Raw genomic sequence first — 72,089 nt, 5'->3', positions numbered from 1 at the left:
ACAATTCTGTTTCTGATGGTCTAGGCAGGACCTAGAAATAGTCACAGCAACATGTCTGAACTTGATTGCTTCCACTCAGTCCCCTTAACCACATACACGGGTCTCTGAGGCTCCCCTGGTGTATCACACCATCTTGTTGCCAGCCCAACAGGATTGGTGATTCACATGTCTCTACTGGTGTCCTGCAGTGTCCCTGCAACTTTGTGCAAATGTAATGAGAGAGATGCCAATTAAAAAAGCTCAAGAGTCCTGCAGTGTGGCAGGCTGATTCAAATTAGATACCTGTATGAAGTGATTAAAAATAGGTTTTTTTAAACCTGAAGATAACAGGAGGACAGTATGTTTGATTTACATCAGCAGGGGCCAACAAAAAGCATAGAAAGACCTCACAAAGCTCTTTATTCCTGCAGATTTACTGGTGATGATGCTGAGGACAGGAAAGGGGAAATACATTGCACTTCTGGTGCCTTTCAATATGCAGAGAATCTCAATTGTTCTCCCATCTCAGCAGTCACTACTTACTGCCAGACCTCCAGAAAAGTAATACTTTCCTTTAATAGAGCAACTTTGGTGCATCGTACCATATTTCAGGTGCACATAATCATAAGCAAATCAAATCTCACTACTTCCTTTGGCAACAAAACTACTGTCATTCTCATTTTACAGATAGAGAAAAAAAAATAAAAGGAAAAAGTTAATCACCCTGTTGGAGAACAGAAAGTGAGACTGGGATGTTAGCTTTTCCTGATCAGAAGTTCAGGTTACTCTCTATGGATGAGTCTCTCAGACACCCCAGCTGATTGGCACAACTGGGATGCACTTACTGAACCAGAACTGGTTTTTCTACTCTTTTCTATTTTTTTGGGTTTTTTTGGTTTTTTTTTAATCTCAGAATGTCTTGAATAATAAACCAGATGAAAAGCTGTCATGTCTCCAACAGTTTAAACAGGTTTGTGTAAATCTGTGTGCGAGTAGTGTGTACCAAGTACCCACTTTCCTGTGTGATGACACTACCTGTACTTCAGTGGAGGAACGCTTTGCACAATGACTGCTCCCCCGGTCCACCTTGCATTAAGGCTGCAAAATGGTGTTTCTGTGGCATAATCCTCAATCCTCCCATGTCATAAGTTTCTCTAGTACTGTGTTGGGTAAACACTACTGCTGCATCAGTAAATTGTTAGAGAGAGATCTCACAACATAACAAAATTTGTCCCAGCAAGGCCAATCCCTCGCTTTTATACTCATCAACAGTGGTGTATATTAATCACCACTTACAGGGACTGAGACTCCTGATCAACTCCACAAGACAGTATCATAACCAACATATAACTTTCTAATTCAAAAACCAAAACCGTACAAAAATCCCTCAGACATACATGCACATGAACTTGGCATGTCCATGTGTTATTGCCTTTCTGTCCTGGATGTGTAGATTGTGTTGCAATTATTTAACCACTAACAAGGTGCAGTTAGGTGTAGCCTTGGCTGTACATATATGTTCATGTTCTCCACTTACAGGGGTGCTGGGATACTACCTTTATTTGCCTGGGCAGGCCATTAGTGACCAATTTAGCTGTTGAGCTAAGGTGCTAGGCCCTCATGCAAGCTGTGGAGTTAGAATGAAGACAGATCTTGTTACAAAGCCCACTGTATTGTATGGTGCACCCTCTATTATATAACTATACAGTTCCCAAAGGTAACCTCTGATTCCATCATAGAGACATGTTGCAATTCAGCCAACACTTAAGGATTAGAAATTTGATGAATTACTTATGAAAATCCACACTGAATCCATCCCAAACTGAACAACAAATAGTAAAAAGTAGGTTTATCACATGAAAGGAGCTTTGGTAACAAACAAATCAGGAGGCACATTCATCACTCTCTTCTACTAGATAACCAGGATGACTATCAAATATTTCTATTTTTGCCAGATAAAGTTAAGGAGCATGCAGACTATTGATTGCTGTCATAATGATTTCAGACATGAAGCACAGTGAAAATTTTGTAGCTCAAAGTGGCCACCATTTCTACTTTTACCTTGTTTAAATAGTAGAATATAGTGGGAAAACAGCCAACAAAGCAACACAAACTTCTGTGACTCTAGTGATTGCCGTAGCAGTTGAGATGCACTAAGTTTATCATGAATGAAGATCTGATCTAGCTGGGGGAAAAACGTGAGACATATCACTAGCAATATTTTGGAATCTTTTATTTTACCCTCTGGGTGCAACTGAATATTTTCATAAGCCTATCAGCATGAATCCATTCTACCTGGAAAATATTTATGTCAGCATTTTCAAAGATGCTACTCATTCAAGAGGTAATTATCTCCTAGTTTAGAATATCACATCTGAGAATACTGCCCCCCAAATGAATAGCCATTTCTGGAAAAATAAAAACAAAAATGCAATTTAAGTGTATCAGATGTATAATGATGGAAATTTTTACTCTTTTATTGACTATACATGAAGTGGACAAAACCTCCTCTACAAAAAAAGAGGCAAACAGTGTTGAAACTTCAGACATCCAAAAACTCTTCACTAGGCTCTAAAAGTTATGCAGTTATCTTAAAAAGCCAGAGGAGTTTTTTAATATCTCTATTATGGTAAGAAATATTTTAAAATCTTTTTAATGCAGTTTTTAAAACTAGAAATTTCTTGATGTATTTTCTTAAAGCTAAGGATATATGACCAAAAAAAAGTCATAGTATGTACAATAATGCTGTACTATTTGAAAGAAGCAACACTATGTGCCATTATTCATCTAATACCTCACCATGACATCCCTTCAGTGGATGTAGGATTTTCCTCAAACTCAGTCCTTGTGAGAAAGTTCCTCTATGAGATTTATCTCCATGTATTCTAGGCAAGGGTAAACTAATCCATTTACCAGGCAAACTGAATTTTTAAGTTACTGAAAAAGCTGGACTTTTGCTAAAACCTCTTAGGCTTGTTTCTCACTTAGAAGAATTTCAGCCCAAAATCTCACCATATGACCTGTTTTTAGCTGGCCCAAATTCCCACACAGTCCCTGTGCTTAGTGTTTCTGGATATGTGCCCCTAAAATCCCACTGCCAGTTAACAGAAAACATAAAGCCCAGGGACTTGGGGACATTTAGGCCAAGTGGCTCTGACCTGTGACTATAAAAAAGTGCCTGATTCTCTTTAAGTGCTAACTAAATATTGTGAGACCATTCAGCAAAGCAATGGAAATGAGTGAAACATCAAGCAAAGATTTATCTTTGATAGCCTCAGAAGCCCACTCCAACAACAAGCTTAACTGCTGAGCCTTGTATCAAACACACAGGAAACACTAGTAAGGATGTAACCTTTTTACTAACAGCAGTGCCACCAACATTAGGTATAAAAGTTTCATGTTCACAAAACTTGATTATGTGTAGACCACCTCAGGATTATTTTTGTGTGTATGTGGGCAGGATTCGTCACCTTTGAAACATTTAATCAAAGATGTTTCTGAAGAATAAAGAACCAAGATGTACTAGATGTAATAAAGAAAAGAAATGCTCTGGTCTCTCTTTTTTTTTTTTTTTTTTTTTTTTTAACTTTATATAAGCTAAGTTCTATTAGAAAAACTAGACTGGGTCCAATTAGTCCTTTAGTTTTAGCCTAAAGGAGAATATTTTTTGATAAAGTGAACACAGTTTGCTCAGCTATTTTAAAGGACACTTTTAGAGGTGCATTTCTTTTCCTGAAGTATTAATTGAAGTTCATTTTGAAAGGAATAGATGAGAGAGTTTATTATTTAAAGCCAAAGAAATTAAAAGCAAAAAGTTGTAATGACTGAAAATTAAGCCTCAGGTCTTATTTTACACAAGAAAAGAGATAAGAACCTTTCTCAAACCTGTCAAAAATTGGAAGATCTAGCTAGGTTAGTGGTGGTGTAAGTCGAACAGAAATGAGCTTTGGTATCCTATAGACAAACAACTCTTTTATTTTGCCTGTGTTTGAACAAAAGGGCCTTTCACTACAGAACTAGAACATACAGAACAAGGTGACATAATATTTTCAAAATGATATAATAGAAACAAAGTGTACCAACTTCAGTGCTACTGTTCAGTCAGGTTTTGTAATGAGCCCAAGTCAGATACTATTTTATGGTCAAAGGGCTCCTTTTCTATAACTTTCTTTGCAAATATTAGCTAGAACTGTAAGATTTTGTATTGCTACCAGGATTATCTATGATTATATAATGAGAGATCCCCTTTGTAATATCTGTGCAATTAGGCATAATTAAGTTTGTCAGAGGAACGTTAATTTCCTGATTTTTGAGTAAATAAAGAATCAATGTTAACATTGCACTAATCAGTACTAACTAACATTTAATTTGTTTTGTTTCAAAGTCAGAGGTCACATTGTGAAACCATTTGATAATATGCAACAAAAAAACTCAGCAAAATAAACAGAATTTGGAATAAAGATAACTTTATATTAACTGGTACTTTGCTGTCCTACTGTTCCATTTGTTGAGTTGTCCTGAAGCCAACAAAATATTGGTAAGAATCAGGATATAAATATGATTTTAAGTAGTCTCTGTTGCAGTCTCAGAATCCATCAACATTTTTTTTTAGCACACTGTGATAACATCACAGATATTAGAACCATAAATGCCAGTATACCTTTACACTTTTTGTTTCAAAAACAATGGCACTACCACTACAGCTAAATGGAATAGCTTCAGGAGCTATTCTCACCAGCTTCAGGAAACCATTTGAGGGCCAGGCACCAAGCAAGGGAAGAAAATTTTGTCTGATAGAAATCCCACATAAATATCGAGCTATACATCACACATCCATCCAACTGAGTAAGCAAATGAGTTTCAGCCTGAAATTCCTAGGGATTCCCAGAGTAAAGCTGCAATGTACCATAAAAATTCACTGGGGATTCTCAGATATGGGATTATGGGGGCAAACTGTGAGCAAGCTGTTAATGGTTGTCTGGTGCAGCACAGTTATTCTCAGTCACGAGAGCTGGGACTGCCTGTGTAAGTGCCATGTGCAGCTCATGTAAGCATCTTTAAAACAGGTATGAGAGAAGTAGCCACAGGGTTATAATGAAGATAATTTATGGGGCATTACTCTCCCAAATTCCTGTTTCAATATAAACAGTACTCTGGTCTCCAAGTATCAAAATGTGACAGTGCTGAAGGTCTACATAACAGAATTATCTCTTCTTTTTCCTGCCTTATTTCTTGAGGAAAAAACAGCAAAGCAGTAAATAGTTTCTACATTTAAATGACTGACAATAGTCTTCAAAGTCAACACTGCTTGACACAGCCAAGAATTCTTGTATTAGGAGACTGACTGGAAACAAACAAGTGTCAGCTCACATCTAATGCAATCTTTAATTAGAACCTCACAGTCAAGCAGGCTACAAGCTTTTTACATCCTAAATTAAAGCTGTAATTTTGGAGCACAAGAAGTCAACCACCAGGGAACAAAAGCACCAGCTCCCCATACTGCTACAAGTCAACTCAGTCTGACCCCTGTTTCAAAATATGAAGATAAGTGATAAATTACATCATTTTCTGGAGCAGACAAGATATAACAATTGCTATGAATTTTTAGTGTTAGGTACTTAATGATGCTGGAAGTTCTTTGGGATAACTACAGACTACTCTGAGAAAAGTTATGTGCATGACAAACAGAGCCCAAAAAATCTGACTTACAGGTTCTATCCACATTCATGTTACAACACCATCCACACAGGTTTCAAAGCTTAAGATTAGCCATCCCTATCTACAACAAGACTTCACTTTCAGAGGAATGAGAATACTTGCTTCACAATAGCTCAAAGGTGTTCAAATCCCTGCCAGACACTAACACTTCATTCCATTCATTTTAATGGAAAATAGATGTCCAAATTCCCAAAGACAGCCCTTTCACCACTGGGCCTAAAGAAAGAGATTACTTGAAAATATCTTTTTATCACAAGAGAAGACAGGAAAAAAATTCCAATTAAAATTGGTGGAATTGATCAAAGAATGAAAGCCATCAAGGAACAAAACAGGCAAAATGGGGAATAAAATAAGGGAAAAGTGCATAAAGTTATCTCAGTCTCCTCAAGGAGTAAAAAAAAAAACCCTTCCTACTAGAGTAAAAGAAGATGTTTCCAGTTTGTTTTCGAACAGCTGAAAAGAAGTTAGGTTAAAGACTAGGAAGCAGATTGAAAACTGTGGCAGTTTGAAAAAAGGCAGACCATAAAGCTGGAAGTAAAACATTGTACCATGAATTACTCAATTGTCGCAATTAAATGGCCAGAAATTACTTAAGTGTTTTAGGAATAGCCATAACCACCCCTAACATCACAGGTTTTACTTTGAACTGAAATCCTTCTGCTCAAAAAAAAATTCCTAGGCAATACTACTTGGGCTAAAAAAGTATTTCCTAGAGCAGTCTTTAGGCTTATCATGGAAATCTGCACACGTGTGGGAAGGGTAGTGGATTGTGGCATGTAATTAAAAAAGTACATGCAAAATAACATAAAACCCCCATATTTTTTACATAAAAAAGTAAAATAGCTTGGCTAGGTTGCAGCCTTTTCCCTGTTCCTCTTAGCACCTTCATTTTCCAACTCCTCCCTGCCAACTCAGCCTTTCAGTCCTCGCTTGTCTCACATGCACTCAAGATTAGATCAAGTCCTGGGAATTTCTAAGCACAGCTCTGGGCCTAAGACAATCCCTGTGGGGACAAGGAAGGACTTGGTGGATAAAGAGCCAACCATCCCACACAGTTACCACTCCACACATTTCTCCCACTGTGGCCACACTTCAAACCCACAGAAAGCTTCTTGGAATTTCCTGCAGTACCCGATATGTCCTTCTCACTCTTAAAGCAGTATATGCACTTCCATCTTTGAGAAAACATCAATAAACAGTACAAATAGTTACTTGTCAGCCATATATTCGTTTAAACTACACCTAAGATTGCACAGAGAGGGTAATCACAGCATCATGGAATGGTTTGGGTTGGAAGGGGCCTTAAAGGTCATCCAGTTCCACCCCCCTGCCTTGGGCAGGGACATCTGTCACTAGACCAGGTTGTTCAAAACCTCACCCAACCAGGCCTTGCACACCTCTGACACATGGATGCACACTACTTTGCAGCTCTGAGAGATACTGAAAAAACAAACAAACAAAAAAAAAAACCCCAGAGGCAAAAAAAAAAAAAAGGCAATGAACCTTTGAGAGCCACTAAATATGATAAATATGAACAAAAGTAGCACAAATTGTATGGTACTGGTAAATCAGCATATTTTTCTTTTCTCTGCAACTGAAAGTGTCTGAGTTGCACTGGCTTTTAGAGGGGTGCTCCCCATGCTCGCCCATGTAAACACCAAACCAAAACTCACACAGATGTGATTGGTGAGACAGAGTCCTGACAGACAAAACTGTTTCAAAAGCAGAAATACATTTGACCAAAGATGGCCTGCTCAGTCCCTCACAACAGACCTAGGGAAGATGTTATTACATTTTGCTGTAGGGGTTGCTTATACATAGTTTGACGAAGAGTCCATGAGTCATGTTACCTATATTTACAATGTCAGATACAGAAACAATCCAGTGCTGACTATTCAGGATCTGACACTTAGAAATGTTTACATGAAAATAACAAAGAATAGGAAGAAGAGATCCTTGAAAAAAATCAGGTTCTATTTTCTATCTGCAAATGAGAAATTTAAACATTTTAAGACTCAACAGGGAAGTGGCACGAGTAAAGGAGTTCTGTCCCTCTTAAAAGACAGCAAAAAGCATAAACTCTTTCAAGTCAAGCACTTTCAGGGCTTGGTGGGAGAGATGCTGATAGTCAATGGAATAATTTTCCAAATGATGCTAAAAAGAAAGTAATAAAGTAATCAAGTTTTGAACATGAACATACAATACTTGTATTAAGTAACTTCCATTAAGTAATCTGAGTAGTCTATAACAAGTCTAACAAAAGCCAGGGCTCTCACACAGGTTTTCCATCTTAACTGTTAAATCCAGACCGCAGGCTTTTTGCTCTACTGTTAATATTAAAGATACCAATATTACAAACTGGAGCTTAATGGTTAAAACACATAAAAATATTCATTTATCTGACTTCAAGAGAAGTATGAGAAAGCAATAGGTTTATGCATGTACCAAAGTAACAGATCCTAACATAATTCCTTAACAGTGTAGGCATTGTCAAAATTGTTCAAAAAGTTAGGATGACTTCATATCCAACTCAAAAAATGCACATAATTCATTTTTGTGGACTCTTCAAGATGAAATGTTCTTTTAAGTGAAACTACTGAAGCAGGATTCTGATGAGTTTGATGATTCTGAAAGTGAGATGTTTTAATGCTGTCATTATCATTATTAAATGTAGCTGTAATGATGATTTAAATCTGTGTTCCAAGCCTCCTAGATGCTCTTAAACATTAGACACCTTTGTGTCTTGAAGACCCAGAAACAAGCTTACCAGTTGATTATGCTGTAAAGAAAAGCTCTGCTTAACAAGACAGATGCAACCTTATTTCGTCTTAATGATATTGCCTTCAGTGGAATACAAAAGGAGCACTTGATAGCAATGATTGAAACATTTATTTTAGAGACTTCTAAATTCAGCTGTCCACTACAAGAATCTCCAACAGAAAAAACAGGAGGATAATAAAAGAAAAAGTAACAGCATTAGTGCAGGTTGGCTATCTGACCATGACAAATGAACTCCTAATGACCACAAGTTTACAATGAAATGTATGTCTTTGTATGCTGCTATTAAAAAATGGAAACCACAGGCATTGGTGCAGTTACCAAAGATACCATCCAGCAATGAGAAGTGCATGCAAAAGCTGTCTTTACTATTTGGTTAGACAGAAAAAAAAAAATTTGAAACAAGAATGTTTAAAACTCTTTCTTCTGCTTCTGATATATGGCTGCTCAGTGCTGTATTTCAGCCACACTAAGTGAAAAAGGAACAGCCAAACTTTTCCAAACCTGTACCTATAGAGCCCAAAGACAAATCTGCTATCAGCAGCAGGCTGGATAACTTGAGTGAAAAAGGGTAACCTGAGAGACAAAGTGCCCCCGGTTCCCAGAGACACTCAGTGTTCCTCTCAGGAGCACGTGATTCTGTGTTTGCATCAACAAGTGTCTCGAAATTTGCACTGAGAAGAAGAAGGACTTTGATCAAAAAATAGCACACATTTTTCTCTGCAAGGAACTTTACAGAGAGGTACTAAATTTACAAAAGCAGTTGAAGGAGGTTTCAGAGGGACTTGACAGATTACAGGCTGATGACACTACCATTACAGCCTCAGTGGAAATGTGGTTTGATCTAATTAACAACAAAGAACTAGAACCACTGAAGAACAAAATTAAAAAATTATTCAAAGACTCTTGGAAGCTTTCCATTTCATAGCCACCAGGATGGATTCGAAACACAGACGGAAAGGATTAAACCCAGGATAAGACGTCAACATTGGGACAGGCATTGAACATATTCCAGGTATCTCGAACATTCTAAGATTAAAAACTGAAGATACATATTTTGCTTTCAATATGTGATTAAAAAATGGATTTGATTGAATAAAGTTAATTTAATCATGCAGGTGGAAAATACAGATGTTAAATTAGGGCAGACAAGATGGCTGAACTTAGAAATGCTGGATTTTAGAGCAGATGCATTGCTGTCCAGCCAACTCAGCATCACTTTTTACACATTTTTAGTTTATTCATATTGCTTTCATTGAAACTGCGTAACAGCATAGGTGTTAAAATCAAAGAATCCAGTGAAGTGCACCAATATGCAGAGCTGGATATAAAACCTCATAGAGCTAATTTTTTTCACAAACTACAGAGACTGTGAAGATGTTCTTGATTTTAAGTGCAGAATCACACACTTTGCATTTTAGGTAATGTGTCTTTTTGTGTTCAAGGGATAAATGCACCCATAAAATACATCACATCACTTGTGTGCACTGTTTCAGTGGATACTATACTGCATTTGAGTGTTTCCTCCAATAGGCTTTTGCAAAAAAAAAACCCAAAAAAGTCATGCTGGAGAGAAAAATTCAACTTTGATACATTGGCTGCTGTTTCCACATACAAGTTTTCTCTCCACACCCAATAGAGAACACATACCTCAGCTGAACAATTGTGAGCATATGTTAGCTATGCCAATATCCTGTGGAAAGCAACAAAAGGCTTTAACTTATTTTTAACCGAGAGAATCACATAACTACAAAAGCTTTTCCTTGAGAATTTCAAGTCAAGTTGGGATTACTGTACTTCCCTCTTTGGGAAGTTCTATGATTATTAATCTTATAATTAAAAAAGTAGAAGTTAATGAGGAAACATGTTAACATCAGATGATTTACAGACCTATTAATACTAAAAGTGTATTGGGAAAAAAAAAAGGGGGAAAAGGAAAAACCCATTGTGTAATCCAGTTCTGATGAAATGCTGGACAATTTTGAGACTGATAAAGTGAGTCACTGCCAACTGACTCAGCATGACAACGGGAGTTCATTGTTGCCTTTGGACTGAAGGAAGCAAGCACGCAGTTAGTTCAAACCGGATTTGTTCTTTCACTAAAATGTGCTATTTCCGCCACCATCTTCTCCTCCTCTCACGTCTTCCATCAGACCCTCTGGTGTCTCCAGTACACACTGCATTTATTAAGCCCTGCAGTATTCAGCTAGCATTGGATACAACACACATTAAGCCCTCAGATGCAGCATGTTACAAAATTAACTTAAAAGGCTGGAATGCAGCTCCATTTTTAAGTCCCAGTATATTTATATTTCACATATGGTTTTCGCTAGGCTATTCACAGGGGGGACTATAAAGCATCTCAACATGTGAGGTACTCTTGTAAACCTCACTATGTCCTCAGTTGCACTTACTGTCCTCAGGCATGGGGGATGTTGTACTGGAAGCATTAATATGTATATACGTGCTGCTTTTTACATCCACATTTCCTTCTGCTTGTAGGTTTGGCAACAGCAGGATGGCTGACTTCAACTCAAAAAATGGAATTCCTGTTTGTTTCCAAGGCTTTACAAAGACTAACTTCTGCCTGTCACTGCAACTTCCCCCCCAGCACCCTCTGAAGTTAACAAAACAAAGAGAGCTCAGCAGCTCCCATGGGGCTCGGGACCCTCCAGTCTGGACAACAGAACTGAACAAAATGTACTGGTCCCATCCTTGAGATCTCTCGATTATAAGAGAAGGGTTTCCTTTAATATTACAATAAAGTGGATTTACATTGTTAACATACACAAGACTGACCAAGAGAAAGGCTCACCTGTTGCACAACATTGCATGGAGTGCAAAGGGTAATATTCCAAAATCTGGTTTGTGGCTCTTTACCTTTTCCATAACATCGTTGACTATTTTCTGCTTTTCCAACTAAAGCTGCTTTTCCTGAAGTCTGTCTGAAATGTGAAAGTCATGTTTTGAGGGTTTTTTTTTACAAAGGATTATTAGAGTCATTAGAAGTCTACTGATTTTACTGTAGTCTAAGAAAGACTCTAAGAAATAAAATTAAATTATTTTTGAAAAGAAACAAGCAACAAGCAAGGTCTACACTTGTATAAGTAGCTAAAGCATACCCAGCTATTATAATTTTTCAAAATGTGTGTTTTGCCAAAAGGAACTATGCCACATCAAAAATTGTCATGCCAGGTGAGAAAAACTCAGAACTGAAGGATAAGATAGGTAATCAGCAAATAGGGGTTATATCCAACTTGAATGTAGACAACTTGACAGGTGTCTTGAACTAAGTCAGTCAACATCTCTAAATATGAGTTTATCCAGTGCAGGAGGCTATTAATGCTTTCCTATTTCAGAAGGGTGTCTTAAAGCTTAATTAATTGTTCATAAAGAACTCAGATTCTCAGATGAGAAGCATCAAAAAACACCAAAGTATTACTAATCTCAGGTGCCAAAAAATTATCCCTGCTCTTGCATGGATAGGTCTGAAATATTTGTAATTTCTATGATAGCAATATCCCCAGTCCAGTTTGCAAATGATGAGAGTTATCCAAGTAAAATAAATGTCTGGCCATCAGAGTAAACAAAGACATCATTTTACGAGTCCAATCTAAATTGTAGAGATAATCAATATGAGAATAGCAGTGCCCACAATGAAACCTGTATTAATTATGAAGAGAGTTTATGAAAGAAATTAATCATTATTATGGAGTTCGCTGTAGGAATTTAATAGCATGAGCCAATTCTACATGACTCTTATGATGCTTGAGGTCAAATATGCTGAGTTTGAAATAAACTTTAATCTACTCTGAACTAACTTTGTATAAAAAAAGAAAGCTTCTCATAAGTTCCACTGTACTGCCCAAAATAATAAATCTATTCTACCCTGTAAGTGCGTGTGGTCTGATATGCCATCCTGAAAATAGAATCTAATGTCTCTCTTCCCTCTCTTTTCTTTTGTTTGCCTTTTTTTGTTTAGATTGGTGCTATAGGAAAATTATATACACTGATTACAAGAGAAAATTTGATATGGGAGACAAGCAGTATATTTTTAAGCTTACTTTGTTGGTTTTGTTTTTTTTTTTTTTCCTTAAGTAACCACTCTTCCAAAACAAACAGACAAATGTTTATGGAAATAAAGAAACAAATTATAACAATTTTAGGTAGCATACCACAGTCAAATAAATACCATTTTCTAATAAAACAAACTGGGAGAAAGCCTATTTGAACTTAACCCATAGTAACCAAGAAAGCAGCTCAAGGGACTTTCTGTTCCAGAATCAGAACCATTCTTGAGAGCTTGAGATTGATATCCTTTGAAGAACTTCAGAATCCCTTTCACAGGGATTATAAATTCTTCTGTGACTGCAAGTGTTGAAAATGTTCAATGTGGGCTTAATTCCACTTCCAGTCAAGTCCCAGTTGTGTTCAAAAGGAGAAGAGTGAAACTGATGCGGAGAGCTTTTGAAAGGCCTATACTTTGTATTTATTTGTTTTTGTAAAGTTCATCTTACACAAAGTAAAGGAAGGAAGACATAAGTAATAGCCCATCTCACTGATGTGAAGTCCACAAATGGCAAGAAGTCCATGGATCAGAATTAGAGAGGGAATTCTCTTTGGGGTACTTCTGAGCTCCTGTATATGTGTTTCTTTGTGAGGGGAAGGAAACCAAACCGCTGGGATGCAGCAAAGCTGTAGGGGTTGACTGCTGCTCCATGTGCAGAAAGATGCAGCAGTAGTTTCTTCTTCTCCAAAAAATGGGATTAGCCTTTTGGAGACTCCTAATAATGTATGCAAAGCTCACAGTATGGTCAATAACAATTAGGTGTACAACAGGAAGAACCAATCCTTAAAATTTAAGAAGAGTCTCCAATTAAAAGAGCTCAGTGTGAGTATTTCTCTGAGCTTCCTTGGTTGATGCTGTAGGATTTCTTTGTAGTTGTACAATTCTGCTTGCTAAAATTCTCTTGGCAACTACAGACTTCCTTACTTCTGATCTCATCACACACAGATGGCTCAGGCTTGTAAAATATTATTAGGGGACGTGTTGGAGTGGCCTGAACATGGGTCACTCCAGCAGCGTAATCTGACTCTCACGATTTCTCTGTATTTGTGTAACCTTGAGTTCTGCCAGTGTTTCCCAACCTGCAAAACAGGAAAAGAGTCTACCCCCTAACAAAGTGATGAGAACGTGTGAGTGAATATATGTACAACCCTATATAAAAGGGAAAGTGTTACTGCTATTTGGGGAGAGTAACAGAGTCATGTGGACTTCAGTTTTATTCTCTTCTCTGAAACAAACACCGACATAGATATAAATAGTGCCTGCAGAAAAGCAAGGGATGAACTTCTGTATGTTTTTTTAAACATTCTGTAGCTTTTGCATGTGAAGTCTGCTTAGAAGATTTTTGAATAGTTTAATAATTAAACCAAAAATCTTTAGTTCTAAAAGTATTAACATTTACCAGAGTGGATTTATTTTTCCAGTGGTGTCATAAATTCACAGTATTTACCCACCAGTTCTGGTTTTCATAACAAGACTGTGGTTTTTATTTTGATCCCTGGTTAATTTATTGCTGCAGCGCATCATTTTGCTTTTCTTTTGGAGGTTCTGAGGAAAAGTAATTCTTTACAGACACTGTTCAGATGGTATTTTTCAATTAAAAACACTTAAAGCAGAAAGGAATGATTGTCTGGTGGGGGACTGAAGATCAGAGTTCAATGCTTGGCTCTACAATAGACTCCCTGGGGAAATTTTCAAAGGCACAAATGGCAGGTTGGCACATCACTCCCATACTTGCTTTAGTGGAAGTTAGTTGCCTCTGAAAACCTTTATTTCCTTTCCCTGGATTATCCCAATAAAATCATCTAATTTTTCTCTGTGTCTTGGTCTGCAACCACAACAGTGGAAATTCTAACATTTTGTTCCGCTCACTTCTCTCCTGGCTTGCTTTATTAACTAAAAGCTTCCTGAGGCAGCACCTCTTTTACAGCATGTAGAATACCCAGCAGCAGTGGATGGGGCACTGATCTCCTCTGGGACTCCCCAGCTCCTGTTAGAATGTACACATGCAAATAACATCAATACTAATTGGGAATCTGGAGTTATCTTGCTTATCAGGTAATGTCCAGGTTACTGTGCTGTCCAGGAGCAGTGATGCTTAGGTAAAAAGCACCACATTATCAGCCCAAGTGAATGGCATCCACAGAACTGGAGCCAGACAGCAAGGCTGGGTGAATATCTCCCAGCAGCACCAAGTTGAGCCACCATTAAAAAAGGGAAATTATTGACCCTCCTCGTCTCAAGTCCTTGGTTTTTTGGGATTGTTCCATTTAAGTAAACACCCTTTTGACCAAAATGTTATGTTTTACGGGAATAAAATGCAAAGCCTTAACAAATGTCCACGAGGCCTTTCAGAAAGCAAATCATGAACCTGAGTTTGTATTTGCACCACAAGAGAGAAGTACTCAGCCACTGTGGTAACAAAAGCAGGCCTGTCTTATTTATCTTGCAAGGCAGGATTAGGCACAACAATTTTTGCTTTCGAACCATATATGTAAAATTCAAAAAAATGTGACATGTGGAATTACTTAAAGAGAGTGAATGACAATATACTGAATAAGTGTGCATGACCAGTAAATTCAAGAAAATATTGATCTGTATTTGTTTATTCAAAAAGTGGAGTGCCCCACAAAATTATTCTACAAAAACTAATAATTATTTTTTTCTACTCTACTGAACTTAGATGCATTGTGACCATGAGTTAAAATTAAAAAAAAAAAAACAAAACCCACAAAAAACCCAATTCATTTTCCATGTGCACTTGTTAATTATCTCCTGTCCTACCAGGAATTACCATGTTTGCCAAATGAGATGAGGCTAGTGCTCATTATATTCCAGAACATCACCACTGAGCAATGACGTCTTTCAGATACCCACTAGTAGTTAAACCAGGCTTTTTATTTTTGTCCTATTGCATAAATTATTCTCTAAGCCATTCATCTTTCTCAACAATTTCTTTATGGCTATAACCAAGATCCTAAGTTTTGTGGACAATTTTTCCCCTGAAGTTAATGCAGCAAAAGCCAGCAGCATTATAGTAGGAATTGTTTTTTATGTAATATATTCATGAGTCTAAGGCATATCTTTATGTTCCAGGCACATCCTCCATTTCTTTCTGCATCACTCAGTTTGTATCGTCTATGCAATCAGCCCAGTATGCAATGCAAGACAGAATTCCTACAGTAGATGTAAATAATTCAAGAAAGTTTGTAACTCCTCAGGGAGATTTACTCACAGATCACCTGTTTGCAGAGTTTAAAGGGATGTCAGAAGAGTTCCAGGATTATTACAGACCAACGATGGGAAGGGTTACAACAAAGTATCAGTATTCTTACAGCGTCAAACTGACAGTAGCTTTGATTCTGGATACATTAACAAACTTCAAAAGGATTGGTCTAAATCTGCCAATGGAGGTATGTTGTTTGATTGCATCATGTACTGGGATGCTGCTGTAGTCGCATCCAGAAAGAATGACGCATCACTGTCTGACATAGCTCTGATTATAGATAAGTAAACTGTAGGATTGCCAAATGAAGAGGTCAAAAAAATCCCAACAAGAACAAAAGAGCTGATAAAGCAAATTACACCAACAGAATTTGCAGTGCAACATGAACAAAAGAAACCCAAACAAACCCCATTCCTATTACTGATGGGATGTTCCTGTGTCCCACATGGCATCACTGCAACTGGATTCTGCAGAGCGAGAACGACACAAGCCCACAGCTCTGCAGTAACAGCAGCCCACACAGAGTATCTCCACTTGCCAGCTGAGAAACCTTGACCTACTGGCCATGTGCCTCCATTTCTATCTCCCTGATCCACTAAATCAGTCATGCCTTAAGGTAGATCGCAGTCATGGGCGACAAAACCCAAACCTTTTCTGTTTGCAACAATCCTTGTATTTTCCTCTCAAAGGCAAAGCAAGCTAAGAACATTCTTTATATGTCCAGAGGCCAACAGCCTGTTCACTGTCTTCACACAATGCACCACATGTATCTAGGACACAGAAAGGATTATTTAAAACTCTAAAGGAGACATTTATACCCAGTACACTTCCAAAATAAGGATGGCAAGTTGCTGAAATAACTTATTTAGAACTTTTTCTCAAGTACAGAGTGATAGAATTAGAGTAAAATCATCTAGAAGGGGTTGGAAACACTTTCTCATGAAGTCTTAAACATCACTTCGAGTGACATTAACTTGAGCTACATGTCCCATCGGAGAGCAAGTGTCAGCAAAGTAAATGCATTAGTTAAAGCTTAATAGTAGTTTGGTGTTCAATATCCTGAAATATTTAATATGTTTTTTTCCCAAAGTAAACTGTTATTCAGTTTTAATGAAGACATTAACCTGCTTGATTTGTAAGCTCCTGTGGGAAGTCAGTCTAAAACACTGTCACAAGAGGTAGGCAGATGTAACAAGAGCTGTGACAGGAAATCAAGCATATTTTAAATGTTAAAAAAGCAGCCAGACAATAAGTCTCAATATGCTCTTGTTTTCTTTTAGTTTTGTTTATTTTTTGGTAATATGATTTCTGCCCTTTAAAAGATGCCAATTAAGGCTGGTTATAACGTAGTCTGAAGGTAACTGTGGGTACTGAAATCTACGTGTGTCCTCACCAACTACGTTGTAAACAAGTAGTGGTAGGATACAGACTAAAAAAAAAAAAAAAAAAAGTTTGGGTCAGATTCTGAACTTCAAGACACTTGCAGTCTCCAGCATTGTAGGATGACAGCTTTAAACTGGAATCCACTGTAACACTTTTAGTCACAGTTTGAATTTTCCAGACTGACTTTGAATACAGTCTACACTTTATGGCAACAGCCGGTCTTGTGAGTTTTTCAGCTTGAAATGATAGTGATATAACAAGATGAGCAAAAATGGTGAGACCCCAAGCAATTAAGGTGGGTGTGTACTCTTCCTGAAATGCATATTGGTGGTTTGACAAGGGAGACAAGCTGGCTGCTTTGTTTCACAGTAGCTGTGTTTAGTTCATGCTGTCAAGCGTGGATTCTGACACTTAACAGTATTAATATTGCTATTTCTATTGATATAATTAGCACTTCTATAAATAATAGCTAAGGCTGCCATAGCTAAGTATATTACTGCAATCAGCACCATCAGGCCCTTCTTCGTTACACACCCTCCTGGAAATGCAAGCTGATTGATCTCAACAAGAAGACAGCCACTGAGCAACGCTGTTGATTCTAGCGGCCCAGCGAGGAGCAGCTCCCACCACGTAGAAGTCTCTCCTAAACAACTAGTTTGTATGTGTGAGACTAACATTTCTCACCAGTCTTGCACCTGCCAACGTTTGAATGCTATAAATAGGGACTCTTCTTTTCAGCCACACGATAAAAAAACCCTCACGTTGAGTTCAGTGGGTGTTATTCATACACTACAATGGGGGAGAAGTCCTACAAATTGTTTTGGAGACAATCTGGACCCCACATTTAAACTCCACCTAAACAGCACAAAGATTTTATTTATTTACTTTACAGTCATGAAACAGTAAACTGCTTAACAAAACAGATATTGCTGCTTATAACAGAAGAACAGCAGCACCTGCCATTCCAATCCCTAATTTCATTCTGGTACGTTTAAAAATAGAGAAGAATGACAGCTTTTCTAGAGGCCCAAACTTCAGGCACTTGTAACCTGTTCCCCAGAACTTTGCCCTGGTTTCGCTGCACCTAAAAGCTGTAATTTCTACATAAGTTTTGACAGTGTTCAATATCTACCTTGAGGTAGTTGTGCTTAATGACTGCAACTTACAACTAGAACTGGTGGGAGAGGGAAGCGTACAGAACCAGTGGTGGTGGAAATAAAGCCTCAGGGTCTCAAAAGATGCATACAAAAATACAAGCAGTTAAAAATTATCTCCAGTTTTGGAAACAGTGGGTATTTTCTGCTTTCTTCATCTTCCATAAAGTGATGTGGGTAAACACTGCACAAAGCTATTCTGAAGGCCAATATTTACAGTGTCTGGAAATAGAAAGTGTTATGTATAAGAAAAGCAGCCTAGATGCCTGACTGGAGTTTGTTACAAAAATGTTTAAAAACTTCTTTCTTAAGCTTTAGTCAAACGGATATGCTAAAAGTCATATGGGAAATTAAGTAATTCGTGTGTACAATCACTATTGGGTGGAAGACACACAGTTTTGAATCCTAGAAATTCTTCCAGAAACAGTTCTTGCTAGCTGCAGTACTTGAAAACTTCAGATGGTAAAGAGGAGACTACAATTCCAAAGAAGCTTTGAACTGCTGTACTAATACAGCTCACTTTGTATGAGGCCAAAGCACTCAGAGAGCACTATGTCTTTCAGCAGTATCAATGCCAAAATCATTCCTGTATAATTCCACTGATGTCACTTCAGTTATTTCAAAGAGGAAATTCATGTCTAAGCCACCTTCTGTTTTCTGATGCAAACCCAGAATAACTACACCAAACTTTATAAAACTACTAACACTGGCATTTATTGTCAAACCAAACAGCCAATGGAAAAATTGGCACCTACCATCTGAAATTATTACTTTAGATATTATAAATAACCCTGATGGCTGCATTTTGGAATTCTCTGCGTACATACCTTTGCAAATATTTGTGATGACAGCACATGGTATTATTTCTGTTGTACAGATAAGAAACAAAGACTGAGCAATTTTTCCCTGAAGTCAAATATACCATTTGTGGTAGAGAGCTTCATGAGTCTTATGCCAGGAACCCAGACCAGTAAAGAAGTACTCAGTTTTCAATGTGCTCTCAAGAAAATATAAGAAGCAATAACTGGGTTGGACCCCATATTGGATTAAAATAATAAGGACAGATGAAGGAATAATTATTTCTTTGAATAAGCTGTTTGTTAAAGAGTCAAAATCAGAACTGTCTCTTACACGAAAATTTGATAGCAAAATGTCTTATTCTGGTATTCCTTGAGGCATATTTCATGAATATCTTGGAAAATCAGAGTATAATCAGAGATCCATTGATAGCAGTAAGAACAAAATGATCAACACACCAAAATATTTTTGGTTTTTTTCCTGTTCACCCTACTCAGGCCACAAACACGGGACTCCCCATAGCAAACCAGACCTTCCAAAACCATCTCTGGTTGTGAAAACTGGTCAATGGAAACTATTTTCTTCTGTTTCAGATAGGCTCAATGATTCCTCTCAGTGAATATACTGCTCAAGAAAATTAAAGAACTGAATTTTGACTTGCTTGCGTTGCTTTGATACCCAAGATCAAGGGTCAGCATGCCTATGTAAGGGCAAACAAGCAAAATTTACTAATAGCTGCCAATTTGAGACTGTATTTTTTTGTTTGTTTATCAATAATGTAATGATTTGTGCACACTCTCTGCAATACCTCTTCAGAGAGCTTAAACTGCTGGAAAGATTTCTTGGGCAATTACAGATGAATTCTGCTTACTTAACATTAATTTGGTACTTTGAGCAAATTAAAAATAATTATTTTTCCCCATAGCATCTTCTACATTAATATCTGCAGTCACTCTGGAATCTTAATGAGCTAAACTTGGTAAGTTCTGTCCATTTTTGGCTAGAGGACTGCCTTTTTCCTTCATGATACGCATGCAATCATTTGGGAACAGTTTGCAAATCTAAAATTCCACCTCGCTTGAAGGGATTTACAGCCTCACATGACAAACTATATCGAACAATACCGAGGCCCTGTGAAAAATAAACAGAAAGAACACACTTATTTTCTAATACCAAGATGGAAATAGTAAGTCTTGAGGGCCGCCTGGAATTTGACCAAGGTTACCCAGCAAGGATCAAATCCTATTTGTCTTAGGCAGGCAGCCCTGCCGAAATCAAATAAGCCTGCAGCACAGATCAGTATACTAAGGCTGTGGTTTAACCTCTGAGGCATGCTATAAATCCTGTGCCACAAAATAGGTGCTATGGATTAATTTCTAATCCCAAATTATAACTCGTCATTGAAGAGCTGAAAACCCAATTCCCCTCACAGATTTACATAACAAGAACAGAACCATGCTGAGATTTAAGACTTTACTTACAAAATTTCTAACAAAATATTTTCCAGGATACTCAATTCATGCAGTGACAAATAAATCACACTGAGGTAACAGAACAAACCATACACTATGACACACTTTTTTTTTTTTTTTTTTTAAATCTGCCTGCATATCTAGTAATTAATTTACCCAATAAATTAATTCCACAAGTGGCTCTAGGAGTCATCAGTTTGAATTATCAAGTTTCTGCTGTATTTCCAAAACAATGCCAGGCATGCATGTGCGTAGGAGGGATGGGACAATGAAGCCAATAGGTGCAGCTGTGGCCTGGGAGGCAGAAGGTCTGTTCAAACTCTGTCACTGACTGCTCTTTGACATTGGGAAGTCATTTCAGCGCTGTTTAATTCAGAGTCTTTCCAGCATATAAAATTTTAGCAACAAAGCCACTCCTCAAACATTTGGAAGGCAGAGACAAGCCTTTATGAACTTTATGAAATCTTATTTTCCCCTGAAAAATCAACAACAGTGGGGGGAATGGGTGTGTGCAGCCAGTCTGTTTGGATTTCTGGCCTTTGTATCTTCCCCACGTGCAAAACAGAAAAAAAGTCAACCTTCACAAAGCATCTTTAAGCAAGTACAGGTGAAAGATCACCTCTGTAAAGTCAGATGCTCAAATGGGCTAGCTGGTATTTCATACATCTGGCACAGCAGTTGCACAGGATCTGAACAGTTCTTCCTTTTAATATGAATGCTGGTAACCCTGATTTTAAACCAGAGGGCTTAGGTTCCATTCCTAATGTTACATCACAGTAAGGCCAAGCACTAAATCCTCAGCCAGAAGGATTTTTCTTGTATTTTACTTTTGTGCTAACACAACAAACAGGATACATTTTAAGACTCATAAACCATTTCGTTTTGGAAGACCCGAGGCATTCATATCTTTAACAACTGACTAGTCACAGATTCCACATGCTATCAGAAAGTTTTCTTCTCCTAGAAATGAGGATTTTTTAAAAACACCTACAGATTAAATGATGACATTTAAAATAATGCTAAAATTTTCTGTAATGTTCTTCCTGCATTACAAATGGACTATTAAATCAGTGAAGTGCCAATCAAATGCTTTTGTACTTTGAAAGAAAGGTTTAAATAACAAAAGCAGTTTTTCAGGCCTCTCTCTCCCTCGGTAGTCAGTGTCACCTATGCACTAATTACAACATATTTACTCGCTTTTCTAGTAAGATCACGATTGAATAGATTTTTTTAAGAACATGATTTTTAAGAAAAGTTGCAATCAGAGCCTCGTGGATTCTGCCTCTTATTAATCCAGCTTGTCTAAGAAAAATATAATGTTGTGCAGTAAACTTCAAGATATATGACAGGATTGAATAATAACAGCTCTGAATTCAGTCTCCAGCTTTAAAAATCAACTCGCTGCATGACCTCGGGTGAACCATTAATTAACTAGGGCCAAATCCTCTGTGGACTAAACACAATGGAACTAGCCAGTTTGTACAAGCCAAAGATCTGGCCCCAAGTTTCCAGAAGTTTTGAATTGGGCAGGCCAAATACTGGAATTTTTTTGCTATGAAAAAAAAAAAAAAATTTAGTTGTGTTTCAGAGAAAGAAGTAAAGCTTTCATGTCCGTTGTGGAATAAATATTCCAAGCAATTCCTTTAAAGGGGGGAAAACGGGAAAGAAAAGATTAAAAAAAAAAAAAAAAAAAAAGGTGGAAATCTCTAAGGGGAGGATTTTGTGCTTTCTTCCTGTAAGCAGAAAGTAGAATTGACAGAAGTCTGCAAGGCAGGTAGCCATGAACCATCACTTTAATTTTCCGGTAAGAATAATGTAACTTTTTTTTTCCTCAGTAAAACTGGAACTTTCTTGCAGAAAACTGCAACTTCACAAATACCACATTTTCCACTGGGGAGGGAAGGATCCTCCCAGCCAGCTCTAATACTGTGTCCTCATTGCATCCTCGGAGCAGCTGAAAGAGCTCTTTCCTCTGAGGGGTTTTTGTGTGTGCAAGAGAAGGGTACAGTACTTTCCTATCACGGATTTATTTCTGTCTTGAGTTACCCTTTCTTGCAAAGCACCCCGAGACTCACAGATGAGAAATGGTTCTGCATTTCTACAACCTCAGCCCCGTAAATTCCAAAGACATCATTTCTACACGAGAGCACATCCCAGGCATTCAGAAAGACCCAGGAAGGCTCTCTGATTTCAGGACTGTGATCCAGTAGCTGTAGACAATAACAGCTTTTACGGAGATACATTTTGCTCCTAAATAATTACTCTGCTCAGAGAGCCGTGCGTCAGACTTTGCACTTTAGTTTGCTGTACTCGACAGTGAGTCTTACTTTCTCACAATTTCCGATTTGCCATTGAGCACAGACGTCTCCGAGGCTGTCAGGAGGGCTTTTAACCTGAGAAACGCCGACTTGGTCGGCTACAAAAGGAGGCAAAGTCTGGGAACACGACGGGCAGAGCGGCAGCCCGCTTCCTTCTCAACCCACAAATCCATTTCTTTGCTGCGCTCCGACTGACAAACGCCGAGCCCCCTCCCCGGGGGCAGGGACACGGAAATCTGGGCACACGGCCCTGTCCCCCTGGGCTGCCCGGCGCTGGGGGGAAGGACGAGGCACCCATGGCTCTGGAAGCGCTGTCGGACGCGCGGTGCGCTCGGCTGGGACCGCGCTGCCAGAGCCTCAGCAGGGAAAACGGGGAACCACGGAGCTGATTTGCTCCGTGAGCCCTCGGGGACAGCACCAAAAACCAGCCAACCCCAAAAAAAAACCCCAGGCAGCTGTGAGCATTTCGATGCGAGAGGACGGGCAGCTCCTCCCCAGGCCGGCTCCCCCGCATCCCCCGGGCTATCCCGGGCACCGGCACTGCCTTTCTCCCGGGGGATAACCCCGACCTGCCCTCTCGGAACCACTGAAGCACAGGCTAGGCAAGGTTGGGAGGGCCCACACTGGGTCAGCCGGTCCAGCCTCTCTGCTCGAGCGGGGTCATCCCAGAACACACCGTACGGGATGGTGTCCAGACGGTTCTTGGGCACCTCTTCCCTCCCCGACCCCCGCTCACAAACAAGCGCCGCCAACTTTTCCCAGCGGCGCGGCTGGAGAAGGAGGAGCGGAGCGGCGGGGGGGGGACAAGCGGGGGGAATGTCGGTGCCAAGTCTCCCTCTCCGGCCGCGCGCACCCTCAGGGGAGTGGCCCCGCCGGCTCCCGAACTTTTTCGGGACGATGAAAAAACTCCGGGGGGCGGCGGCTACCAGCCGTTACCCCTCCAGGACTACCGGCTCCGCTCCCTCCCGGAATACGAACGCTCCATTCCCGCCGGGACGCGGGAGCCCCTCGCCCCCCCCCCACCGCCCCTCACCCGCCCGCCCCGCCCCCGGTGGGCGGAACAGACTCAGGCTCCGCCCCCGGCCGCGCGCTGACCCCGGAAGCGCCGGTACCTCTCTCATCTTCCCCTGCCCCGCGCTGGGCGCCGCCGGCTCGCGGCACTTTCAGAGGCGGCCGCCGCCGCCTCCCCGGGCCCCTCATTGGCCCCCGGCCCCCCCGCCCCACCGGCCTGCACCCATTGGCTCGCAGCGCCGCCATTCAGGGGCTGGCCCCGCCTCCCGCCCCCGTTGGGGCCAGCCCCCCTCCTCGCGACTCACGGCTAGCTGTCGATAGGCGAAGCCGGTCCGCTACGCGCCCCTTCTATTGGAAAGCGTAAACGTCCGTCAAAGAATGGGCGTCTTTCATTGGCCGAATTTTAGAACGCTAAGGGCCGCCTTCACCGCTCGGGAGCGCTGACTGGCTGGGAGGAGGTGTCAGTCCTGCCGGCGCTCGGGTACCGATTGGCAGCCGCGGGCCAGGCAGCAGGTTAGGTTGCGCTCCCCCCTCCCCGCCCCCCCCGCCTTCTACGCATTTCTATTTCCCGCTTTATTTATTTATTTTCCTCCATAAACTTAAATGACCCCGGAGGGGCGGGGCCGGGGCGGGGCCCCGCCGGCGCGGGCGGCCAATGGGAGAGCGGTAGCGGGGCGGGGCCGGCTGCAGCGCGGGCCAACGGGAACGCGGCAGAGGGTCCGCGCTCGACCAATGGGGCGGCGCCCCCGCCCCCGCCCGGAGCCGGCGGCGGGTCCCGAGGGGGCCGGGGCCAGAGAACAGGGAGCGGGGGGGCGGACGGGTGTCCCGGGGGTGGGAGGAAGGGACGCGGAATCGCTTCCTTCCTCGCACGCAGGAGCCGCGGCAGCACGCCCGCCCCGCAGCCTGTGTGAGGCGCTCACCCCGGGCAGCGAGCGAAAGGCGTTTTCCCAGGAGCGCTTCTCTCATCCCTGCTCTGGCCCAGGGATCCCTCGTCTGGGCGCTGTGGGACCTCTGCCCGTAGGGGTGGGGCAGAGAGCCTCTCAGGCAGAGCAGACAGGTGTTCTTCCAGAAGAGGCGTTCTTTGTAGGTGTTGGGTTTGCAGCCAGGGCCAGATTGAGGAGCACCATAAGCATTCTCTGAGCCCCAAGAGCGCTGGTTCCTCCAGGAGGAACCGGAGTGCAGTGGGCCGTGTCAGTCTCCCTGCTTTCCCATTAAAGAGAAGGCCCAGGCCTTCCTTTGTTGTTATACCATTACTGTATTTACAGAGCTTTTAACTGTTCTCAACATCTCTGAGGGTTTTTTGGGTTTTGCTGGCGTTTGTGATTGTAGTCCTTGATGCTTATTTACACTGTTCTTTCGGAGCTCTGCCCATCTCACCTACCTTCCCCTTTCAGCATGCTTCCTTCCTGTTTCTGGTCAAATTAAACTCACACTTTATCTAAATTAATCACTTACTATCCTTCCTTCCGGTGCTCTAGGTTAGTTGAGATTTGGTGGCTATCATTCCTTTGAAGAACACTGAGCTTCTTACTTGCCTTTTTTCCTGCCACTCTATACCTGTGTGATCCAGCAGAACTCTTCTGCAATTCCCTCATCCTAGAGATTGGTTATATTTGCTTTTCTCTGTCCTTCTGTTTGCATGGACCACCCAATGTAAAGTTACCACCCTTTCCCTTGTTTCTTCCCACTTTCCTATCACAAGTGTTTATATGTGTCTCTTGGAGCCATGCAGGGATGCACTCCCATTCCAGATGGTTTCTCCATCTTCCCTGTCAAAGTTTGTCAGCAGTGTTCCAGTAAGCATCCCTTGTGGTCCTTCCTGCACAACCACGTGTCCCATTGCTGTGATCGTGGGTGATTCCACTACCTGTTTGGAGAAAGCTCTTCTGTCCTCCCCTGTCCTCAGAAACTCCTGTTTCTGAGTTGGAGTTTGTGGGAGATCCTTACGAGGACAGGGCTTCTTTCATCATTCTCAGGGGTTTCTCTTGAAGTAGCCCTCACTCCTTTTGCACATTCAGTTTCAGAACTGGTGGATAAAAACAAGGCCATCTTTCTTCCTCCCCCATTACCTCCCTGAATAAGGCATTACCTTTATATTTTTATTCCATTTACATGGATTACATCTCTTTTGCCTGATTAGAACAATTAAAAGCTACTTTTTGGGGTTTTTTTGGGTTTTTTTTTCGTTTATTTTTTTAGTCTATGTAGCTGTTTGTGCATTGGAGGGACTTTTTTTTTTATATAATGAGAGTAAGCAAATTAAATCTGGTACTAGGAGAAGGTAAAGACCCCTCTCAGACTCAGGTCAGCATTGTAGAGAAGCACTAGAATTTTAACCCCGGGCATATTTTGACTGCATGGCTGCTTCAACATAAGTGTATGCTGAGGTTCTGTGCCGAATCAAAGCTTTAATTTCCTTCTCATTTTTTTGGCCTGTTCTGCATTTTTAAGATGAGACAGAGTGTGAAATAAAATGCTCAGAAAAATAATTTCTCTAGGGCATATTCTGTTTGATAATGTCATACCTGGAACTTCATCTGGGCTGTCAAAACAATGTCGCATGACAGTAAAACTGAGCACACTTCATATACATAAATCTTTCACAGTCTGTAACTACGTATCAAGAATGAGCTGAAGGCTTCTGTAGCTGAGCTATTCCACTGAGTGAGAAATGATGTGACCATCAGAGAGCAGATACCTCCCAGCTAGCATCTCCAGGTAACACCGTGTGGAGGTGGCAATGATTTAATACTCAGATGTGCATTTATGATGCATGCCATGGAGGGACAGGGCACTGATTTTAAAGAGATGCAGAAGAAGAGGTTCTTCTCCTTGAACATCATTTGTTGTCCACCATGATTTGCAAGACCACGTTTCTGGTGGGAATTGCAGTTGTATCAGTGATGCCCAGCAAGTTAGCGGTGATTGCCTCACACAAGAGGGAACAGCATTTCCAGTGGTGATGTGGGTCTGCTTCTTTTTGATGTCATCATTGACAATTGTAGGATAGTGAGCACGCTTTTAAAATTTAGGGTTAGAAATCATGCTCAAATATATTACACAGCTCTCAGAAGCTGTGATGAGAGCCAATTGTGTTAATTTCAGAAAGCAATCCAAACAGCCACCTGGTATTTAATAGAATTGCTTAGCATGATACAGAAATATAAATCAACTATACAGGAACTATAGTTAACTAATTTCCTCCTTAAGGAGGCAAAAAGATGACCTAAGAGGACTAGAGAGGTCAGGCTAAATCACAAGTGAAATAAAAAGCAAAGGAAAAGAGGGCAGGTCTCATGCTAGGGTATCCAAACACAAGAGTCATACCAGAAGTAATCCCAGGGAGAAATAGTTCTTCTGTACCCAGTGCCAAGGAGGCCTCAGCTGAAATACTGTGTTTGGTTTCATACACTGCATTTAAAAGAGGTTTTAAAGATCAGAGACTAAAATCTTTGAAGTGGCAATGGTAAGGGTCTTAGAAAACATGGTCTACCAAAGAACAAAGGAACTAGATTTGTTTCGTCTAGAAAAGGGAAGAATGAATGAGGGGAAAAATACAAAGTTCTGGCAATAAACTTCTGTGGGTTCAGCACTGTATTAGTCTTTGGAGGCCATAAGATCCCTGATGGTGGAGGCTTTTAAAATCACACCAGACTGGCGTCAGCTGCCCTCTAGACAGTTGCCCAAGGCAGCAAAGCAGGAAGATCCTGAGTGGCATGCTGCCTTGCTGGGACAGGCTGGGAACTGTAACACTGGGAACAGAATATCTGCAAGAAACAACCCAAACTTCCCCAGGGCTTTCAGCAACAGCCAGAAGCTCCTGCTCCTCCTGAAGACATGATAGCACCAATCAGCTCCATGGTAGCATGTCATGGTAGCAACCTCTCTAAGAAGCAGCATGTGCCAGCTTCTGCTTAGCTTTGTTGTTGGGTTTATGGCAAACCCAAGATTACAAATACAGTCAGGCCAACACTCTGGGAGGCTACCAGGCACTAGGTGTCAGATCCGCTCCAGTGTTGTCTACGCTTGTCCCTGCAAGACCTTTCAGGTCTGTCCTAGCATTACATTCTTGTGTGCAGGGGTTTGACTAGAAGAGCACCATAACAAAAGGCCACTCTGTAGATCCACGTCTTTGTGCTGCCTGAGCTCAAATTACACAGGGAACAATTCCTTTCACACTAACAGAATTGCAAGAAAATGCCTTTATTGGTGAAGTAAGATTGGACTCCTGTAAACAGCAACACTCCAGTTGCACTTTTGTGGTAGCTTTATACATGTGAATATCAAATTCCATATAGATGTTTACAGAATTCAAGTTTTGGGGGATCAATGCCTTACCTTAATTGGCAGGAATGAAGAAATAGTTGCACATCAAGCAGAGCTCACAGTGAAAGCATAAAAAGTCTAATTTATTACGTTCTTTCAATATGACTTCATTTTCGAGCATTTTGTGACAATCTGACCTAATATTGCACTGATTCAGACAATAGAGCTGTTCTATTGTACTTTAATGACTGGAAATGTAATTTGCTTCCTGTTTAATATTTAAGCCAGCAATAATACCAAAAAGGCTTATTGCTCCTAAGAAAAGATGAAAGGGGCATAACTCTTAAGGTTTTCTTGTGTTCAAAATTTGACCTACTTTAAAAACACTAGAAACTCATGGGAATGGTCTTCAGAATTAAAAATACCAATATAAGATTGTTGCCTGGGAATTTTAAGATACATCACTTCCAGCTCATAAAAAAGCAGAATTTCCTTCCCGAGGGGAATCCAGATAATTCAAAATTAATTTTTGTCCCAAAATACTGAATTAACAGAGCTTTTCCACAGAAAAATGAAGTTTGGAAAGAAAAAAAAAATATTCTGAACATAAGAAATTTGAGTTTGATGACTGTCTTGAAATTTTTTGGTCTGGCTTAGCTGAAGAGCCATCTGTGCCTATTTCAGCTGCCCCTAGTGACTCTCACATGACCAGTGCTCTGTGGTCTTCCTTCGTGATACTCCTTGGAGAGAATAGCTCCATGGCCATTCCACCTTGCCCATACAGCTTTTCCATGGGGAGCAAGGAAGACAAGTTTTGGTATAACATGCAGGGAAGACAACTTGCAAAGGCTGGTCAGAAGAGGATAACAGGAATGTCCATTACCTGAACTTCTACGAAAGTGAGGTATATTGTGGCTCAGACAGGGATGCAGAGCCATGGAAATAAAGCAACTCAGATGGAGAACAGCACAACAAAAGCATAACCTTCACATGGGGTGCAGTGATGAATTTGCCCTACTGCTTCCCCCAAAGGGTCATTTTGTTTTCATTTGGTCTTACTGCACATCCCATTATACTTTTGGATGACCATATTCAGTAGCTCTGCCAAGCCTTTCCTTGTTCCATGCGCCCTCACTTCCTTCTCCCTTTGGAGTCCACATTCCTCCTTGTTTGGTCTCTTTATTACAGCTGTCTCCATTGCAGGGCTCTGTGTGCTGAGTCCCACACCTCCATGAAGAAGAAACCTGAGATCCAAGGCTTCACGAAATTCCTCAGGGACCATTTCTCAGAGCCATTTCCAATAATGAGCATATTACAAGTAGTTATATATATACTGTTAAGCCACTGTCATACTTTCACTTGACAGATGGGTATGCTGGTCTCTGCATAAATTTACATTGGTAAATATACATTAAAAAAAACCCCAAACAACCCAAAATATCACTGTGAGTGATTCCACAGAAACATCTGTATTTTGCCAAGCCCAACTAAACTTACTCCTCTAGAAGCACATACAAAAATTACAGGTGTCACTGAAAGGAGGACAGACAGGAGACAAATACTTTCCAATGTTTTGTTTCACTTGGTTTTATAAATAAGAGGGTGGCATCTCTTTTTAAATCATGACATTTTGACAAACAATGATGCTTTGTGTTACCCTTGGGTGAGAAGAAATGTGAACAGAATAGTTTTGGGCAGTCTGAAAAGCAGCTTGGGAAGAAAGACTGTTGTGAACTATTCCCAGATCAGTCATTTACTTGCTCCATATATTTGGATAAGATACTTAGTCCTTATCTATATACCAAGGTTGTACTGCTTCAACTTTAGTTCAGTAAAGCTATACAATCTTTAGTATTAACATGACTATATTGGCATTTGAGTACCTTTATCAGAATAATATGCTCATATTGGGCAAATCTTACCGCTATAACATACCTTTGTACCATTACAACTGCTGGCACAGCAGAGAGCACTGTTAAAACCAGAAGATAAAAATCTCACCCCTTGCCAAATATACTTCTACCTAATACTGAAGTGTGCACAGCCCACCTTTGCTGCCTCACTTTCCATCGAGAAAAGTCTTTCAGACCTTGCCTTTCAGGGCTGCTGTGCTTTAGTTCCTATCTGCAACAGGGCTTCGCAAAGTCTGCATGAAATATGTCAGGGCTTATTTTTAGCCAGTCACAGAGATTTTTTAAAAGTGTTTGCAAGAGGTAGCTGTACCCCAAAACACACCATAACAGGGGGTTTCAGCTGGGTCTGCTTCCTTTTCCTGTGAAGATTTCACTTTGCATTTGACTCAGACTTTTGTGACAGCTATTTCATGACATACTCACTGTGTGATCGTCCCTGCTATTTCATGCATTAATGTGAAATCCCAACCTTTTTCTCTGGACTTTGGAGATTGGCTTCTTTCCCCCACCACCATTAGTCTGATGAGCGAAGGTTAAATCAAGAAGGACAAAAATCTTCCAAAAATACAGCCAGGCCGTGTTCCCTGCCGCCTTTTACCCAGCAGCTGAGTGAGAAAAAGCCAAACCAAGAGGCTGCCATCTGTGGGAGGAACAAGGGAGGACAGCAGAGCCTCCAGCCCTGCCAGCACCTGAGGGGAGTTGGGCAATGTTGGGCTAATTGTTGGTGTAAATGACATCAGCACTTGGCCTAGGATCAGTAGCTTCTCTCCGAATAATTTAGTAAGTACAAATATTAAAAATATTTGAAGTTAGACATTAACCAGATGAAATGTTTAGACAGCAATAGTAAAATGCATTTGATCAAGCTTTATGGACTGAAACTCAAACAGAGTTTTATTTAGCAAAAATAATGGGGATGCTGATGCAATTCCTACTTAATCGAAAAGGAAAAATTCAGAAGAAACTGTCTTTTGAAATTAAAAATGTAATTTCCAGGACAGCTTTGGACTTGTTCACAAGAGATTTCCTAATCCACAAATCCATTCTGATGGCTCTTTTCCCACAGGCATTCTCTCTAAGCACCAAGGCCACTGATATTTTCTTCTTCTGTTCATTTTGAAGCCATGGAGCAGGATACTCTGCAGCAGGGTTTCTGCTCTGTCTTGTCTGCTTGGCCCTGCACTGACTCAGTTGTCTGCTACTCTGAATATGAGAGACTCAGATCCAGCATTAGAAGGAAAAGTCTGGATTACATAGGCCCCAGAAGATGCCTACACTGAATAGGATGCATTAAGGGATCCTCTAGATTGTCAGCCTTATGTCCATATATTTTCCAATTATCTAATTGGAGCATAGTTAAACCAACATTATTGGCATAAACCTCCCCCTCACCTGCTTTCTTCCAAGAAGTATGATGTCTAGGCAAAGTGCAGGGACACCAGGACAGCCAGCCTGCCTGTTGGGTGATAGCCTGGGTCCAGGAATCCTGTGAGCTGGAGGAAGGGTGAGACCTTCAAGAAGCCACAGTGGATTTTAGGTGCTGGAGCCTTCCATGAGGCCTGCAGCCCCAGTCATCTCCAAGAGCATGGAACTCCAGCCCAAAGCTGCTTGCTGGTGTCTAAGGAGTGGGTCACATCTGGCTTGAATTTAGCATTTGCTCTTTGTTAGCGCTCTAAAAGCTGTTTAATTTATGCTCAGGCTGTGTGTGTGTGCATGTGTGTATGTATGTATTAAGCAAGAGACAGCTGGTCCTACACAGGCAAGGTTGACTGTTACCCCTGAGGCAAGAGGCCCATGGAAAGCAGGGTGGCCAGTGTTTTATTATTGCCCTCTGCTATTCTTTGACCTCCACTTGATATATTTTTCCATAACCCTAGGCAGCGAGCTCTCGGTGGGTGGGAACTATCCATTTGTTATTGTCTGCTAAATGAGGACCTCACTGTGGAATACAGCTTCTGAACACAGACAAATGTTACCAACAGGCAGTGTGGCCAGCATCTGTCTTAACTGGTCCATCACCACAGGCAAGGTGGGTATCACCTGAGCCAGGGGAAGCCTGCAATGAGAGTAAAATGCCGTTCCCTTACAATTGTGCCAACCGGTGAAATATGAAAGCCATGTTACACATGAAAGCATGAATGATGCACATCTCAAGAAGCAATAACTAGATAGCAGCACGCAAAGGTGACCTGCAAACCTCTTGACAAGGACAGTGGGGAAACAAGAGCAATTAAAGTCAACAGTTACAGTGTGAGAAAATGCTGCTTCCAGGCATACCAGAGGCACAAACTAGGCACCGGTGTTGCCCTTCAGTTGAATTTGTTGCTGAAAAGTGAGTGATGTCAGCACATCAAGGGAACTTCCAGGAGACTTGTATGTGCATTTCTGGCCCTCTAATATTCCTTTGTCATGCAGAACAAAGGACATTTTGCCTTGCCTATGGTATCTGATATGTGACAGTGCTCGCAGGATATTGAAGGAGCCACAGTTAGAGTGGTTGCAATTGCACCATTAGGGATAAATGAAACAAAGCTGTACCAAAATGAAGTTGAGAGGCCATTAGCTCAAAGTAAACATAACCTAAAGGGCCCAGGGTATTCCCTGGGAATAGTATCCATCATTTTGCCATGAAACTGCTTCAGAATGCAAGTCTTTCTGAGGGAAGCACTGACATACCTGATGTAGTATTGCCTAACTGCATCAGTAGCCTTGGAGGCTTTAGCTTGGGGGGAATTACAAGTGTTCAGTTCCTCTCCAGGGGACATTAACTCTGGAACATAATGCTAAGCATTAAATTATAAAGCATATAATCATTGCACTGCTAATCAATTCATGTTCATACTAGAATTCTTACTTATCCCTTACACCTTCCTAGATCCCACAAGCTTGGGTTGCTTTCTACTCAACTGTCCAGTTTGGGCTGGCAACACATGAACCCTGTCTGAGTGGTGTCAGGACAAAAATTTTTGGCATTCTGAAAACTGAAAGTAAAGAGATTAAACAAACCTGACTGTAAAAATACACTACATAACCCAGTGACCTCAAGATTGTATTTATTTTCACATGTAATTTTGGTAAAAATGTATCTTTAAGATTAAAGTCAACACAATCAATGTCTAGTCTGCTGCACTGTCAAGATAAAAATCCAAGAGGCTTTTTAAAGAGACTGTGTCTAGCTGTCTGTGAATTTCATGGTGATGGAGGGCCCTGATAGTGCACAACATTGTTCAAGAGTCTGGGAACCAGAATTGCTTGTCTAGAATCCAGGTACTGCTTGCTTGTGCTATGTACTTGCTCAGGGTTTTTTGACAAATTATTTATTTATTGTGTCTTTCACACACACCTCCACCCCCAAGAGAAAGTAGTAATAACAATATTCCTAATTTCTATACAAAAAATTATAAAGGAAGAAGGGCAGAGTTATTACTCATAATATCTACTATCATTATTCTAGAATAATGAGTACAATTAGTGATGTAGTGGACATTACTGTACTAGCAGTAACGGAGCGAGTCTGTAATGTGTTAAGGTTAGAAATCTATAAAAATGTTAACTTTCTTACAGCCTCCAAAAATAAGCTTGTCTGTCTCTGCACTGCTGACAGCACTTGCTGTATCTAGTGACAATGCTGAAATGACAAGTCTCAACCCTGGCTTGCTCCCTCATTTCTGTTCACATTAGGTTAGGACCTGGAGGGTTGCAGGACACCCTGTTGCCTGATCTCTGAATGATGTCATCCCCAATCACTTATGTATCATGTTTCTGGGGCACTGAATCATTTCCCCTTTTGTGCTCTTTCTGATGAAGAGGAACAGGAACTAAACACTTTTGCCTTTCATAGCCCCTGGCTAGTGGGAGCCAGTTATATTGAGCAGGCTGTGCTGGAACTTCACATTTCAACCAGAAACGCTTAGAAATTATGGTGCTTGCATCCCATCTAGTGGAGGGATCAGATGAATTCATCAGCTGCTTGCTGCTAAGTAAGCACATACTTCTGCTGTGAGTGTAGGAGCAGAGCTATCGGCCTTGTCAGGATGCAAGCAGTTCACACAGCACGCTCACGGTGGTGATTCACCCCACACAGAATGAATTGGGTGCATTTCCTGACACAAAATTACGTCTGAAAGTTTACCCTGGCGTCAGGCATTTGCACTAGGAAGGAACAACTGGCTACCTTTAACTGTGGGCAACAGCTTTGCTGCTTCAGGGCATCAGCATGAGAGCCAGCTGTAATTTCTGAGTTGCTGCCAATGATTAAAACTAATTAGCCATTTTGAAGATAACAAACACTTTGCAATTCCCTCTGAATCCCCCTACAGCCCCATAAGGATCATGATCCAACTTGAAAGAACTTTCATCTACTTCATAGGATGGAGAATGAGATATCCTTTCTTCCTCCATGGAAGAGGCTGCAGAGCCAAAACCTGTTCAGTTGTCCTTACCTGAAAGAAGGCAGTGTTCACCAACAGATCAGGTGAGCAGGGCATGTTACAAATGACCCTAGTGGCAGTAGGCTGAGCCATCTGTACAGATCTGTACAGATTATTTTCACTTGCACTGAAGTAATTGGGGGGTGGTTTCTGGTAGGTTTGAAAACGAGCTTGAGTGGCTCCTTCTTGAGAAGAGTTCATTCTGCCAGCCCCTGAGCCTCATTCCCCACTGGCCCCCTGCAGCTGCACAGTGCAGAGCTCAGCTGTCTGCCACCAGGCAGACATCTGCTGTTGGTGCCACATGCAGGCATTTCCTACCCTGCTTTTCAGCATCTGGGAATCTCAAAGGCAAAAGATTATTCCCAAAGAGGGGAAGGGCTGCCACTTTCTGCTCTGCTACTGCTTTAATAGAGCCTATCAGGTCACCTCTCATAAAAAAAAACCAAAACAAAACAAACAAAAAAAAACAACCAGTGATCCAGTTTTACAACCAGCAGTTTCTTACAACCACGAGTCTTGCTGGTACACAGAGAAAGCCTTTGGACATGGAACAGTCTGGGTGCAAGTGAGAACACGAGATAGGTGGGCATGCCACCCTCCTGACACATTACCCACTATCAGCTGGTGAAACCTTATTTCATAGATCATAGCATAGATTTCAGCTAAAAGAATTACTTATGCATAATGTGAGTGTTAGAAGGGGGTTGTTCATTCCTTCTCATCTTCATACTTAGTGACCACCCATAAGTTAAAATGCTTTTTCTCTATAAAACAAAAATACAATGCCTTTTCTTACCTGGCAGTGCCTCCAGCTTTTGCACAAACAGATGTGAATCATGTTTTTATAGTATGAAAATTCTCTGATCGAAGTGCACTAGATGGCAGTGTTCCTTTTGAATCAATGCAGAGCCATGGCTCCACCATGATCCCCTCATTCAGAAAGCAAGGCCATAACAAGTGTTGACATTGTTATTCTCAAGGTATTCTTCCAAATTTTGGGTTCCAAACTTGGTGTCTTTCCAAGGTGAAAAACTGCATCCTGGCTCTTTGAGTCCTTTCTGCCATTGGCTCTTACAAAATTTTTATGTTCAGTTGTGTACTGTTGCTTCTTGCTGTTGAGCCCTCAGAGCTCACCCTGGACCCAAAGGGTAATTGTGTTCCTGCACAGAGTGGCTATAGCTCATATATTCCTTAATCTCATCCAGACTCAGTTTAAACAGTAAGTTTTACAGCAATTACCCAGTACAAGCTTTGATCTGTTGTTTGTATTACTCTCTGGATTCTTTGCAAGAAAAAGTGCTTTGTTGATGTATTAATACGAATTTGAAACTTTCGTGTAACACATGGCTTTCCAATGTGAAGCCAAGGAGATATTAACTCTGGGAGATGCTGGGAATGCTTCAAATCAGCACACCTTACCAAGGGAAAACTACATATAAATTCAGACTGGGAGAGGAGTAAGTAATTTTGACAGCCTTTTTGTTTGAGCTTGCCCACAAGTGGACAAGAAATACATTAGGATTGCTCCCATCTAGTGATAAATTTAACTTCGGCCAGCTCAACTGTGCTGGTTTGTCCTCTTTTGTCCTCAAGGTAAGGTTCCAACTGATTTAGCAACTGTGCTTTTAGGAGAGAAAGCAACAGTAAAGGGAGCTGCATTCTTCAGCTGAGGTTGAAGGGATGGTGAGGGTTGAGAGCAGCTCAGACAGAGAAAAGAGGTGAAAAGCAAAGTATTGCTCAAACTGTGTTAGTTGACTTCCAGCTCCTCATAATGCAGGAATGCAAGAAGGCATTTAGAAGGAAAGTCTGATTGCAGGGTTAAACAAATCCCAAATGGCCGAAGAACCCAAATAGCCGAAGAACAAATCCCAAATGGCTGTAAAGTGGAAGGTAGAGCATCTTCCCTGGTGGTGAATCCTTGGGAAGCCCCAGCACTGCACTGCTATGTATGGCAGAGAGACATCTCCCATTCAGTGCCTGCACTCAGCCCCTTGCACTGGAGGAAGATAAAGGAAATTAACTCAGTCCTCATCCCTGAACACCCAGTCTGTGGAGACAACACAAGCATTTCCTTTCCGGTTGATCTGAGCTGAATCTCACACCCTTTCACCTATAGGAGGAAAACTGATCTGGTGTAGCTTTCACCCTGGCTCTAGGCTCAGAGTTCAGTCCAGGAAATTATGTGTAAGTGGAGGTTATGAAGACTTATTTTTTGTTAAGAAATAAAAATAGTGTTTTCTATTTAAATGCAGCTCCACTGACCACTTGGATGGAAACCCACCAAACCTTTTTGGGTACCATACCCTGCCACCAACTGTGTACAACACATCAGATGACCTGCCTGGACTGCAACACTTGGGAGCTTGTAATCTACATCCTGATGCCACACCTTGGCAGCAAGAGATGGTGTCCTTCTGGTGGCAGAAACACCAGCCCTGTGGGGTAGTTTGGTGGCAAACATGGCTTTGTGTCCAAGAGAGGGCAGCATTCTTCCTCTGCTGGGAAGGCAGGGGAGGCGGGAGCTGCCTGACCACACGTCTCTTTCTAGGAAAAGACATGCTTTGTCAGATGGCATTTCAGAACAGACTTTCAATTTAAGACTTCGTGCATCTGTTTAGGGAGATAACAATTGATTTTACACCTTAGAGTTGCTAGGGACAATTTATCACACACACCTGTAAGTAAAATCCAAGCCAATTCTTGGTGTGCCATCCTCAGCTGCCATTCCTGCCTCTATTCCAGCAAGAAGGCGTGGCAGTCTCCTGGTAACCAGCATCCATCCACAGGTGGTAGCACAGAGGGAAAGCAACTGCATCTCTATTTCAGAACATATAGCTTTATACTGCAAGGTGGTAGTGGAGGAGGGCAGGGAAAAGAGAGGAACAAATAGGCATCTGCCTACACTTTTGTTACTGCTTTATATTCAGGTTTTATATTTAGGTTATACTAAAACTGGACCTCAGAAAGAGCAGCCAGTAAACATAACAGGAGACTCCAGCACTTATCAGTAGCTTGCATCCCAAATGGGACCCTCTGTTTCTTAGAGCTGCATTTCCTCCAATTACCCACATAATCCACCCAGGTGGATGCCTGTGTAAGCCCACAGTGATGCTCGTACTGTCTGTATATCTGGCAAGTGCTGAGCTCCTGATGATCTCAGTGGCGTTGTGGTGCAGCTAAGAAAAATCCAGCCTGTGCTGCAGCAAGGGAGAAAAATACACAAAAGCCTTTCCCTTTCCCGGCTTCCTTCTGCAACAGGTTAGAAGGAAAGAGAAAATGTAAGTAGCTACACTGCTGCACCACTCCCTGAAGTAAAGGGGGCTGATCACAGAAGGGTTCTCCATCATTGGCATACTTGGGAAAAGAAATGTTCCACCAGCATTTAATTTCAGAGCTGCGTTTCAGAGCTCCTGTGGTATGCTTCTTATTGGCCTAATTAACAAGCTTGAAAGACTAGGAGTCACAAGGTTCATATGTAAAACAGATGGAAGACAGGACATCAATAAAGCTCTTTTAGATTATGCTGGGAAAAAAAAAGCAGAAGCTTTTCCTTGAAATAGTTTCAAGGAAATGGAATTTGATTTACAACCCTAATATGGCATATTATTTATACTGTTGCAAACCTTTATGAATGCTAGCTTCTCACTGAAGATGAGTTTTAACTGCAGCAGTGGATGAGGGTGGCTTGGATGTAGTGCTTAGAACATTGAGTCAAGAGAAGAAAGTCTTACTGCAATCTCTGCTATTGACCTGACACGCAGCACTTCACCCCACCCTGCTGCCAGCCTATTTTAAAAATAGGAATACCTCATTTATATTATGATTTGAGATACTTTTAAGCTACACATGATTAATTATCCTAACAGAAGAAAATGGAGGGTTGTTAGAAGTTCAGATCCTTCAGTTTCTGAGTACTGCTATATTTAAGTTGGCAAGTGTTTTCCCTTCCATTTTGATTAGAATAATTTCAAAGAAAAGGCAGGATGAGCCATTCTGCTCCAATGCACTCAAACACTGCACAGTTCACAAAATCATCTCTGACTCAGTCCAGTCATTCCATAGAGCCACATGGAAGGACTTAAGCCCTGAATATACACGAGAGCCAAAAAAATTGTCATTTTTCAGACTGTACTGAGCACATACAGTTTCCAGTACAATCCCCCAATTCAGTTCATAAATTTAAGGTTAGCAGAACTCATACCACCATGCCATAAACATCAGGAGGGATCCAAAGAGCAGTGAAAATAAATGATTATGGATAAAAATGTCCTAGCCATTAGACTGTGCCCAAAGGCCAGGCATCAGTTTGTTCTGTCTACTAGCTCTTACTGTCACATCTCCACCACAACCAGACATTTACACTCCCAACAGCAGGCAAGTACTAGGATGTGAGCACATGCTACCCTTCCACTTTTATTTACTGGAACAGGCATGGCTCTCAGCTTCACTGTCACTGTGACTTTGGATGCTGGATTCAAGCACGAAGAGGAAATCTCTCTGGGACAACTGCAGTCACTGTATAACAAACCCAGTGTGGAAACCATGAAATGGGAGTTTAGCAAAAGCTTGGTCTGATCTACTGACCAGGCCTATTGAAGGAACAACTGATAGCTGAAAAGCAACGAGGAGCATTCAGAGCCTGGTCTCATGAAAAACTCAATTTGAGCAAAATAGTGCTCTTTCTGCAGCCTGTGCATGCTGGGGTCACAGAGGATGCTGGATGTGCTCTCTGTTCTGGGGGAGGAAAAGACCCCACACTCACCTGTCTGTCTTTACCTGAAGCTCTGACCCCGACTGATTTTCAAGGAAAGATGAAAGAAGCACGCCGCACCCAATAATTAACTTTTGTACCAGTTGTGCCAATGGTCAGGACAGAGGTCATCTGATATGCTTGTCTCCTGTGAAACACTGAGATGTGAAGATTTGCAGCTCTCAGACCTGTTTCAGTGGGAAGCAAAGATGTCTGGTCTGCTGAAAGCAAATGGGATCGGTTGTTTTCCTGTATTTCTTAAATGTGCTAAAGGGACCCAGCTCGTTCAAGCCACAGGAAGGCCCATTAATATCCAATAAGCTTTTGGCAGAATACAGAGCAGCAGTAAAACACTTGCCAGAAGGATTGAAATGCAGACTTGGGACTAAGCAGATCCAGTAATAGGCTGGAGCACCTATAATGGCAATTAGACAGAAGTGCATGGATCTAAAAACTCAATTCAGTACCCCTAATCTCCTTTCCCACCCCACAGCCAGCCTCCCCCATTCACCAAGACTGTAGGCCTCTTCACTTCCCTCCTAGGGATCACTAGATCCCTTTAGCCTGGAGGATGTTCACAAAGCTACAAAGTTCACAAAGGCTTGATAAACCCCTCCACAGACAAGTCCATCCTACTGCTTTCTTCACAGAGGGAATGAACAATGGGAGCACATCCTCATTCCTGTGTAGGTGGCACCTGCACATCGTGGATTCCCAAACTTAGCTTTGCTTCTCTGTGTGCCTGATGGGAGCACCTCTGTGCTGAGCTCCTACCTATCCGTGACTGGAGCTGTAGTAGTAGGTACAAACCACTTAAACCTGGATTCCCCCACATCACGCACAACTGCTGACCATGGTCCTGTTCTAGAGAGGCTCCCCTTGGCATGCATTAAGGGACAAGAGTTGCTTGTTTATTCCTTTGACAGGCACGGCAATTCACACCTGCAAACAGCAGAGGATCCGAGAGCTATGCACATGTAAGATGGGCCCTGCCCTCTGCCACGACTTACTTGTCTCTCAGTAAAAACAGAGGGATCGCCTTCTTTGGGGCCATGAAGGAACTGTTTGCATTTCTCTTAAGCTCTCTCCTGCCCTTGTCTTTTTGTTTCCTGACATGAGACAGACCAGTCCAGCTCTTAAACCAAAGCACCTGCAGAAGCTCCACACTCAGTACTGAGGGAGCAGCAAGCTCCACAACACAGTATTCCTGCTGTTACTCCCACACAGTCAAATCCCACTCTCAGAGCAGCAAGTCCTAGACAAGCAGATGGGCCTCACTGTGTGTAATGGCTGTGTGGGCAGGGACAAGGACTTGCTCAGCCCAGAACTTCCCAGTTGCCTGGGTTTTGCCAGTTGCCAGCTGACCCTGAGCTGTGCCCTTGCTTAATGAGCAGCTTTCTGCAGGTCTCTTTCTGTGCCATTTATCTTCCCCCAGACCCTGCACAGGGAGCCTAAGCCAGGAGCCTGGGCTCCAAGGACCACAACAGCTAAGCACTGCAGCACCCACATCCTTATGGAATGTCATGGGCAGAATGGAAGCTTCAGAGAAAATTTACCAGGGAGACCATTCTGTTGAATCATGAGTTTCAAAAAAGATCCTCTTGCTTTCTAAACTCCTCAGGGATGAGTCTGTGATGCAGCTGAATACAATCTAAGTCCAAGGCTTGGTCAACATTTTCTCTCTAAAGCATTAGGGAGGTGTAATTGATCCTGTCTGTGACTTTGTCCTGCAGGAATAGGGACAGCAACCCAAATATATTTACAGAAATAAAATTAATTATTGATTTAAATTTATTATAATGATTAGATCAAAAGATAGTAATCAGAATTATTTGCTTCAAAGTATAGAACAGCTAAAACTGTAGTATAGTGCACTATTTCTGAAAGCAAAATAATTATTAGAGATTGATGTCATTCACCCATACCAATGACAGTGGGAAAATCTCATCGAGGAGTGACCTTGAGCTCCATGTAATGCAGGAACCCCCACACACACTCCAAGAAGGGATATGTTAGAAGACTCTACTGTTAAAAAGTGGGACTGAGCTTTTATAGTGCAAAGTGATTATCAGTTATGTCTTCAGGCCAGCTATGGTGCTATGTCAGCTCAACAACTTTCGATAAATTATCAATACTATCAATACGTGAGCAAGTTTGCCACACTCTCACTAGAGCCAGTGCCAGTTCCTGTCAAAAATCGTTGTTCTCCCTTCAGAATGTTTAACTTAGGGATTGATGAGCCAGGCTGGTATCAGCATTCTTCAACACTAAAAGCAGCATGAACCCCATTCTCCCTGTACAGCTAACTTTTGCAAATAGAGTAAACTTGGAGCTGTTTTACCACACCTAGGCAGAGCATCCTCCTACACAGGATCCAGATCTGCTCAGCGGTGAGCCACATGGTCTGGCTTCTAAAGCACAGACTCAGGCATCAGTTTTGCCTGCCAGTTCCAATATTGACATCTTGTGTTGTTAGTTAATACTTCCAAAAGGACATCGATGGCTTATTGCTCGAGCATGCATAGCACTTAGGGGAAGGCTATTCTCTCTCTGGGTACTCCCACCCTCTAACATACCAGCCCAGGCAGTTCCTGGTTTACTAACTTTTCTTTACATGTTTTCACTTCCACTCACCTTTCATTATAATTACAGAAGTTTTTCTTAAAATAAGGTCTCTGGTTTAATGGTGGTTCATCAGTTGTAAGTAGCAGAACCCCTTCTATTCCTCAGAAGGTATTTGTAGCACCTAATTCTTGTCTCTGGAATGCCATCTTTCCCCAGTCCAAAATTCTCCATGAGGTTCAGTAGGAAGCTGTATTACTCACCTTGCAGCATGGACACTTCCAAAGCAGAACTCTTACTCAACAGTTTTAACACTATAAAACTTGAGATAAAAGCTGACAAATAACTTCATAACAGATTGAAGTGAAAGGAAAGGTGTAGATTTATAGTGCCAGTGCTTTATAGGAGTCATACAGGAATCAATGACTACATGGTCAGAAACTCCATTTTAGGTTTCATGCAAGAGATGGCACTGTTAGCACCAGCAATTTATTTAGAATCAAAAGGAAGTGTATGTGGGAGGGCTCTGATATATTTTTAAAGGTAGATTACAAACACTAATATTAGAGAGATATTTTTGTTTCTGTTTTGATTAACAGAAGGTTATTAATTTTTCTCTGAAGAAAGACTCATGCATTCCATGGCAAGCATATTGATATTTCACTAAGACATAGGAAACAGAAAAAGAGTGAGCTAGAAAAGAAAACCTAGAAATCCAATGCCAACCAAACTAGCAGTGTTTCTTGTTTAATTAAGAATTTCTTTTTCTCTTACCCAATGAACAAGATCTATGCATACATGCATGCCAAAACTAGAATTATAAAATTGTAATAGGTGAGGAATTTAGATCTTTCTTGGCATGCATCATATTAATCTTCAGTTGCTAGATCTGCACATATTAGCAAAACATGTATAGATTTAAAAAACAAAAATAGAATTAAATAATCAAAAGAATCTCAGCAGAACAAGCAGACTATCAGCACCTAGACACACTATTCACAGCCTATGGAGGTTTCTCACTAATCTTACACTCACCATAGTTGTGGAGCTATCAGTAAAACATCAAACCTCTGCTGTTCACTACAGCAACTCAAAGCCAATGAGTTGCTCAGTGCCTTCCAAACCTTGTCCCTGTACTGGCACTGCAGGTGATCAAGAAGAGCTGCCTCCTTGGTGGGGCCTGACCTGGCAGGGGTGCCTAAATCACACAGGGGTATCACAGCACAGCTGAATGAGGCCATACCTGTGCTCTCATAGGCAGATGCACCCAATACTTAAGATATTCAGTATGATGTGAGGCATGCAGACTCCCTTTTCAGGTAAGAAACACAGCAGAGGCTACTCTTGAGATATGCTTTTAATCATTTGATAAAAGCCCTCTTTTCTTCCTTCTGCTTTCGTGCTAAAGCCCAGTAAAAAGCCTTTAATCACAGCATTTTCTATTAGTCCTTTGGGAGGTTTCCTGCAGCATTTCTTATTAGTTCCTTTGAGTGGTTTCCTGTCAGGTTTCCTAATTGGTGAAGCTGACCAAAGTAGAGTCTGGAAGCCTTTCCTCCCTTCACTAACACCCCGGCAGCATGTTTCAATCCCTTCTCTGTTCCAATGCAAGCACTTAAACAGCCAACTTTTGTGTCTGGTCAAGTTGATTTTCAGCTGGGTTAGCCCTGTGATCCAGCTTCCTTATGCCCCATAAACACATGTACAGAACAAGGGATGGGGCTGGGGAAAAAAATAAATAAGGTTAAGGCTGCCCTTTTTGTCAGCAGCTTGCCTTTGAGTCAACTGAAACCAAGACAGTGCTCCTGTGTTGCCTTCTCTAAAAGGCTGTGTTCTGAATGCACCTTGCCACAGAGAGTCTGAACTATCTCGGCATCTATTTCAGTTCTTTAAAGCAAAATGCTGCTGGAGTCTCTGTCAATGTGTCCTAAGCAGTGAATGTATTCATTGTACAAGGAGGAGAATACTTCATGAGAGCAATACAAGCAGACCTTGTTGACCAATTTAGCTATTGGAAAGTGGTAGTTTCAGCAGTCTGATGATGCCTTAGTGTTTGGAAGCCAGAAAAGTGCAGTAAGAATATTGGTATGTGATGTACATTTAGATCACTTACTTGTAATGAAGGAAGTAAGGAGAGTTTGAAGTTTCCTACTCCTAGCCCAGCAGTAGATACCTTTCATTGCTGAAATCCAGATGTGTCCAGATCTGCCATAAAGCAGCTTTCCTTGGGATGTTGGGCAATTTCCTAGAGTAAGAGATTCCATAACTAGGATAGTACTAGACAACTCAAAGTACACACTGGAAGTCACTTGAAACATCTTTCAGGCAAGAACCCCTAAAACTGATGAAGGTTAAGTCACAGCAGGTTGATATTGTGCTTTTTCAGCTAGGGAACAAGAGGAGAGGGAAAACATTTAGTGCCTGGAGGTTTCCTCCAATGCCATCCACAGACTGGGGAGTGGAACCATGACGCTTGCATGCGTACCAGAACCACAAAGTTCCCCAAATCTCTAGGGAGAATGGGAGTGTTGCACATGACTTAGAAAAAGCAAAATCAGATCCTGATGGGATGCTGATGGGATGCTGGCCAACCTGAACAGGCAGCCTAAGGGCCTGCATTTGTCCAGAGATGCTTTTGGGAAGTGATAAGGCAAGCTTGTTCCCACCAAAGATGGGATAGCTGTGCTAGAAGGACTCAATGTTGTGAGTGTAAGGTAACTGAGAATCTGCTCAGATATGAAAGACTAAGGCTCTGTTCTAAACTTGTGGACAGAGGCAAGTTAAATGCTGATTATTTGGCTGAAAAAAGTTATGTGAGGATTGTGGTGCATTCCCATTCCAGAAGCTCGATTAAATAAGCAATGCAAAGCTGTTGGCTCAGTGTGCTAAGATGGACCAATTTCTGCAGACAGTAACACCAAGGGATATATTTGTCTAGTATTAGACCTGCCTGCTTTAAAAATGCATTCTGAATGTTGAGGTACTTTACTATTGGGTGTATGGGCATGACACTACCCTGGAGAAAGACTCAAACATTGCCTGTGGGAGCAGGAAACTCAAATGACTGCCATCACACCCTTAAGGGACTCTGTGTTTGTCAAAGGCACAAGTGTGTGCTAGATCCCAATGGAGCACTTCACTCTGTGAGCTGTCCACAACACAGAAGGGATAAATAGAGATGCCTTGGCACCCAGTTCTATCATCTCTTTCCAAGGTTCCTGGAGTTCTGAAGTCATCACAATTCAGGTAGAAGGCTTTGCACTGATCCTTCAGACAAGCTGAGTGAGACCTTTTTGGGTTGAGGTGCTGCATGTCAAGCATTTTCCACCCATGTGCAGACTCTTACTTCACTAAAGAATGGAGACACAGTCTTTCCACTTCCATATGCTCGGGTCAGCTGTGTAGGAAAACACTGCCTTTTCCATGCCAAGGCAATGCTCTTTGCAATATTCTTTGCTTCTTCACTAGAGCATTTCCAAAAGGACTGGAGAAGAATTGGAAGGCAACCAGAGCTTGATGCTGTGACTTATTAAACAGAAAAAAAAAAGGTTGACTGGATAGCCAAATGTTTCTCCCAAAAAAAAGCCATCATTTTTTGCTTCCCCAGCACAGGACCCAGATGGGACCAAAATAACAATCTTCCTGCTTTGCTTCTGGTACATGTCATTAATTTAACACAAGGGATGTTGTTGATAGACACCAGTTTCTCAGCCTTCCAATGTTATTAGCGACATGGAATCTGCTGCAGAGTCTGGTACAATGCCTTGTTTGTAGTAGCTTTGCTGCATGAAAAGAGAAAGTCCAGCCACCACAGTTACAGGGATGTAAGAAATGCTTGTTCTTTAGCATGATTCTAAACACAGAGCATGTGTTCACAGGTAAAGATATATCTTTATTAAGAAGCAACATTTATTCAGCATAGTGGGTTTTGCACAGCAGAAAATCTTCACAATCTTCAATGTTCTGTGTTTTGCTGGTGATCTCTCCTGCTTTTGAGGGTATAGAACATCCATGTAGTTTAAATACGTAAGTCATCCACCATCAAAATACTAAAATAAATCTGGGACCTTCTTCCTGTGAGCCTGGTTTGAGGCAGTGACAGAAAAAAAACACATCATTTCTTCTCTGGCTGTGGATGTAAAAGCAGTTCTCAAACCTAGCATGAAAGAATTTTTCTTTCACCAATGAATAATGGACCTCCCCTGTTTTCTGAGACTAAAACTCTGGTAGTATACTTGCTTCTGCCTCCCTGTATGTCTCATGCCCTACCTGGCAGGCAGGAACCTGACACTGCACCATGGACAGGCTTCAGCAGCAGCCTTACCATGCCCATGTGTCAGACTTCACTGCTCCCCACCTCCTGTTTGCCTCCCAAAGCGATATAAATGGATTGCTATCGCTCGGTGCCGATGCCCTTTCTGCTAATGTTTGTTTCATGCATGCTAATGAGAAGACTGGTAAGAACAGATTTATGTTTGGCTCAGCCCAGAGGTAACACGCATGAAAACGCTGACACAAATGCTGAATAAAAGGGATTTGGAAATCAACATCCCCTACTGTTACCAGCTACAGTGTAATCCTTTTCTAGGCCTGTTGGGAAATGTCCTTGGAGAAGCTCTGACATCAGTGCAGCTGCTTCTCTCCTCAGCAGTTCAAGCTTGTTTTCACATCTTCGACTGAGGCAAAAAGAAATGGCAGGGAGTGAACACATGAGAGAGGAAGAGATTATCTTCACTTCTTAAACTTAGTTGTGGAGATAACGTTCTTTGTATTTCTGGGGATTGAATGGGCAACTGAAGAGGATAGTGGATGGAAGTAGCTAACTCCTAGGTACTGCTTTTGCCTTTTTGCATGCTAAACCCTTCACCACTGAACCTTTTGTCTAATCTGGTGTGGTTGTTGGTACAGTTATTCACACAGTCACAGCTCTGCTTTATTGTAGTCAAGCCTCTCAGTCTTTCAGGCCACGTGCAGAAACGCAGCTGGAAAAATATGAGGATATGCATGATCTTAACTTCTTTTTCCCACTGTGTCTGCTTTTAATCTCCTTAGGTATCTACTTACTGCACCTAGCACATGGCTCCATGACACATGGCTCCAGCCTTCCCCTTGAGCAAAGAAGGAAAATCTGGGAATGGCAGTGCTGGCCTTCAGCCGAGGAAGGCAGCGCAGCTCCGTGTGAGTCTGAGCAGCTTTACATTTGCACTCTCTCAAAGTGGCAGCCCATGGGATTAGATGAGCACTGGCTAAAAGCATTCAAAAATGTGGAGAGGACTGGAAGAATGTGCAAAAGCCCAAGTCCAGGGCTGCAGTCCTTTGTCTAAATCAGCCCAACACGCACATTGTCTGAGGTGAGAGGGAAGCCTGGGAGTTTTAGTATCTCTGGATAAATGCCATCCCAGTAACTCATCCCCAGCATGTAGATATTTGGAGGCCTTGTGTACTGTAGTTCTTCTGCATTTGTCTTTGCTAAGAATATCACTTAGACTGGGATATAAATGATCAAATCTTTCCTAAAAACCTGAGGGGAAAATAAATGAGGTGTCCAGGCTTTCCTTGCAGTCAACGGAAGGAGATGGGAGGGCATTGCATCTCCGTGTCATCCCCTCAGCCCCAAATAATTTAACCTGTTTCTCCTCAGATGGCTCTAATCTCAGAAGATGCTTTGTTCACCTCTTTTGACTGTAGCAGGCACCTAGGGGGTAGCTTAGACCTATCTTGCTTTCAGGTTGCATTCCCCTCCAGATGGAAAGGGTGCAATTGTTGTAAGAAGCACTGTGCCTTCGTTACAGCGATGGCCAGTGGGAGCCTGGGTGCTTGGAAGACCCTGGCTACAGTCAGATTTATTCCTTTGCCCCACTGGAAGTCTCACTAGCTGTATGCACAGCAAGTATGTTTTGGACACCGAAAAATAAGTGTTAGGTAATAACTCTTAGCAGATTGCTTAAAATTTATAAGTGGTGATAAATAATGAATGATTATTATTCACTTCAGCTTTTAAAGCTCTCTATGCACTTTGAAATTTAAAGCTTCCATTCAACAAATGTGTTTGTTTAGTTTTGGAGAATTGCACCCCCTTTTTTTTTTAACAGATAAGCTATTTAAAAATGTATGAATATTTTAGGAGCTATAACAACCCTACAATTACATTGGAAACCTGACTCTCTACTACTGCACCTGAGGTTTTTTTTGCTTTTTGTTACTATGACATTGGTGATCAATCCTGCCACTCTTGCCAACAGGAGGATAAGGAGGCATTTGTGCCCATGGAGATGGCCTCTCTTGTCCATTCAGTCACATGTGATTCAGATGACCTTGGAAAAGTCACCTGAAAAACAAATAAATTACTCTCTGCACGTCATAGTGGATCTAGAGCCTGAATCTCTAAGATACCTCTGGAGATACTGACTACTATCATGTCAATGAGAACTGAAGGTACTCAGAATTAGTTAAAACTTCATAGAATTGATCCTGTGGGTCTTGATTGAAAGCCCATTAAAGCCCAGTGGAAGGTCTGACCATCTTCACTGGGCTCTTGATCACTTTGCTTGAAAGGAGCCCATAGATACAGGATTACAAAACCAGCCAAAGAAAGGACCTTAACACAGCTTTGTCATTGTCAAAGTCCTGTGCAGTGATTTCTCTACATTCCAGTGTGAAAAAAGATCCCAAAAGGAACTACCCATCCCAACCATGTCTCTTGCTTGTGCAGGCTTTTTCTGCTTGTCTTTAGGGATTGCACTTCAAACTGGAAATACTCTCTACCTAAGGCTTCTGTACCAGTCCCCAGTGCCTGGGGATTTGATGTAATTCAGAACTGACTTGTGCAAGCTGAGCCTGCATGATCTCTTCCTGGGATCAGCTGGGGTTCAGAACCACTCACGTTATGCTAGTGAGCCATAGCCTGAGATCACCACCCACACAGCCTGAGAAAGAATGAGGATGTGTTTATACATAGTATGTTATTGCCAGCATGTTTTGAGGTAAATATTGACTCACTCTACTTAGTTGGATATTAGGGATTAGTTTTTTTTCTATTTCTTTTGTTTTCCTTGTTTGAAGGTTTTTGGTTTACTTTGGTTTCTCTCTTTTTTTTAAGGAACTTTCTGGATTCTCTAATTTGCAAAAGAATTACTGAAGTAAAAATGAATTCATTAAGTTATCCTTAACTAGCTGTAATTTTCACTCCCTGTCTGGCTTGCTTTGCACAATAAAGGATGTTCAGAAGTTGTGAAGGATTTTGTCAGACCTGTAAATAACGCTGTTACATAATTGTCTCCGTCCCTCCATCTCCATCGGTGTCCTTAAGCAGAGGGACTGGCACCACTTACATAACCCACTCCCATTTCCCTCTCCCTTCTGGCTGCAGTCTTAGGACACAGCCTGTTCCTTCTACCCTTCCTGTTTCTCCAGCCCTGGCCATGTCCTAGCAGAGGTAACCCTTCCCTTGGGGCTTGCTACCAGCTGTGGCCTGGTGGATGAAGGCTTTGGCATGTGTTTTGGGGTGGCAGGAGAGACTGGGGCTGTTCCTGCTTTGGCAAGTGCAGTGCATTGTCCTGGACCTGATCAGGGATGGGTCCAACTCCACCTGGAGCCCATATCTTGTCCAGCTTGGGCATCACTGCCATGCTAGTTCAGGAGGGCTGGTCTGCCTCCTGGGGCCAATACTGAAATCCATGGAATTTGGATTCCATGAACCCAGTGGTGGGTCCAGCTCCCATGGTACAGGTCTTAAGGCAAAGCCCAGCTCCTATGGACAATAACCTTATGGTAAAGATAAGGGCTGCCCTATGCTGAAAACCTGAGACATCACATGTTGGCTGCTCTTCCCTTGGAGCAAAACTACACACCACCATTTTCTTCCAGATCTTTTTTGATGTTAAGCTCCACTAAGGAAGACACCTTGGTTAGCATTTTATGTAAACAGCTTGGATGGCTCCTGGTGTGTGTCTTAACAGGTGTGGTGGCCATTGGGTGATATCTGCAGGACCCCTGATCCCAGTGGGATCCCAGACCCCAAGGATCTGGGCAGGAAGCATGGAGCTTGTGCTGCCCCACTCAGCCCTGGCTCAGGGGAGGTTCTGGCAGGTTTCCTCCAGGCTCTGCTCCTCTTGTCTTTTACTGTTCTGAAAGGGAAGTCAGACATCTAGAGGGAATACAACCACAGGATATTACAAGCCACTCACACAGGCTCTGGTAGAAGCAGAGTATTGTAGTAAAATGATCCTTTATGGTCTCAAAGGTATTAAAAAAAATCTGTCAGGGAGAGTATTTTGACAAATACCTCATTAAAACCCCCAGAATCTCACACTGCACCAGTTTATGTAAATCCCAAGGACAAAGGAATATTTAACTTTTCACGTACCATAAATAAACCTGTTAAACTAATACATCTCCAAGGAATAATAAAATAGGCAAATACAGTAAATACATTAGTTCTGCTCCACTTTTATGTGAGAGGTGCTTTCCTTTGTTTGCCAGAGAGGCAATTCTTCCTGGAGAAGAAAAAATGAAAATTGTTATTGATGAAAGGTGGCAGCCTGTTTGAATCTCAGGAAGCAAAGTCACAGCCCTCAACTGAAGGAATGACCAGAGCAGGCAGAATCTCTTGTGAGATAATGGGAAAATCAAAGGAAAAGGAGTGAATTCTAGTGGTGGAAAGGAGGCATGAGGTGGATGCCAAATACAGCTCCAGGACTGGCAGTTGTGATTGTTTAGAAGAAATTGCAAAGTTAGGGTACACTGCCTCTCAGCAAATGGGGGGAAATACTTGCACTTTGTAGTTTTAAAACTATCTATTTCTTCTCCATTTCTGGTTATAGCCATCTTAGTTATCACACAAGAAGGTTTTGAGACGTGTCACAAATGGCAGGATGTGGATGGATGTGAGAAGGGTGTCTGTACTCCCAGAAATATACCTGGGGAAGAACCACCATGCCTTAGAGGTCTGGTTCAGGAGATTTTACAGAACATTTTATAGAACACTTTAGGGCAAATTTGGATGGGGGTCTGAGCAACCCAGCCTAGTGGAAGATGTCCCTGCCCATGGAGGGGGGTTGGAATGAGATAATCTTAAAGTTTCCTTCCAACCCAGCCCGTTCTGTGATTCTGTGATTCTGTAATTCTATGATCTGCTCTGCTCACAACAATCACATAAATCCCTATACCCTTACAATAAACTCACAATCTATTACAAGATATAAATCACAGTAAAATATTCCATGGAAGAGGATGGAGAGACAGGTCACCACCACTAATATGCTAGATTGCTGATACAGTAGGGTGTTTATTAAAAGCCAAATAACCTCTTAACCAAAACAAGAACTTGGAAAGAAAACTTACAGGGTAAAAACCAAATGCCCCACACCAGGTGGTTCTAAGCAGTCTGACCAGTGGAAGACATCCCCTCTTCCTGAATCTAGAGATCAGTTTAACCTTGAGTATGTGTGTGGAAAACACACCAGCCAGGTAACAGAAAATTTAGTGCAGGTAGGCGTGACAACATGTCCTGCCTGCATTGTTCCACTGGTTACAGGTGGTGTTAATTCTTCTCTCACTCTACACACAATTAAAGTATGAAAAGTGGAGAGAGAATTCCTGTATTTTGCCCAGACAGGCCATCAGAGGAAGACAGACACGTGAAATTAATACAATGCAAATACGATGCAAACGCTATTGATCCGGTCTCCTTTCAGCCCCTCCAAAGTACCAAAACATGGAACACCCAAGGGTTTTATCACAGGCTGGCTTTCCCAGCTGCAGGGATTCTTCTATCAAGCTGTAGATTTGTTTCTGTAGGCTTCCAGGTCTCAGTTTCTTCCATGGAGCTGTAACTAAGATTGCTCCAACTAAAAACGTGCTTTTCTGTGATATGGATGCTTATCCTCTTCCTTTCCAGCAAAAACAAGCTTCATTTTTATTCTATTTTTTTTTTGGGGGGGGGGTTCTTTTTTTTTTAAAGTCTTGTGGAGATAGATAGTGATGGCTGCAAGGTCTTGCTCGGTGCTGCTTGTTTATGTCTTTTCCTGTATGAGCCATATCTCAAGCAATATTTTGGTTTCTCCATACTGCCTTGCATTGTACGAGGTGGCCATTCCCTTCACCTTCTTTTTGCTTCTGAAAAGGGTGCCTTTAACTCCTTCAGGCTCTTTCTCACATATTGCCTGATGCAGGGCAAGGTGCTGGTAGTAGAGTGGCAGCTGATGGTGTCCCTTTAGGACACCATATATGACAGAGGAATGAATATAAGAGCAACACTACTGGCTTAGAGCAATGTTGGCCCAGAGCAGATAGCTGAACAAACATGTCAGAATAGAGAAAATATGTCTAGATCTACCTCTGACTATATCTTCAGCTCTGTTTGCAACTCAGGGACTTCCTGGACAAAGTCTCATTTCTGCCCACATGAATTTTATTATCCACCAGTTTGTCCAGCCACTCTCCAGATGTTAACCACAGTCACTGCAGACCTTGTGGTAAGGAGTTGCCCAGTTCAATTGTGTGTTTGAAGGAAAGTACCTCCTTTGGAGCTGTTTTTTTTGAACCGTCTACCTACCAGTTTAATTTGGTGTTCAAGGTTCTTGTTTCAAAAAGACGGGTCACAGTTAGTGTGTTCTACCATCTTCATGCCACCTGCTGCTCTACAGTCCTATCAGATGTCTCATTTCTAGGCTAAAGATGACTTAGTCATCCCTTATATGTAAGCTTTTCCATACAAACTCGTTGTCTCTGAACCCCTTCCAGCTCTGCCATGTGCCCTCCTGAGATGGGTAAGGCCAGAGCAGCAGATAGTCTCCAACATGGGAACAAAATGTGGATTTCTACAATAGACTGCAGATAGTCTGTACTTTCTGCTTGGTTCATCTCTAGGAAGTGCTAACATTTTCAACCACTGCAGGCTGCCATTCTTTGAAGGAAAACTTTCAGAAGAAACATACACTAATAGATCAACTTTGGAAAGCAAGGACCATGTGTAAATACTTGATCCAATGTGTTCACTGACTTTTGTCTTGAGTCCTGCTGTAAGGATCACTTGGCCACAGCTGCTAGCTGATATGATAAACAGGTTGCAAATGAAGGCAATGTGGTGATCTAGAAAGGTTAACAGGTACAAAAGCAGATAAAAATTTGTGGATTTCCTAGAGAAAGTCTCAGGTAGGTGGTGGCCAGAAAGCACAGGGTCTTTAGACAATGCCAAAGCATTCCACAATCTTAGGAATCAGAGCTCCCCTTCCTATTTTAGCCCCATAAAACCAAAGCAAGATAATCACTCAGTAGAAAGCACAAGCCTGCTGCTTTAATACTTTCTTCATTTAACCATTGGAACCCTTCTTTTTCAGCCATCCCATGATCCCAGACAATTTGAGGACTTTTCTCTCTCTATGCTTTCTGAACAAGCTCTTTCATTCCTGGTTTCTCAAAGAGGGAGCAGGTGCAGTCCTGCTATCCACCTGAGCCACAGGGACACTGTCCAAAGGTGTTAATCCAAAAAAGATGTGGTAAAGCATCAGAAATTAATCTTCAGAGGCCAGGCTCCATTGCCCGCAAGCCGGAGTTTTTGTTTTCTTGGAAAGATTGATCAGTGTAAGTGCAGGTCAAAAGAGGCTTTGGTGATGGCCTTTAAATGTTAATCAGCCACATTTGATTAGAAGTTTAGAGGGATTGATCGTGTGTGTATGTCAGTGTGTGTGTGTGTGGAGCAGGTGGACAGTAAAATCTGGCCATGTCAGATCAGGCAGCAAGGTGGGCTGTCCTGCTGCTGCACAGTAGAATTTCAGTGCCACAGCAAAGCAAAATGGTGCTTTTTAGACTTACACAGAGCAGAAACAGCAGAGCCCTGTGGGACAGCTGAGAAACAATGCCTAGCTGTGGTTATGCACTGACTACCTCCATGGCTGGTAGCAGGAGGGTCAAAGTTAGGACAGGAGGATATGCCTAGAAGCACATGCCAGCACATGGTGAGTCTGCTGCAGTCACCCCCTCTTGCACTGCTAGCCTCCACCTACCCCAGGGGCCTTGGATGACATCAAGTGACTGACCTTTTAAATAAAGAAAGAGAGTGGGATGCTTCCCTGCAGGCCCCCGGTATCATGGCCAGCTCAGGTCCATGGTGCTTATCACCAAAATGTGAACAAGAGATCCCAGGCTGTGTGGGAGGGCTTTTGGGAGCACCTCAGAGACTCAGCCATATAGATGTGGCCAGTGTTTTCTATCCTAGTACTGGGCAGGTAGGACATGGAGCAGCTCTTAAAGGCTTTGTTTCTCTTATCTGAGCTACAAACTCTACAGCTGGGAACGTGATAAAAGCCAATCCAGATTTAAAATGTCTATAAGAGATTTAAAATGTCTATAAGAGAAACCAGGACTACAAAAGATTATTTTCCTGCTTGTCATATTCCCTGCTACTCCCTGAGAGGCAATGCCTGACTGTTCACTGTGTTTTGAAGCTGCTGAGTAAATGGGGCTGGGTATCAGACAGCCACTTGCTCACTCCCCATTCCCCTGCAATGGGATGGACAAGAATCAGAAAAAAGTAAAACTCGTGGGCTGAGATAAGAGCATTTTGATAATTGAAACAAAGTAAAATATAAAACTACTATTAATGATTATAATAATAATGGTAATTAAAAGGAGGGGTGTGAAATAAAACCCAAAAGAAACAAGTGAAGCACAATGCATTTTCTCACCACCTGCTGACCACTGCCCAGGCTATCCCTGACCAGCCATCAGTCCCTCCTGGCCAACATCCCCTAGTTTATATTCTGAGCGTGATGTTGCATGGTGTGGAATGTCCCTTTGTCCAGTTTGGATCATTTGTCCCAGCAATGCTCCCTCACAGACTCCAGAATCACAGGATCACAGAATCAAACACAGTCAGTTAGGTTGGAAAATACATCTGAAATTGAGTCCAACCTATGACCAAACACTACCATGTCAACTAGGCCCTGGCACTGAAAGCCACATCCAGTCTTTCCTTAAACACCTCCAGGGACGGTGACTCCACCACCCTGGGCAGCCCATTCCAACATCTAACCACCCTTTCTGATGAATTTTTGATGAATTTGTTCCTAATGTCCGACCTAAACCTTCCCTGGCACAGCCTGACTTCTCTCATCCTGTCACTGGTTGCCTGGGAGAAGGGACCAACCTTTCTTTCAGGGAGTCATAGAGAGTGAGAAGGTCCCTCTGAGCCTCTTCTTCTCCAGGCCAAACACCCGCTGTTCCCTCAACTACTCCTTGTAGGAAATGCACTCCAGACCCTTCACCAGCTCCACTGCACTTCTCTGGATTTACTCCAGCACCTCAGTGTCCTTCTTGCAGTGAGGGGCCCAGAACTGGACACAGGATTCAAGGTGTGGCCTCACCTCACCAGTGCAGAGTACAGGGGGACAATCACTGACCTTGGTGGTCCTGCTGGCCACACTCTTTCTGACACAGGCCAGGATGCCATTGTCCTTCTTGGCCATCTGGGTACACGCTGGATCATGTTCAGCAGCTGTTGGCCAGCACCACCAGGTCCTTTTCCACCCATCAGTTTTCCAGCCACTCTGCTCCAAGTCCATAAAGCTCCATGGGGCTGTTGTGGCCAAAATGCAGGACCCAGAACTGGGTCTTGTTGAACCTCATACTGTTGGTCCTGTCCCATCAATTCAGCCTGCCCAGATGCCTCTGCAGAGCCTTCCTGCTCCCCAGATCTACAGATCATCAGATCAACACTCTCACCCAAACTGGTGTTGGTGTTGTCTCTGAATTTACTAAGAGTAGACTCGACCCCTTCATCCAGATCATCAATAAAGATCTCTGGTGGATCCCTGGGGAACACCACTAGTGACCAGATGGCCGACTGGATGCAGCATCATTTCCCACTACTCTCTGGGCCTGACCATCCAAACACTTTTTAATTCAGTGCAGAGTGCACCCGTCCAAGTCATGGGTGCCAGCTTTTCCAGGAGAGTGCTATGGGAGATGATGTCAAAGGCTTTGCTGAAATCCAGGCAGACAAAACCCACAGCCTTTCACTCATCAACCAGGTGGGTCACCTGATCACAAAAGGAGATCAGGTGGGTCAAGCAGGACCTGCCTTCTAAGCCCACTATGGCTGGGGCTTTGGTTTTCCTGTATGTGCTCTGTGATCACACTTAAGATTCTTGTGCACCTGCTCGCTGGCAGAGCACGGGAAACTGAAAAGTCCTTGACTTAGGGTAAGCACTGCTTAGCAACAGCTGAAACATCCGTGTGTTATTAACATCACTCTCATACCTAATCCAAATCACAGCACTGTACCAGCTACTAGAAGGAAAATTAACTCTATGCCAGGCAAAACCAGGACAGGCTGTAAGATGCATCAACTAAGTGTGCTCAGTATTAAGGAATGGGGCAGATTTTGTAGCTCCCAAATGCCTCTGCTGATCAATGCCAGAGTGAAAGCTGAAGCAGAAACGGATGAATCAAAGCAGCATTTTAGGAGGTAGAAATCTGAGGAAGTAGGTACATGATAGCTTGAACAAAGTGATAGAAGATAGAAACCCAGGAGAGGAAGAGAAGAAGGCAGAGTATAAATCCAGGGCCTCAGAGAGGGACTGTGGATTTGAAGAAAAACTCTGGAGTATATATAAAAGGGGCCTTTTACTGGGACTTCCAGTGACATCTGGAACAATGAATGTCTGAACCAAACAGAGATAAAAATCTCTAGAATGAAAAGTATGCATCCTTCCCTCTATTGAGGTGTAAAAGCCATCTTGGAAACCTGTGTTGAACTGTTGTTCTCCTATAACAGAACAGAAAAATTATCACTGGGAAAGGGCAAGGCTCTATTTCAGGATTATATTTCCCAAAGATAACGAGAGTGAAATATAACTGTGGATGTAATTTTACTGCCTTATGCAAGAAGTCAGACATATGCTCATGATTATTTTAATTGTAAAAGGATGGCTGTCTTTCTTGTGTTGAGGAGAAAGGAAATTCCTCTTTCTCCTGATTGTTTGCAACTCTGGGTCTATGTCAGTAAAGGTTCTTAGGACTTCCAAAAATTAGATTATATGTTCTTGTGTTGGGCAGCTGGCTTGGCCACCAATTTCCCTAAAAGCTGGAGTGACAACTCTGGTTGAAGGAGACACTCATGCTCCCAGGAAGCCTCTTCCAGGAGCTTTAGCTGCCACCACAAAAGGTTCATACCTTAGATCTGGCTTCTCCTGGAGATCAGCCTTAAGCTGGCAGCTGTCAGAGCACAGTACAGGGATCAAATCTGAAGGAAAACATCTTCCTAGTTAGGGAAAACCACCACGCCTTCATTTGTCATATTGTTAAGATAATTCTAGCTGTCTGCTGTAGAAACTGTGCTGGATATGTGCAGTATCTATGCATGCTGCTGACAGCTCTAATCAAACCATCTTTCCTGTCTTTGATAACACCTGTAAGCAGCTCTGGATACTACGATGGTTGGTATTTTGTGTGCCCAACAAAGAAGGAAAACAAACTGCAGGATAATAAGGGTGAACAATACCTTCTTGATTACTTCCAAAATAATGTGCAGTTTGTCCCATGGGATATTTCAATGGGCATCAGGACCCGGAAGCCTCTGAGGTTTCCTGAGCCTTTTTTGTCACTCTGTAGCCGTGTTTTAAGCCACAAATGTAGCCAAGCTCAATTATTATCACTGAATATTCCTAAACTGTATAGGCTCACTTGAAACTGAAGCTCACAGAGAGACCTAGAGATGCAAAACTTTGCAGAACTAACAGGTGCAACATGCTTGCTCATCCTTTTCACTCAACTGAAGAATGGTTTTGACTCTCAAATAGAGTGCTGGACCATGTTGTCCAGCACTCTCTACTTGTTATGCGGCCTTGGGGAAAATGCTGATTATCTTTATGCCTTTAGTTTCCTAAAACATAAATTAAAATAATGGTTAGCCACATTGTGGTGAGGTCCTGACTCTTCATCCATTAACGTTTTTAAAGTACTTTGGGATCCTGCATAGAAAGCATTAGAGGACACGACTGTGGTTGTTTATATGCAGGTAAAAGAGTCTGTTTTAGCCAAGGTGGGAGGTGTAGGTGGAATAAGGCCAGATGCAGATGAAATGACTCAGACCTTTAGAATTGAAAAGTCATTTGTCTAACTGAGGACCTGATGTCAACTGATAAATGCCTTGGCTGGGTCCTTATAAAGACCATCTCTCTGATAAAGAGAAGATTCATCAACTGACCCTAAAATGGGGCTCCTGCTAGGTTGGAGCACTCAGAAGCCCAGGATGCCATCAAGACATCAATGTGTCACAGGCAGGTGGCTGGATTTCATGAGTCTGTGCTGCGGTTCAGGCATGCTGCCCATCGCAGTGCTTGAATCCTGCACACCAAAGAGCAGATGTAAGCAATGCAGGGATCTAACACAGAACAGCTTGGGTGACTTCAGAGCGACTGTGTGCTTCTGATGGGAAATGGTAGTATCAGGGTAGAGCAGGTGTGAGTCATCTCCCAGGAGAGAGAGGCAGGAAAAGGGAGAAGGGGGGGGAGGAGGAAAGCAAGAGAAACAGATTAGCTCATACAGATATATTCCCCTTGCCTAGCTGCCCCACCCTTTGTGCACCCCTCTCTCCCCCACAGCACGCATACATAAGCACGGACACTTGGCTGTTGCGGCTCGACTCCAAAGCCCTGTCAGATCATTTGCTGCTTTGTTTTCTTGCCTTGCCCATCTCTGCCCCAAATTCAAGATCATTTAATATGTGGCTAGATACAACTTGAGCAGTTCTTCAATAAGCATTTACTTTCTGCTGTGCATTAGTCCAGTTCAATACTTCCCGTGGCGGGGACTCAAATAAAAGTGGGATGGGCATTGAGACAGCCTTGGCTGCAGAATGATTGCTGCATTTCTTGTATGATCAGCTTTCACCACAGCCCCAGTGTGCGCCAAGTGCCTGGCTCTAATGACTTAAATATGCAAGGCCATGATCAGGGCAGGAGGTGCCTCGAGTTTATTAGCTGGATATGACAGATGAGCAGTGCAGGAGGTGAATGGGTAGGAGGGAGAGTCTGTGTGTTATCAAGACAGGGGAAAGGACACCCTGGTGCAAAACGACTGATGTTGCAAATGTTTCTCACCTCCATTAAGCCCACAAAGAGCTGGATGTGCTCTCTCTAACAGGCAAGAAATGCAGCTTGCAAATGAAAGCACAGTCCCACTCACCAGCACTGCAAGTTCTTCTGAGGCTGTAGCGCAAATAATTAGGGCAATGGAGAAAATCATCTATCCAGAAAAGGAATGGTACTCAAAATATTTGTTAGATTAAAAGCTAAAACAGTGAAAGAGATCCTGTGAGGGATAGATTAATAACAAACAAGACAGCCACAGATCCCCATGGATTCCCTGCTTTATCAAATGACTTCACCCCTGTGCAGTGTGCCAACTTCTTCCAGATTGTTACCAAATACAGAATCAGTGATCTTAAACTGCATTTAGAGATGACAACTGTGCACCCAGAGTAACAATGGGGAAAACAAATAGGGTGACACTTTCTCATTCAAGTCATTCTCATTAAGTATTTCTTTTAATTGTGAGGAGAAACACAAAATATTTTGTTAAAGACAATAATGGAAAAATACCTAATAGTAAAGAAAGAGGCACTACAGAGTAAGCAGTGTATGAGTGAATATATAGAAGAGGTCAAACTCTAAATACACTGGAAAGCCTTGATCAGAGAAGATGCTTAATGTGTTAATGTACATACCCATAACAAATCCCAGAGGCTTTTCTCCTGCTCTATCTTGTCAACATTTTCTCATCTGTAACACAAGTAGAAAATTATATGTTTAAGTGAAAGTTTGTGTGTATGTATGGCAGGGAGTAAGAATTAATAAATCAAATGAGAAGCCTGGGGAAATCTGACCATTCTCCACAGTCTTGAGAGAGCCCCCTTTTTTTCTGCAAGCATTGAATGCATTCCTTTCTTTCACACCATCTGAAATGATGGGGTAAAGCAATTAAGACAAAAAGAAAGAGAATCAAACCACTGAGGAAGTCTTATAATGCCAAAGGTTTAGTGTTCCATAACCGACCAGGATGACTCATATCTGTAAGGACTCTGAAATCCTCCTACATGTTGACACAACTCCATTGTCCTGCTGTGCACTGTCTGTGTTCCAGTTGTCACAGAAAATGAAAGGACAAACAGTTATTGTTATGTTGCAGCTGGGTATTGTGACTGATTCATAGTTTCCCTTTTGGGGAGGAGCACAAGCTTGCATGTTCTCAGGCATTTGCAGCACACACATGCAATTCTCACATATCTGAAATGGTGAATACTAGATCCCACTTGCTGCTAATAAACCATCATTAGCAAATAGCTGATATAAACTGTTACAGAAGTGGTATGAATGTTTCAAGTTGTGAGGTAAGCTTTTTAGCTGGGAAAGTCTCTTTTATTAGATGAACTGACACATTTGAAGGGGGAAAACCCACAGCAGAAAAGCTTTTGGGAATCCAAGACCTTCTCCAAGCTGAATGTTTTCTTGCAGAACCTGAAAAAAGAGCTTTGTTGCCAAATGAAAATTCTGTTTTAATACAAGTTTTCGTTTGTTGTTCAAACCAAACCAAAACAAACAAAAACAAAAATATACAAACAAAGAACCCCAAAAAACAACAAAAAAAACCCTCAAACCAAACCAAAACAAAAAGCTTGTCTGGTTTTTCATGTCAGGAAGCCCTAATATTTCAAAACAAACATGAAACCTGTCTGTGGAGAAAACAATCCTTTATATTATTGGAGGGCATGTGCTCTCTCATTTACATAAATACATCTTTTGTTAAAATTTCAGTACAGGACCAATTCATCATGTAAGACATTAAGCAGCTGATAAGTAAACAAGTTGGATCCTTCACTGGCACCTGAGTTTAATGGATCTCCCTCAGTTTATAACTTCTTGAGTCCAGACATGGGTAGGAACACAGGACATGTACTAACCAATTCTCCACTTTGTTTTCCCCAGTTATAGATGACAGACAGCAGAAAATAAGAGGGAGTGAGCTCATGCACAGAGGCAATGCACGTGAGACTGTGTACATTAACAATCTCTTTTATTAAGCCACTAATAAACACGGATACAAATCAAAGACAGGCACCTGGGCTGAAAGACAGACAACCATAGATGCTGCTCCTCTGACTTCCTCTCTCATTGTTTCATCTGTGTTTGCTCGGGTGGCAGCCACATGGTTGCCTTTCAATAATTCAGGATCCGGTTTGCTCGCATGGCCAGTCCTGCTTGTCGCATTTTTTTTCACCTGATCACGAGTTCATCTCTCTGGAAATGAAGCAAGGCGTGTAAGGAGTTGCAATATCTTTTATTAGACTGGCTGATACTGCAGGCAGGAGAAGGGATGACAATACAAAGAGTTTGTGTGCCTGAAAGCTCTATCGTTTTCTTAATTGTATCAACTGCTCTAAGAAAATATATTACTTTCCCCAACAGCTTGTCTTGCTGATTTCCTTAGATTGTTGTAACCATCTTTTCTGTTACTTCAATAGTCCTGTATTAAATTTGTGTGGACCAAGAGCTACAGTCCTTCTAAGTGCACACCTCCACTGACACCCCTTTTAACTACCTCTCATGCACACCACATTTCATAAGGATAAGGGAACAAACGAGATTTATTAACATTTGAGTAAAGACAATTTAAATAATTTCTGGTAACTTCATCATTCAAACCATCGATTTGACCTTTTATACATGAAGATGTTAGTGCTAGAACTATTAAAAAGTAAAGATCAATAACAAAAATGAACTGAATAGTAAAATAACTCAGTCTGAGTCTCAAGCACGTTTTCCTAGTGTAATATGGAATGCACCACTAATGGCCACTGTTCTTTGCAGTTTGAAGTAGGAGAGCTTGCACTAGGGAGCTCAATAGCTGCATCACTTTTAATCTGCTTTTGTTTAAAAATTATTATCCTTTTCTTTTTCATATGCCACTCTTTAAATGAGAGTTTCAACAATTTCACAATCAGCCAAGCCGAGGTATTATCTTTGCCAATGTGGTTGTAGGATTGGCATGGAAGTGAATATAATGCATATAGAAGCTTCTGAAGAGTGATCTGAACTCACACATAGGTACAAGCTGCTACCAATCTTCTGGGTAGTATAACCCCCTTTGGGGATTGTAGATTGCTGTGTAGAAGAGACTGAAAAGAGCCAAAACAAATATTAAGGTTGTTGTAAATGTCACAGTCACCTGTATTTAACAAGACAAAGGTCTCTTTCCCCTGTCTCTCACCTGCATCTTCTCCTTTTCTCCTTCCCTGGTCTAAGTGCAGTGCAGAAGGAAGTGTCCCTGTTCCCACCTCCGAGCACCTCTTTCTAAATTCTAAGCACTCACAAAACAAGAGGCTGTGACTGTCCCCACAGAGATCAGTCCTCAGAGTTTAAGCTTATAGTGTATTTTGAAATAACAAGGTTTGAGTTCATTTCACTTGCCCTTAGGGTGCAATTGCTTTGTGTTTCCAAATTTTAATCTGCAACCATGAAGAACTAATGCTTTTTCAATTTTTTTTATTAAAAAAAAAAAAGAAACATGAGGGTCTCCTCTAATGTCTCAGTAGTTTAAGCAGTGTGAGGCAGCAGAGACAGCTCTGATTTCTGATGTCTTGGCTCCCACTCCTTGCTTTACTCATTACACTGATGTTCAGCAGAAGCTAAGATGCCAGTACAAATTTACCTGTCTCTCCCATTAGCAACACCAAGACATCTCTTGGGATGTCCTTTGGGTCTGTTAAAAATCTATTCTTTTGTTCCAATCCCATCTCTTATTATGTATGAATATTTATACATATATTTAATCTGTTTTGCTCTCCTGTTTTGCCTTGGGTTATAGTTTTTTACCTGGTGCTTTCCATTTTGATTGAGGTGGTGACTAGATGGGCTCATCTTCCTCTTGGTTTAAAAAACAATTCATTATTTGCCCATGTCTGGTGAATGAATGCCTCTGTATGATATGTTGGGAGACAGGGATAAACATCCCTCCTGGCTGATTGATAGTCTTATTAAAGATTGCAGTGGGTGAAATAATCCCCTGTAGCTCCATACGGGTAAGTTCCCTTTCTCTTTTCCCTTCAGACTGGCTTTAGGGCATGCTTGGGACTTGGCTTATGCTCTGTCCAATCTTAGAGCATAATTTAATTAGCCTTTATTGAAAGCCATTAGCATTGATCAATGGTAGCATACTTTTTTTTTTTTTTTTTACTGAGAAAGATGACCAAGGTGTTTATCCACTAAAAACTTGCAAATACAAGTTGAGTTTGATAATTTGTTCCTATCCTTGCTGTTGTTTTATAGTAAGCTTAATCAATACACAAAGATTTTTAGCTTTGAGTTGTTATCTGCAAGGTGCAGGAGGAGGAAGAAACAGCAATGGGAGCTTGATTCCCCAGTTATGTATTCCTTGAGTTTTGCATTTTGCTTCTGTATTCATCGTCTCTTAAGGGTCTTCTTTGGACATTTTCCCACCCTGTGGTCCATTGCAGGTTGCATCCTTGGCACTGTCAATGCATTCAGCCTTGTCCTCTCCTTCCTTACAGCCCTCTTACCCTCTCCCACACCACCCTGGCTACAGGAGACAACCTCCTGGACTCTATCCCTCTCATTCCATAAATCCATTCTTGCTCGTTTTTCCCAGACAGCTCTCAGGGACATTTCTCATCCAGTCCCCTCCCTGACTGAATGACCTTTCTAAATTAATAATTAGAGAGAAAAAAAATAAATTAAAAATGTGTATATAGCCTGCAATAAGTTCAGCTATTGAAGGCTGCTGATCCAAAGCATGTGAAAATCAGTGTGGACCCCTCCCTTCTTGATCAGGGTTTGATGCTACATCCCTGATCCTTCCTATAAAATGAACATTTTTTTTTTCCTTGTAGTGTGCTGCTGCAATCCATATAATAAATTAGATTATAATCCCCTCATGGGCAAGGACCTGTCTTTTTGATATGCCTGTGCATTGTTGATCTCACAGTGCATACATGTCTTTGCACATTCTCACCTCCCACTTTTATCCAGCACACCAGGATATCAGAATGAAACGAGAATAGAAGTGGACAATATTTTTCTAATTATTAGCATGCAGATAAGCCACTTTAATTAAAGAAATTATACACTCTGTAAAAAAGAAAGCTTCTCTGTCAGACTGGGGTCTTGTAATGGCTTTGTGTTTGTGCAATTAGGACCAAATCTTGAAGCCACCGAAGCCAACAGTGGCCCTTAATGGGATTAAATCTTCATTTGCAGGGTGATGGGCTAGATGATCTAAGAGGCCTTTTGCGTCTTGCGCTTCTCTAATCTCTCTCGGGGTGAATGGCATATAACGGAGAAGACAGCTTGTTTTGAATAAACTGCATTAAGTGTCCACATATATTTCCTAATGCAGGTTAAAAAAAGCCCCACCCCAGTGTCTCTGCTGCTGTGCGTGCCCCTGCTACAGAGCAGGTCTCTCCGGTGCTGCAGACGGCGTAGGAGCGCGTGGATAGCCGGCAGCTTTCTCCGGGGTGTGTATCTCTGTACCTCCCGAGATCCTCTGGGAAAACTCCCCAGCCAGCGCTAATCAAATCCAACCGCTGTCAAGACTTCCTGCAAAGCTTCGAGGAAACATTTCTGAATATTAGAGGTGCAGAAGAGGACAGAAGAGGGTGGGGGAGGGAGGCAGGACAGTTTTAGAGCTTAAGTGGATTACATAGCTGCATAACCCAGTTATGGGTCCGTGGACTCAAGTGAGCTGTTTTTTCCCCTCCTCTGGCTGTCTGCCTGTCAGATAGTTCCCCTGACATGCAGGCTTTATTAACCTCCCCCAGCTGGCTCTCTCAGCATTTCTTATTTTCCAGTGCCTGCATCCCCTAGCAGCTCATCTCAGCCCTTCTTCTATCTCTGAGCTCCCTGGGGTCCTTCCTTTAGCTGCACCAGCTGTTGGCACCCACTGAAGTGTCCTCACCAGCCTGCTCCACCAACATCTACCAAACCTGGTGGCATGTCTCTGCCCACACAAACCCCAGGCAGACAGCAATGGGTGCGTGATTTGCCTCAGATCAGGAGGCCTATGCTTGAAAGGTAACCTGCTCCCTGACTGTCTTCTATTTTAAATCTCTGAAAGGGCCATGTTAAAAATAAACAAACACCTGAGCACCACTGTTGGCTGGTACGAAGGAGAAGCAAGTGCCTCGTGCATCTGGGTGCATTCATGTTTCCCCACTTTGCAGGAAAGTTGGGTGTTGATGAGTTAACATGAGGCTGGTTGTTCATCCCCAGCCCTGAAATGTCCCCTCAAGACTGAGTGTGAGCCTGACATCTGCTGGGGACAGCACTGCTGCTACAGAAAACACCAGGCCATGCTTCCTCAGGGGTGCTTTGTCAGGAGAGGTTGCTGCCCGAGGGACTCTGAATTTGATACATGCAGCTGGGAGGAGGCAGCATAGCCAAAGGACAGGGTGACCCAACTACAACCCAATAGGAGGCAAGAGCTGAAATCCCAATTTATGCTGAAGGGCTCCAGTCCCCCTCTCTTACAGATGTAAGAGAGAAGCTAGCCAGCATGTGTATTCAGGGTTTCAAATGTCTGCATGGGTGCCCACGGCCTCACGAGAGACAGAGCCCCATGTCTGACAGCAAGCTGAAATCTGCTTTCCCTCTTTCCTTTTGAGGCATTCACCACTGTCACTACATTTTTGCTTTGCTGGCACAGTTGGTGGCTTGTCTGAGTTTTATTCAGCCCTCTGGACTTTGCAGCTAAAAATGCTGCAGGTAAACTCGAAAGGTCACTACTTGGTGTCCACCATCTGTGTCTCTCTGCTGGTTCTATCTGTCCTCAGCCACAGCCTCCTTCCCTTCCCTCCCTGCCCCTGTGATGTATCTGTATGGGACTTCTGTCCACCCTTACAGGAAAGGATGGTTTCCAGGGCTGGATGTAAGGAAGTCACGTATGAGTGGCTCAAGGCCACGAGGGGTGATGGAGAGCAGAAGCAAGTGCTGCTTGATCTGATTAAATACCCATCTGATGCCTTGAATCTGTGTTGCTGTAGTGGCTCTGGGGAGGAGTGCCACAAAGGAGGGTGCTTGGCTGCTGGTGGCGAGGCAGCATCCCTGGGCATTGCTTTGTCAGTGAGGGGCTTTGAGCAGTCCTGGAAGGGCTGTGGGAGGTGCCCCTTCCCACAGCAGAGAAGCAGCGTTGCCCATAGCAACATCCCTGCTCATGGCAGGGAGGTTGGAACTACGTGATCTTTAAGGTCCTTTCCAACCCAAGGCATTCTGTGATTCTGCCATGAGAGGCTGTGCTGCTTCTGGGTCTGGACATAGCTCACCCAGTACCAACATAGGCACTTCAGGCTCTGATCCTTGGGGTCTATTAAAAAGAGGGATCCTAAGCAGTGTGCAAACAATATGGTAACTTGAAGGTTTGTTGATAGCAGGGCTACCAGCAGTGTCTTTGGGCTCTCTGCCAGCACCTAAATAATTGGAAGTGTTGCTTTCTTCTAGAAGTAAACCTGGCCTTTGTGCTGCTTTGTCACAGCATTGTATTTTTTGCTGTCAGACATGACCAGACAAAACATATATTTTAAACCCTTGAAGAGAAGAAAGAAGTTGGCAGTTCTCATGGCTTTAGCAGGGTTCTTATGATAGTATATGTGGCTTTTTTTTTTTCACAAAGATCATCTTTTAGCAAAATGTGACTCTGAGGATCTCAGAGGGTTTATTAATATTTTTTCAGTGTTTTTAGAGCTTCAGACATGGAAGAACACAAAGAACTTAATGCCAGTTTAACCTAATGATTCAGAAACCATAATTCAAATAATAATAAGCTAACACATCTATTTTTAAACTCATGATTTAAGCCACTGTCATGATTTTGATAGGGCCTGACATGATATTCCAGCATTGGGACTGGTAATAAAGCTTTTGTGTACTGATTAGAATGGAAAATCCTTTGAAAATCCTCCAGCTTGCTTGCCTTAGTCAATACTTAACAAGGACTCAGCCACAGCAGCAAAAATATCCACCAATCAGTACTTTTTTTTGACCCTCTCTTTCTCTTCCCTTCTAGAAAAAATCTGGTATCTGACAAGAGTCATGATTCATTGTAGTCCCAGAGTCCATTCGGGGAAACTGTGGTGCAGGGATCCTTGTACATGGGGATCCTGGAGCCAACAACAGGAGTCTGAACAGAGGGCAAGAGCATCCCATGTCAGAGTTTTCCATAGGGCTAAGCATGGACTGAAGAGAGAAGAGGGTCAGATCTACACAGATGGCTTGTGCTCATGCTACAATTATTCCTTGTCCCTGTAATGTCCTTCTGGGATGAACAGGAATCAAAGGTGGGTGAACTTCAAAGATGCAGAGAGGGCCAAGCCATGGCACAGAGCCTCTGTGCAGCCTCCTTCAGTCCTGGCGTGGGCACATGAAATAAATTGCTTGTCTAGTGGCTGTGTCCGTGGAGGAGTGGGAGAATGCCAGCTGGTCCCTGTGGTATTTAATTTCTTCTCAGGAGCTGAGCGAGGCAAACATTTTTGGGATGAAGCAGCTGAAAGCAGGAAAGACAGAGTGCCATGCCTACTGCCCCCAGCCCCCTGTGTTGTTGTGAGCTGGATCCAGATACCAAACTGGTGGGAGACAGCTGCTCTGCTTTTTTATCTCCCTAGATGTTACATGGTGTTTTCCAGCTCATCAAAGGTATCTGGGAACAACTGAAGGAGCAGCCAGACCCATCTCAGTGCTATTTTGAGGCACTTGGCTTTCTGGCCAGTGGGTATGCTGTTATTCCTCCAATACAAGAAAACAAACATGTGGGGATATATACATGAAAAAGAAGGTGACTCATAAGTGAGAATAGCCTCATTTTGTCATTAGAGGAGAATAATTTGCCACATATTTGTATCAATATTGCAAAATGTCTGCACAAAGCTACACTGCCCCGTGACACACTTTGGGCTGCGTGTGTGGCCACAGCCACCTGCAGCAGGGGAACAGGAGAGGTGCTACACTCAGTTGCTGTTTGAAACTGATTTCTTTTTATTGCCTGAAGAGTGGAAGAAGCCTGCTGCTTGGCTTTGAATCTCCCAGGAAGTGATCTGACACTTTGAGTAGAGCTTGGCCTTTTCTTTTTCGCATTAAAATGGAAGAAGATGATGTTTCATAGGTCTGTGACGTCAGCACGTATGCACCGATCTGCAGAGAATGATGTGAATAGCTTTTTGTATTACTGCTGGACACAGAACTGTCAGGAAAAAGATTGCCTGAAATGGAATCTCAGACAAAAAGTGAATGGCCTTGGATCAACTAAATAGGTGTGTTGACTCTCAGGATTAATGGTAACACAAGTAATTGTATTGGGTTTGTGTAGCAAGGCTTTGTAAGAGGGTCTGCAGGAGTGGCTTCTGTGAGAAGACGGTAGAAGCTTCCTCTGTGTCCTCTGGAGCCAATGCCAACCAGCACCAAGATGGACCCACCACCAGTAAAAGCTGAGCTCATCAATGCTGGTGGTCAAACCTCTGGGATAACATCTTTAAGTGGGGGAAAACTGCTGTGCAATAGCAGCTATGAAGGAGGAGTGAGAAGATGTGAGAGAAACAACTCTGTGAGAGAGACACCAGGATGAGTGAAGGAGATTGGGGAGGAGGTGCTGCAGGTGCTGGTACAGAGACTCACTGCCCTGCAGCCCGTGGACACCCCTGGTGGAGCAGATAGTCACTTGCAGCCCCTGGAGGACCCGGCAGTGGAGCAGGTGGGTGCCCAGAGGAGGCTGTGACCTCATGGGGAGCCCACGCTGGAGCAGGTTTTCTGGCTGGAATTGTGATGCCATGGGAACTCACACTGGAGCAGCCTGTTCCTGAAGGACTGCACCCCGTGGGCAGGGACCCACACTGGAACAGTTCATGAAGAACTCCAGCCCATGGGAGGGACTCCACACTCAGGGGATGAGAGTGTGACGGGTCCTCCCCATGAGCAGGAAGGAGCAACAGAGACAATGTGTGACAAACCAACTGGAAACCCAATTCCTGTGCCCCTGCACCACTGTGAGGAGGAGAGAGAAAAAATTGGGAGTGAACTTAAGGTGTTTTAAGGTTCTAAGGTTTTATTACCCGCTCCCCTACTCTGATTTGTTAGGTAATAAATTAAATTCATTTTCCCCAAGCTGAGCCTGTTTTGCCTGTGACAGTAATTAGTGAGTAACCTCTCCTCGTCCTTAACCCATGAGCCTTTTGGTGTATTTTTCTTCCCCTGTCCAGTTGAGGAAGGGTGTGACACAGCAGCTTTGGTGGGTGTCTGCTGTTCAGCCAAGGTCAACTCACCACACTATTAAAAGAAAAAGAAAAATCTTTCTTTACCCTGAAAACGTTTTTCACCTCTGCCCTACTGAAGGAAAAGTGATTTGTGATGAAATAAAATTTCCTTCAGTGACTTAGGAGCCTCAGATCCATTTGTTAAATCTCCTGACCTATTTACTTAGAAAAATCTCATCATAAGGCTGTATTTTTTCTTGGCTTTTTGAGGCAGAGATTTTGGTGGGGGCCTTTTTAAAAACAGAACTAAAGCCAACTATCTTCACATATCTGGAACTCATCAGCTCTAGTGCCAGTGATGTGCACACCATCTATTAATGACAAAATGAATGAATTAATGTGAAAAAGCTGGATGAAGAAGGACTGTAAACTCCTGATCCAAGCCTAGAGCACTGCCAGGATGATTACAGAAATAGAAGGGATGGCGCAGTTCCCTGCTCATTCCCTGGCACTGCTGCTGGGGGCAAAACCAGGGCATTACCTTTCCATTAGGACTCTTCTCTACTTCTTCCCTTCTCATAAGAGAAAAAGAAACACACACACAAAAAAAAACCCCAAACAACTTCATGAAAAATCAGAAAATGTGAAGGAGTGGGAGCTAAGCATCTCTTTGGAGACAGTAGAGCAAGGCAAGATTTACACTGGCATTTCTTTCCCAGAAGCAAATTACCATTATTTCAGGGAAGAGCAGTTGGCAGCTCGGTCTGGCTCATAGCACTGAAGAAACAAGCAGACAAACAGTTTTGAAGATGGGAATCCCCTGGTGCCCTGGCTAGCCCCACCCCCACCTTGCTTCCTCCCCTATCTTGTTTTGAGGAAAGCAGGTGGCATCGTTCAAGGACCTTTAAGATCTGCTTCATTTCAGGTGCCAACTGTGAGATCAACTGCTCCCTGCTCACCCATTTGCAAAGTCCCAAGTGGAAGAGGAGTCTTTGCTGCAGGAGAGTGTTTGCTACTGATTCTTCCGACCAGTGCTCTGATCTACAGCAGCTATGGCTTTGCCAGTGTCCTGTTAATTTAGTTACCACAGTAGGAAAATATCTCAAAAGATAGCTCACTCTAATTGCAATAGCTGCAGGCAAGAGGGCTGCCAGCAGGGAGCTGCCTTACAACTGGGCTTGAAAGAGCTCAAAGGTAAAGGCAGGTTCAATAGTGACAAACAGGGAGCAACAAGCGCCTCACTCTGCCTCCTGTTTCCTGAAACGTAATGTTTTCACAAGGAAAAAAGAAAAAAGGTACCTTTCTATTGGAGCAGGTGTGTCTCGGGCTGTTAGGGCTCAGTGGTGTGCCAGAGCAACCGGCAGGGTAGTACACCAAAACTCAGAGAGGTAGGATGATGCAAGGAGGAGGAAGTGGGACAGTACTGTCTGCTCTTTTCTGGCAGTAGCAGATGATTCAATGATCCCTTCATTGAATCAGCCAGAGCTGTGAAGACATGGGAAAAACTGACAGCAGGAGTGCCAGGGTCACAAAACCTGGTCCTGAAAGAAGCAGCATTCTATGTCCTGTGCTGTGTTTGTCCCCTCCTAGTTCAGAACAGAGTGAGAGATGACTGTCACTGTGTGAGATGGGCACTGTCACAGTTGGGCACCCACTGTCACATCTGGCTCTGACACATCTGGTTTCCAAAGGATGCAGGCTGATCTTCCTTCAGCAGACCTTATCAATAGACATCTGTCATCGACACAGGCTAGAGGGATGTGGGAATGTGCAGGCATTCCTACCGGCCTAATGGCCCAGGAGGAGACCCCATACCCCTGGGGAGCTCTTGTCATGTAAAACTGTGCCTTCTCTGCCTTCTTGTTGGTCTATTCCAAAAAGAGCACATTTTACGAAAAGCGTGTGTGGGGTTTGTGGGGAGGGTAGAGCAGAGACTGAATATTGAGAAAGAAAGGCAGAGCAGGAAAAGTCCAGATACTTAAATGTGCTTAATGCCTTGCATGACCTAAGAAATGAGATTTTCATGTCTTATCTGTCAGAGCTGTGTTGCCAGCATCTCAGATGGCCTTCCAGAGTGGTGAGAACCACTTTGGGCACAGTAAGGAAGAGAACTGCTCATGAACCATCTCGGGGATGCTTCCTTTTCTTATCTGCAGGCCAGAGAGGCTGTGCCCCTCGCACCTAACTTCCCACAGGGATTCACGGCGGTGCTAAAAGCTCTGCGTGCATTTCCAGGGTACCATTCTCAGGGTAGCAGCCCGTGCAGCAGTGCCAGCCCCGGCCATCCATCCTCGGCTGCCCGCAGCCCTGCCCAGCGCACGGCACCTGCCTTCCGACAGCGCACAGGCAGCGCCCGCTCCCTCCCCTCCGAGCAGGAGAGAAAGGAGCAGTTTCAGGCTCTGCAGTGAGTGGATGACTAGTGCACATATTGGTAATAGCACCGTGCCGGGGTCTCGCTGTGATCTTCCTGTTGCTCATTTGCTGGCAAGTGTGAAATGCAAATCCCTCCGGGCTTCTGTCTCCGCTCAATATTCACAGGAGCATGAAGGCTCCTGCGCGAAGGGGAGGGTGAGAGCCGGCAGACAGCAGCAGGGAGCTTTGTTCCCTCCTTTGTCTGGAGTTTACGGGTTAAAAAATCTGCTTATCCGCGAGGCTTTGCAGGGGATGTCAGCTCGCCGCACCCGCCCCGAGCCGTGTCTCTGCCTTATCTCGGGGCTGGCGTGGGGCAGGACAGCAGCAGGTTCCGATGTGAGCGCAGAGCCCGCTGCGGCAGCGCTGTGGCTCCACCGAACATGGCGATGGCGGGGCAGGGGTCTCGGGATGTAGGAGGGAGGTGCCCCCGAGCTCGGAGCAATCACCCCCGCCCAGGACCCGCCGGGCGATGGCTCCCACCCTGGCCCTCTCCTGTGGTGTGATGGTTCCAGCCCAAACCCAGTCAGACCTCTGGAAATGGCAACTGAGACACTTGTTGCCATGGTGATCCTTAATAGTTCTGACTCAGATGTAGCGTTGCTACGG

General features: G+C 42.7%; 1 long non-coding RNA gene across 2 annotated transcripts; it reads left to right on the top strand.

Moving 5' to 3' along the window:
* Positions 1-24,333: 24,333 nt before the first annotated feature.
* LOC107200038 lies at positions 24,334-49,022 on the top strand. 2 transcript variants are annotated; one of them, XR_001519468.3, is made up of 3 exons: positions 24,334-24,416; positions 46,874-46,999; positions 48,064-49,022. It is a non-coding gene; the product is annotated as an uncharacterized LOC107200038 (long non-coding RNA). The 2 variants fall into 2 exon arrangements; XR_001519469.3 differs by lacking the exon at positions 48,064-49,022 and having other exon boundaries at positions 46,874-47,001.
* Positions 49,023-72,089: the final 23,067 nt, after the last annotated feature.

Source organism: Parus major, chromosome 1, assembly GCF_001522545.3.
Source record: "Parus major isolate Abel chromosome 1, Parus_major1.1, whole genome shotgun sequence".
Taxonomy (NCBI): Eukaryota; Metazoa; Chordata; class Aves; order Passeriformes; family Paridae; genus Parus; species Parus major.
Note: the sequence above shows the minus strand (reverse complement) of the source record. Positions and strands in the feature narration are given on the sequence as shown.